At 42.9% G+C, this 72089-nt stretch overlaps 2 protein-coding genes across 3 annotated transcripts; both read right to left on the bottom strand.

Annotated features, from left to right (window-relative positions):
* Positions 1-29629: 29629 nt before the first annotated feature.
* LOC123398734 (prostaglandin reductase-3-like) lies at positions 29630-44555 on the bottom strand. Of its 2 annotated transcripts, XM_045093186.1 has the most exons (18): positions 44292-44555; positions 43935-44108; positions 43237-43418; positions 42995-43100; positions 41922-41998; positions 41254-41341; positions 40656-40845; positions 33759-33885; positions 33592-33672; positions 33054-33155; positions 32819-32914; positions 32604-32678; positions 32126-32245; positions 31551-31679; positions 30985-31062; positions 30496-30582; positions 30040-30126; positions 29630-29938 (listed from the first exon to the last, which is right to left on the bottom strand). In XM_045093186.1, the coding sequence occupies exons 1-18, from the start codon at positions 44344-44346 to the stop codon at positions 29888-29890; spliced, it is 1905 nt and encodes a 634-aa protein (XP_044949121.1). In that variant the 5' UTR covers positions 44347-44555; the 3' UTR covers positions 29630-29887. The 2 variants fall into 2 exon arrangements, with proteins under 2 accessions (XP_044949121.1, XP_044949122.1); XM_045093187.1 differs by lacking the exons at positions 29630-29938; positions 30040-30126 and having other exon boundaries at positions 30547-30582; positions 31565-31679.
* A 3052-nt stretch (positions 44556-47607) lies between these two features.
* Positions 47608-67766, bottom strand: LOC123398733 (prostaglandin reductase-3). Its single transcript, XM_045093185.1, has 18 exons — positions 67458-67766; positions 66618-66791; positions 65853-66034; positions 64044-64149; positions 63649-63725; positions 62765-62852; positions 61482-61671; positions 58895-59021; positions 58730-58810; positions 51486-51587; positions 51227-51322; positions 51024-51098; positions 50552-50671; positions 50011-50139; positions 49520-49597; positions 48792-48878; positions 48234-48320; positions 47608-48140 (listed from the first exon to the last, which is right to left on the bottom strand). Exons 1-18 carry the CDS (start codon positions 67510-67512, stop codon positions 48090-48092), a joined length of 1905 nt encoding a protein of 634 aa, XP_044949120.1. The 5' UTR covers positions 67513-67766; the 3' UTR covers positions 47608-48089.
* Positions 67767-72089: the final 4323 nt, after the last annotated feature.

Below are 72089 nucleotides of genomic sequence, written 5' to 3'. Positions count from 1 at the left end.
CAATCTCTTCTCTATCTTTATTGTCTCATTATTACCCAGTTTATTAGTAGCTTGTGAGTCTTATTATCTTGTGCCCTTATCTTCATGCTCACATGCTATGCCTTGCTTCCATGCCTAATGTTTATTCTATTTGTTGCAAGGATTGCCTCGTCTATAAAATCTAGGGGAGTGCTTTTCTTTGGTTGTATGTTGGGCAGTCCATATCCTTTTTATAAAAAGTATGCACACATCCACGGGGAGCCTATCTCTAGTTTGTAGATTTTGGGTTTGGATATGCTTTCACTATATCCTTTTTGTGCAAATCCTATATTGTCATCAGTCCACCAAAAAGGGGGAGATTGTTAGGGCATATTTCTCCCTAAGTGGTTTTAGTGATTGATGACAATGTTTGTGCAGACTAATCATGTGCATTAAGCATTTCAGATAATTCATGACTAGGCACAATACGATTCGATGCCCCTCAGAGTCTTTCGCAGACGGTTGCTTTCTACGTTTCTCTTTGGTGGATTTGAGTCGTAGGAAAGCCGTACTATTAAGAGGGGGTCCGTGTCGGAAAGGTTTGGGTGGCATCATCACGCACACATTTCTATTTGCACCACCTTTCCCTTGCTGCAAATGGAGCTCCAACTTTGTATTCCTTGTATGCGCAAAAGGGCCAGCGGTAGTACCGCTGACACAGCGGTAGTACCGCCCTCAGGGTGGTAGTAGTTTTTTACTACCGCTCTCTGGGCGGTAGTAGCACTCCCGGAGCGGTAGTAGTTTTTTACTACCGCTCCGTCAGACTTTTTGCGCATCCTTTTGCCTCCACAGTGGTAGGCACAGTAGTATTTTCTTACTACCATGGTTGGTGAGCTGTCGGGTGGTAGTACCGCTCAGCGGTAGTACCACTCCTAGCAACGGTAGTCCCGCTTAGCTAGTGCAGTTGGTGGGTGGGTAACGGTTGGATTGTACACCCCAGTATCTTACCTCTCACCTCCCAAGCTTATTGTTTCTCCAAAGCTCATTATTGCCCAATCTCTCTCCCTAGTCAATCAAACTTGTTGATTTCCTAGGGATTCCTTGAGAAGGCTTTGATCTACACTTCCACCAAGAGATATTTGATTCCCCCCACTAATCCCTTGCGGATCTTGTTACTCTTGTGTGTTTGAGCACCCTAGACGGTTTAGGTCACCTTGGAGCCGCAATCCATTGTGTGAAGCTTCGTGGTCTTGTTGGTTGCCTCCAAGCTTTGTGTGGAGATAGCCCCAACCTTGTTTGTAAAGGTCCGGTTGCCGCCTTCAAGGGCACCAATAGTGGAATCACGGCATCTCGCATTGTGTGAGGGCGTGAGGAGAATACGGTAGCCCTAGTGGCTTCTTGGGGAGCATTGTACCTCCACACCGCTCCAACGGAGACGTACTTCCTGTCAAAGGGAAGGAACTTCGGAAACACATCCTCGTCTCCACCGGTTCCACTTGCGGTTATCTCTTACCTTTACTTTGTACTTATTATTGTTGTGGTGTATTCCTTGCTTGCACTTGTTATCCTTGTTATTAGCATCATACAGGTTTCTCACCTAGTTGTTCATATAGAGAACCTTTTGTTGCTAACGCTAATTTGTGAAGACAAGCTAAAAATTGGTAGTTGCCTATTCACCCCCCTCTAGTCAACCATATTGATCCTTTCAGATGGTCTCGCACAAGCAACCCTGCAATAAAATACAAGAAATATGTTGTGTCCCCAACACACCCAATACAATGGCAAATTGTATAGGTGCACTAGTTTGGCGAAGATATGGTGATACAAGTGTAGTATGGATAGTAGATATAGGTTTTTGTAATCTTAAAATATAAAAATAGCAAGGTAGCAAGTGTAAAACAATGACCAAAATGATGTATAAATTCTTGCTAATAAGGCCTAGGGTTCATACTTTCACTAGTGGAATTTCTCAATAGTGCTAACATAATAGAATCATATGATCATCCCTCAACGTGCAACAAAGAATCACTACAAAGTTCCTATCTAGCGAAGAACAACGACATGAAATTGGTGTAGGTAGTAGAACCACCTCAAAGTTATTCTTTCTGGTCAATCTTTTGAGCTATTCTTATAAGTGTCACAAATAGCCCTAGAGTTTGTACTATAATAACAACCATGATACATATCAATCAACCCTAATGTCACATATCAATAAACCCTAATGTCACTTAAATAATCCAATGTCACCTCAAGTATGTGTGGGTAAATTGTGCCACATGCATCAAGAAATTCCAGATCTATCATATTCAATCCAACACAAAGAACTTCAAGGAGCACTCCAAGATTTCTATCGGAGAACATAGTACGAAAACGTGCAGTCAACCCATGTGCATAGATCCCTAAGGTCACCAGAATCCGCAAGTTGATGCCATAACATATATCAAGTGAATCACATGAATACCCCAATGTCATTACGGGTATCCACATGCAAGACATACATCAAATGTTCTCAAACCCAAATATTCAATCCAACATAACGAGATCTTAAAGGGAAAGATTCAATTCATCACAACAAGGTACCAAGGGAATAACATCATATGATCCAACTAGATTAACAAGGCTCGTGATACATCAAGATTGTGCCATCTCAAGAACACGAGAGATAGATAGATAGATAGATAGATAGATAGATAGAGAGAGAGAGAGATTGAACACATTGCTACTAATACATACCCTCAGCCCTGAGGGTCAACTACTCCCTCCTCGTCATGGCCTCCGTCGGGATGATGAAGATGGCTAGCAGAGATGATTCCCCTATCTGGCAGGGTACTGGAAAGTACCCATATGGGGTTTTCATCGATACAGAGAGTTCCGGCGGCAGAGCGGAAGTTTCCTCTTTATTTCTGGGGTTTCTTGTATATAGGATTTTTCAGCGTTGGAATCATGCTAAATGAAGCCACGTGGGACCCACAAGCCATTAGGGCGTGACCTAGGGGGGTCGCACCCTGTTGGCTTGTGTACCACCAGTGGCTCCCCTCCGGTGGTTCTTCGCTCCAATATTGCTTATTTCCTCCAGAAAAATAAATATGAAAAAGTTTCAAGAGATTCCAAGAACTTACATTTTCTGCACAAAAACAACACCATGGTAATTCTACTGAAAACAACGTCAGTTCGGGTTAGTTCTAAATAAATCATATAAAGTGCATCAAAACCATATGAAATATTGTAGACATAGGTGAATATGGCATGAATACTTCATAAACTATAGATACAACATCCCCAAGCTTAATTCCTACTCGTCCTCGAGTAGGTAAATGATAAAATAAATAATTTATGAAGTGTGAATGCTAGCATAGTATATAATTTTGATCAAATATAATTCCAATCACTTTTTCTAGCATCATAACCAGCAACTTTTTCATAAAAATCATCATGGTTGAGTAGCAATCAATTCACATGTCATGGTTCAAACAATGCATTCTCTTGAAACTCAACATCATATGTTCTTAGTCATCAAACAATTTCAATGCATCATCAAGTATAAGTAAGAGCTCCATGTAGTCAATTATCATATAGTCCTCTATGATTGCTAATACGCAAAGCATATTTTTATAACAAATAACATCCATCGAACACACATAAATATAGGAGCTTAATTTTTCGCCTCCAAAACATATTTATCATAAATATAATTATCAACAATAATGAATCATGATCAAATATATGTGACTCAATATATATGTTTGAATCTTTTCCCACCACATGGTGCTTGCCAGCTAATAGGTTGAGGTTGTGATAATAAGTTTACTCAACATGAAAATTAAGTAACATGAAAGTAAATAAATTGTCCCTTCGTAGAGGGAAGCAGGAATTTGCAGAGGTGCGAGAGCTCATTGTTTGAAAATAGATATGAATATGTAATTTTGGGTGGTGTGCCTTTCATGTCAATGTTACGACAAGATATTTCAATATCTTCCATGCCAATCGCATTATTGGCGGTTCCCAACCAGAATTTAAATTTTACTCCCCTCCACCATTTAAACACATTCAATGGCTAGCCGTATCCACGGGTGCCCTCCAAACAATCAACTTTCAGGGGGAGTTCTTGTTTATTTATTTTTGTATTATGCGGGATTGGGCATTCCTTTTACCAGCCTCTCTCGTGCAATGACAAGTGAATAAACACTCGTCTTGAGAATAACTCACTTAGCATGGAAGATAATGACCGCCCCGTCGTTCCATGAGTGGTACGGGCACATAAAACAGATGTTTATTTGAATGTTTAGAGGTGACATATGAAATTTTACTTGGAATGGTAGTGAATACCATATATAGGTAGGTATGTTAGACTCTCATGGAAGAAACTTGGTTCAATGATTCGTATACACATGTACTATCTCTACTTAGTACGAAGTTTTGGCTAGCAAAAGGTTCTAAACAAGCACCACACCTTGGAGGATCCATACAATATAACTTCTATGCAAATATAACCATTAAGTTGTCTTCCTTGTCCAACTTTAGCAATTTGCTCATGGTTGAAAATAATTAATGGGTATTCACAATCATAAAAGATGTCCAAGATAATATATTTGTATGTGAAAGTTCTCTTTCTTATAATAATCATTCATGAATTGATTGTATGACCAATATTGTAGTTGTCAAACTTCAATAGTTTTTACTTTCTAAAAAAATGTGAAACTACTACTAATCATCAAGCACATTGATGATTTCAGATTTATGACATTTCACTCAATTAAAATTTACTCTTAGGATATAAGTGAAGTACAAGAGTAAACATCAAACTACTGTAAAAATATACAAGTGAAGATCAATGAGTAGTTAAACAATCAAGTAGCTATGTGAGGAATCTCCCTTAATAAAGATTTTCATATCTGATATTTTATTTCAAATAGCAAGTAAAACAAAAATTCAGTCCAACAATAGCACATGTCATATGAACGAATAAAATTTAGGCTTAACATAGGCTAACCGATATTTGTTTGATGGAGAGAGGTGGGATGCGTAGCATCCCCAAGCTTAGATGCTTAACACTTCTTGTAATATTGACTTTGTGTGCCTTGTTCAGCTCCAAGCTTGAGATTATGTATCTCTTTCAATCTTCTCATATCCCGGTTTCACCTAAGTCTCAAAACTTCATCCACGCAAAACTTGAAAAGAACTCGTGAGATAGGTTAGTACATATAAGAATAAATCAAGACTTCATGTACTGCCAAGACAAGTTGAATAATAATTTTCAAACATTAGGTACTATATACTATCATTTCCACAATTTACATCTACCAATATAAGCCATGGAAACTATAGGATAAGTAGATAGCAAAACTATGACAACAATCTGTCTAAACAGGATAGTCTATAGCAATTTGTTTAAAAAGTGTACTTCTATATCTCCAAAAATTATGAACATTTATCACATTACAAATAATTTGTATGAAAGCAGTGTGTAAAAATTTCAGAAAATTTCCACATTCCAGTAAAATCTGATAATTTAAATACTACATAAAAAGTTTGTGTTTTTGTACAACACACATCACACATGCAATTCGAGCATTCTAAAGGAAATTCTGGAACTTTTTATTGAAAAAACAAGACTATAAATAACATATAACGTAGAACAAAAAATGTCGCTCCAAGAAAAACACATATCATGTGATCAATAAAAATATAGCTCCAAGTAAGATATACCGATAATGTTGGAGACGAAAGAGGGAATGCCTTCCGGGGCATCCCCAAGCTTAGATGCTTGAGTATTCCTTGGATATTACATTGAAGGTGCCTTGGGCATCCCCAATCTTAGGTTCTTGCCGCTCCTTATTCACCTCATACTAGTATCTCACCCAAAACTTGAAAACTTCAATCACACAAAACTTAACGGAACTTCGTGCGATGGGTTAGTGTAATAAAGATAGATCATTCACTTAGGTACTGACAAGACAAGATTAATAATTGTTCTCACATTATACCTACTGTATTATATAATTCCCACTATTTTTATCACCAAATATAAGCTATGAAAACATTAAAACAAACAAACTATGCATGCAAAACAAAATCTATGAAAAACAGAATAGTCTGGGAAGACCTGAATGAGCACCATACTTCCCCGGCTCTAAAAATTCTAAACAATTAGGAAAACACAGATAATTTTCATGGAAATGTTTTGTAAAAACATTAAGATTTTTTTACTCTCCAGTAAAATCACATAATTCATTTGCTGGATGGAAAACTTTCTGTTTTTGCACAGAATCAAACAAACAAGTATCCACACTATCCCAAAGGTTTTACTTGGCACTTTATTGAAATAGGAGCTATAAAACATGACTAATACAGTAGACTAATAATGTGAACACACAAGAACATAAAGGTAAAGTGTTGGGTTTTCTCCCAACAAGTGCTTTTCTTTAATGCCTTTTAGCTAGGCATGATGATTTCAATGATGCTCGTATAGGAATAATAGTTGAAACATGCAAGAGAGCCTCACGAATCACATGACAAGCACATTTAATTCTAACCCACTTCCTATGAATAGGGATATTGTGAGAAAAAAAATTATGGGAGCAATAATCAACTAGCATAGGAAGGAAAAACAAGTGCAACTTCAAATTTTTTGAACACATAGAGAGGGAACATGATATTATTGGAATACTTACAAGCATATGTTTCTCTCTCATAATATTTTTCAGTAGCATCATGAAGGAATTAAAAAATATAACTATTACATAAATCATTCTTTTCATGATGCACAAGCATATAATTTTCATTACTCTCCACATAAGCAAACTTCTTATTCATAGTAGTGGGAGCAAACTCAACAAAATAGCTATCATGAGACACTTGATTGGCATAATCCGAATGAAAATTAAAATCATGATGACATGTTTCATGGTTATCATTACTCTTTATAGCATCTGTGTCATCATAATAATCATCATACATAGGAGGAATGCTACAATCATAGTAAATATTATCATCACAAGTAGGGGGACTAAAAATATCATCATCTTAGAGGTATCATTTCAAACAAGATCTCAAGTTGCTTATATATAAGGTTAAGGAGAAATCTGTTCAAGAACTTTCACAGTGGATAGATAATAATGTGTAGTCTCATAGATTGCACACCTAGAGGAAGCTAAACTTGTCGGGTGGCCTTTTTCCATGTTTTCTTTTTTTTCTGTCCGTTGTATAAAACTACTTTTAATGAAAATATATCATAGAGCTATTGTTCTATGGTTTGAGGGTCAAAAAAAGTGAGAGGTTTTGCAGGAGTCTGGAATGTAGCCATGTAGAACTCCGACACCCCTAACCGACTCCAACCCACCTCTGAGTCATATTATCTTCCACTATGTCCTTGCCCCTGCTTTTGCGTTCATGTTGTCCTACTTCAACACCGCTGTTTTACACCTCTCGTTGTCATCCACACATTACTAGACGTCTGCAACCACCACCCACATGCCCGCTCGCCTAGTACTATGGCACCGCCCACCCAGGATCCTCCACATCAAGGTACCTCTGCTATCGTGTCGACGACGTCCATGACGCACACCAAGTCATGTAGGTGTTCGGGCAAAGGCTATTGCCCTTATTTTTGAACTTCATGTTATTTTTTATAGTATGACAGATTGTGGGGTATTCGAGCATGGATGATGAGTTGTTGTGTGATGCGCGATTGGCCATATCCACGGATTCATAGGCGGGAGCAGTAGGAGGCTCTTTAGTCAGCGCGTGCATGATTCATTTCACGCGTGATAGCACATTGCTTAATACGACATGCATATCATCTATGAATGCAGTGTGAAGTCGTTAGCGTATGGATGGTGCACCGTCGCCAAGTTTTGTGACGCGGCTAGTATACTAGAGGCAAGGTGGCCAATGCGTATGATGGACCAGGAGATCGTAAGCTTTGCTTATTTTCTTGCTCAACTTGTTGATTGACTCATTCATTCACTATCAATGTTGCTTTACACATTGTGTAATATGTACATGATGTCATGATGTAGCACATGATAGAGAACATATCATTTACACACATATACTGTTGAATAAAACTCAAGGGGAAATATGTATGGGATGACATCATCCATTCATGAAAAACTTACCGAACATCCAGTTAATCTAGTTGAATTTAAACTATTTCTCGTTGAATTTAAATCATGTGTTCGGGCGGCCCCATCACCCACATCATCCTCGACAATCATATTGTGTAAAATGACACAACATGTCGTCAGCTGTCATAAAGTCTTTGATTACCACGTCATTACACCTCCACGAACAATACCCTAGTGAGGTTGAAGCACTCTGAATGCCCTCTCCACATTATTCCGAGGTGCTTATTGCATTGTTACAAAGTGGTGTTGTTTGTTGCCATGGGTATCATTTATGGTCTTCACAAACGCATTTCGCTAAGGTAGTATCCCATGTTGTAGTTATGCATGTTGATGGTGTAGATGCACTACGTGGCATCCTCGTCACAATGTCTCCTGAACAGCAGAGATCGCTGGAGCACATTGATGTTTTTGTGAGAGTGAAGCATGCCAAAGAAATCATGTCAAATAGACAAGTCCCTTGATTTCACTTCTTTTGTATGATGGTGACATCTTTGAAGTGACCTTGTTACATCCCGTGCAAACGTTTGGGGTAGTTCTTCAATTGCCAATACAAGCAATCAACTGAACTAAGTGATGTCTACTATGCAACTTTATTCTTGTAGACGTTGTTGGGCCTCCTAGTGCAGAGTTTTGTAGGACAACATCAAATTTCCCTCAAGTGGATGACCTAAGGTTTATCAATGTGTGGTAGGTGTAGGATGAAGATGGTCTCTCTCAATCAACCCTGCAATCAAATACAAGAAATCTATTGTGTCCCCAACATACCAAATACATTGGTAAATTGTATAGGTGCACGATTTTGGCAAAGAGATGGTGATACAAGTGTAGTATGGATGGTAGAAATAGGTTTTTGTAATCCCAATAATTACAAACATCAAGGTAGCAGGTTGTAAACAGCAAGCAAAATGTTATATCAATACTTGGAATCAAGGCCTAGGGTTCATACTTTCACTAGTGCAATCTCTCAAAAGATCTAGCACAATTGAATCATATAACCATCCCTAAACGTGCGACAAAGAATCACTCTAAAGTTCCTATCTAGTGGAGAACATAAGATAAAATTGTTGTAGGTAGTAAAATCAGCTCAAAGTTATCATTTCCGATCAATCTATTGAGTCATCCCTATAAGTGTCACAAACAACCCTAGAGTTTGTACTAGAATTACACCTATGATACACATCAATCAACTCTAATTTCACCTAGATACTACAATGTCACCACGAGTATTCGAGAGTTGACTATTTGGCATGCATCAAACAATTTCAGATTCATTATATTCAATCCACACAAAGAACCTCAAAGAGTACCCCCAAAGTTTCTATCAAAGAAAGTAGGACGAAAATATGTACCGATCCATATGCATAGATGACCCCCAATGTGACCACGGTAATCCACAAGTCGATGACCAAAATATATCAAGTGACTCAATATAATACCCCATTGTCACCATGGGTACCCGTATGCAAGACATATATATATCAATTGTTCTCAAATCCAAAGTATTCAATCCAACATAGCGAAACCTCAAAGGGAAAGACTCAATTCATCACAACAAGATAGAGAGGGAAGAATACGTACCATATGATCCGGCTATATTAACAGATCCATCAAGATTGTGCCAACTCAAGAATGGGAGAGAGAGAGATCAAACACATAGTTACTGGTCTATACGCTTGGCCCGAGGGTGAACTACTCCCTCCTTGACATGGAGATCGTCGGGATGGTGAATATGGCCACTGGTGATGATTTTCCCCAACGAAAGGGTGTCGAAAAAGGGCTTTGGAAGAGACTGCCTTGGAAAAGAGGCTTGCGGAGGTAGAGCAGTAGTTCTAGGTTTAGTTTCGAGGTTTCTCGTTGAGTTCACGTCAAGGGGACCCACCAAGCTTGTGGCCTCCTCGGGCACCCCCTCGCCTCCTTGGGCCTCTTTTGTTCCATAAAAACACCAAAAAATTCGATTAATTTTGAAAAGTTTTATTTTCTGCATAAAAACAACACCACGATAATTCTGTTGATAACAATGTCAGTCCGGGTTAGTTACATTTAAATAATATAAAATTGCATCAAAACCCTATAAAATTATTATAAACTTGGCATGAATACTTCATAAATTATAGACACATTGGAGACATATCAGCACCCCCAAGCTTAATCTTACTCACCCTCGAGTATGTAAATGATACAAGAAGTAATTTATGAAGTGTGAATGCTAGCATAGTGTATAAGTTTGACAAATGAAAATTTCAATCACTTTTCCAAGCATCATAAAACATTAACTCTTTCTCATAAAACTCATCATGATAAAGTAGCAAACAATTCACATGCTATGGTTCAAGCAATGCATTCTTTGAAACTTAACAACCTATGTTCTTAGTCATCAAACAATTGTAGTTCATCTTTTTTTGAAAAAGTCTAAGTGAGACTTGCACATACTCAATTATGATATAGTCTTCTATGATTGCTGGTGCTCAAAGCATATTTTTAGAACAAACAACATCCATCAAACACACAGAAAGGTAGGGGCTTAATGTTTCGCCTCCCAACATACTTATCATAAAGATAATTGTCAACAATAATTACTCATGATTAAATATATTTGACTAGATATATATGCGTGGATCTTTCCCCACCACATGATGCTTTCCAACTAAAGATTAAGGTTGAAATAACAAGTTGACTCAACATTAAAAGTAAATAATATGAAAACCCTAAAAGTAAATAGAATGCTCGTTGCAGAGGGGAGCGGAGATTTGTAGAGGTGCTAGACCTCATTGCTTAAAACAAAGATGAATATATTTTGGCTGACGTGTCTTTCCTGTCAACGTCATGATGAAGAACTTCAATATCTTCCATGCTAATCACATTATTGGCGGTTCCCAAATAGAATTGACTTTTTACTCCCCCTCAACCATTCAAACATATTCCACGGCTAGCCGAATTCACAGGTGCCTTCCAAACAATCAACTTTCTAGGAGGATTTATTGTTTACTTATACTTGTATTATGCACGATTGAGCATCCTTTTTACGAGGTTCTCTCGTGCAATGACAAGTAAATAAACAATCATCATGAGAATAACCCACTAAGCATGGAATATACTGACCGCTCGATCGCTCCATGAGCAGTACGGGCACACAAAACATATGTTTATTCGAAGTTTAAGAGATCTACTCATCAACTTGACCAAAGTAAACTTATAGATCCGAAAGCATACATAGCTATATGAAATCACACATAATAAATATCATAATAGACTAATTACTTTTAATGAATAATATGATCATAAACTCACAATTCATCGGATCTGAACAAACACATTGCAAAGATGACATCGAGTAGGTCTCTGAAGAGATCATTGTATTAAAGATCAAACGAGAGAGAGAGATTTAGCTACTGCCATGGACTCATAGGTTGTGGAGGAATTACTCACACATCATTACAGAGGCAACAAGTTTGATGAAGACGACCTCCATGATGGATTACCCCTTCTCGTAGAGCATTGGAAAAGGCCTCAAGATGGGATCGCGAAAAAACAGAGGGCTGCGGGGTTGGAAAAATGTTTTCCGGAGCTTTCTCAAGGATTTCAGAATATATGTGAATTTATAGGCCAGAGAATATGGCGAAAGGATCCACAGGGGCCTCACAAGGGGGCAGGGCACACCTACCCCCCATGGCACGCCCTGCTGCCTTGCCATCGCCTGGGCGGCGCGTGGCCTCTCTCCAAAGCTTCGACGCTCCATTTGGGTCCCAAAAAAATCACTAAAAAGTTCCATCGCATTTAGACTCTGCTTGGTATAGTTTTTGTGAAAAACAAAAACATGCATAAAACAACAACTAGCACTTGGCAGTGTGTTAATAGGTTAGTTCCTAAAAATGATATAAATTTGTGTATAAAGCATACAAGATTAATAATATAATGGTATGATACAATAAAAAATTATAGATATGTTGGAGACATATCAAATACCGTCATCGTCTCCGGCAATAAGGGGGACCAGCCACCACAACATCAGCCATGCCTCCTCGTGAAGGCTGCTCTCACGGGCGAGGAATTCATCCGTCAGATGGAGCTGATGATGGAGCGCTCACTCTAGGAGCATGGCCCGACATCACCCTCGCCATCGCGCCCCATCAAGGAGGAGTTATCATACCAGCCACACTACCGCATCAAAGAGGAGCCCCCGTCTCCTCTTTGTCAAGTGAAGGAGGAGCCATGTCTCCCATGCAACCACGACGAGGTCTAGATCAAGCACCACGTTAAAGCAGGTAATGGCATGGTAAACAAATTATTATCGGGAAATTGACAGAAAAGTAGCATTCATAACTAGGATAATCCATGAGATAATATTGTATAGGCATCATGTTCGTGACAAGTATGCCATAATACAACTGCATTTACTACTACTACTCCACCTAGAAACCGCTATCCAACATGCTTCTTAAGGTATTAAGTTGAATGAAAAACAGAGTAATGCGATAAGCAAGATAACATGATGTAGACAGAAATAAAACTAGTAATAAGATCAATCCTCATTGTTTATCCTTAGTAGAAACTGTTGGGGAACGTTGCATGGGAAACAAAAAAAATTCCTACGCACTCGAAGACCTATCATGGTGATGTTCATCTACGATAGGAGATTAGATCTACATACCCTTGTAGATCGCTAAGAGGGAAGCGTTAAGAAACGCGGTTGATGTAGTGGTACAGCTTCGTGATTCAAATCACCGTTGTCCCATGATCTGTTCCGATCTAGTGCCGAACGGACGGTACCTCCGCGTTCAGCACACGTACAGCTCGATGATGATCTCGGCCTTCTTGATCCAGCAAGATAGATGGAGAAGTAGATGAGTTCTCCGGCAGCGTGACGGGGCGCCGGTGTTGGTGATGATCCATTCCTGCAGGGCTCCGCCCGAGCTCCGCAGAAATCTAATCGAGAGGAAGAACTACGAGGTGTAGATTTGAGTTGCACGTGGCAAAGTTGTGTCTCAAACAGACCTAAACCTCAAGTATATACATGAGGAGCCAAGGGGTGGGGCAAGCCCTTAGGGCACTGGCCAAGAAGGCCTCCTTGGGTCGGCAGACTTGGGGAAGGAGGAGTCCTTCTCCAATCCCACTTGGATTAGGACTCCTTCCATATTTTCCCATCTCTTTTGGATTTTCCACTTTTTCCTCATGAGCTTTCCTTGGATGACTTTGTCAGCCCATTATACCTTATTGTGCATCCAATAAACCCACGTGGACCCCTTGGGGCGTGGTGGGACCACCCAGTGGGCCCCCGGAACCCATTCGTCACTCCCGGTACACTGCCGGCAATGCTCGAAAACTTTCCGAAATCCAAACATCAACTTCCTATATATCAATCTTCGTTTCCGGACCATTCCGGAAACCCTTGTGACGTCCGTGATCTCATCCGGACTCCAAACAACCTTCAGTCACCAACACATATAACTCAACTATACTAAAACATCATCGAACCTTAAGTGTGCAAACCCCGCGGGTTTGAGAACTATGTAGACATGACCCGAGACACTCCTCAGTGAATATCCAATAGCGGGACCTGGATGCCTATATTGGATCTTACATATTCTACGAAGATCTTATCTGTTGAACCTCTGTGCCAAGGATTCATATAATCCCATATATCATTCCCTTTGTCCTTCGGTATGTTACTTGCCCGAGATTTGATCGTCGGTATCCGTATACCTATTTCAACCTCGTTACCATCAAGTCTCTTTACTCGTTCTGTAATACAAGATCCCGTGACTTACACTTGAGTAACATTGCTTGCAAGGCTTGTGTGTGATGTTGTATTACCGAGTGGGCCCCGAGATACCTCTCCGTCACACGGAGTGACAAATCCCAGACTTGATCCATGCTAACTCAACGGACACCTTCGGAGATACCTATAGAGCACCTTTATAGTCACCCAGTAACGTTGTGACATTTTATACACATAAGGTATTCCTCCGGTGTCAGTGAGTTACATGATCTCATGGTCATAGGAATGAATACTTGACACACAGAAAAAAAATAGCAACAAAATGACACGATCACATGCTACGTTTATAATTTGGGTCTTGTCCATCACATGATTCTCCTAATGATGTGATCCCGTTATCAAGTGACAACACTTGTCTATGGCCAGGAAACCTTGACCATCTTTGATCAACGAGCTAGACAACTAGAGGCTTACTAGGCACAGTGTTTTGTCTATGTATCCATACATGTATTTGTGTTTCCAATCAATACAATTATAGCATGGATAATAAACGATTATCATGAACAAAGAAATATAATAATAACTAATTTATGATTGCCTCTAGGGGATATTTCCAACAGAAACAACACATCATGTGCCTTCTCCCCATTCTATCACTGGGATATAGACTATAGTGAGGTTGAACACACTACTATGCAGCACTCCCTCTGAAAAATTACTCATCTATTTTAGCCAGAGAAGACAAATAACTCGGAAAAGCATACATATCTACTCAATTATACAACAAACAACCTCAAAAAATTCAATTATATTCAATGAACAATCTCGTCATAAATCCACAATTCATTGGATCCCAATAAACACACCATAAGAATTACATCAGATTGGTCTTAAAGGAGATCATTTTATTGAAGACCCAAAAGAGAAAGAGAAGAGGCTATCTAGCTACTACTATGGACATGTAGGTCCTGAAGGAGCTGCTCACATATCATCATGAAGACATCAAGGTTGATGAAGCGGCCTCTCGTGATGCCTTTCCCCTCCGACAGAGCTCTGGAACACGGCTCCAGATGGGATCGCTTTGGAACAGAGGCTTGTAGCGGTGATAAAACTCTCCCCTTTGTCTCCTTGAGGGTTTCGAGAATTATGGAATTTACACGCAAAATAATTGGGTCAAACGGAGTAGCCACGGGCCCATAATCCTAGGTGGTGTGGCCACCCCCTAGGCGCGCCACGTGACCTTGTGGATGGCTGGTTGGTCCTCTCGTGGTCTTCGGAAGCTTCTAGGGTCCTTCATAGTTCATATATATATTCTGACCTTCCTAGATGGTTTTTCTGTGAAACCAAAACAAGCAAAAAAACTGAGAATGAGCAATTGTTGGAAATATGCCCTAGAGGCAATAATAAAATAGTTATTACTATATTTCATGTTTTAAGATAATCATTTATTATCCATGCTATAATTGTATTGAATGGGAACATAAATACATGTGTGGATATATAGACAAAACAATGTCCCTAGTGAGCCTCTAGTTGAATAGCATGTTGGTCAATGATGGTTAAGGTTTCCTATCCATAGACAAGTGTTTTCACTTGATGACGGGATCACATCATTGGGAGAATGATGTGATGGACAAGACCCAAACTATAAATGTAGCATGTGATCGTGTCATTTTGTTGCTATTATTTTCTGCATGTCAAGTATACATTCCTATGACCATGAGATCATGTAACTCACTAACACCAGAGGAATGCCATGTGTGTATCAAACATCGCAACGTTACTGGGTGACTATAAAGGTACTCTACAGGCATCTCCGAAGGTGTCCGTTGAGTTAGCATGGATCAAGACTGGGATTTGTCACTCCGTGTGACGGAGAGGTATCTCGGGGCCCACTCGGTAATACAACATCACAAACAAGCCTTGCAAGCAATGTGACTAAAGAGTTAGCCACGTGATCTTGTATTACGGAACGAGTAAAGAGACTTGCGGTAACGAGATTGAAATAGGTATGGCGATATGTACCGACGATCAAATCTTAGGAAAGTAACATACCGAAGGACAAGGGGAATGATATACGGGATTGTGTGAATCCTTGACATAGAGGTTCAACCGATAAGATCTTCGTAGAATATGTAGGATCCAATATGGACGTCCAGGTCCCGTTATTGGATATTGGCAGAGAGTGTCTCGGTCATGTCTACATAGTTCTCGAACCCGCAGGGTCTGCACACTTAAGGTTCGGTGACGTTTTCGGTATAGTTGAATTATTGATGTTGGTAACCGAATGATTGTTCGGAGTCCCGGATGACATACCGGACGTCACGAGTGTCTCCGGAATGGTCCAGAAACGAAGATCGAGATATAGTATTGTTGCATTTGGCTTCCGGAAAGATTTCGGGCATTACCGGTAAAGTACCGGGAGTGACGAATGGGTTCTGGGGTTTTACCGGAGGGGCCACCCACCTGGGAGAGGACCTAATAGGCCCATGGGTGGTGCACCAGCCCTTTATGGGCTGGTGAGGCCAGCCCAATGAGGCTATTTCGGCTGAGGCAAAAATAAAGAAATAAGAAGAAAAAAAAAGGAAGGAGGTGGACAAGAAGGAAAGGACTCCTCCACCAAACTAAATTGGAGGAGGAGACCTTCCTCCTTGGTTCGGCCGACCCCTCCTACTTGGAGTAGGAGGCAAGGCACCATCCCTCTTGTTCCTCCTATACATAGTGGAGATTTGAGAGGGGTTTTGCACTTCATGCCTTTGTGCAAACCTCTCTCCCTCCACTACTTCATGACACCTCGTAGCTAGATCGGTACGGCACGGCGAAGCCCTGCCGGAGTAGATCCACCATCATCACCGTGACGCCGTCGTGCTGTCGGAGAATTCAGCTACCTCTTCATCTCTCTTGCTGGATCAAGAAGGCGGAGATCGTCTTCGAGCTGTACGTGTGCTGAACGCGAAGGTGATGTTCGTTCGGTGCTAGATCGGAACGGATCGTGGGACGGCGGCGATTTGGATCGCGAAGACGTTCCACTACATCAACCGCGTTTCTTAACGCTTCCCACTTAGTGATCTACAAGGTCATGTTGATCCGATCTCCCTCTCGTAGATGATCATCACCATGATAGGTCTTCGTGTGCGTAGGAAATTTTTTGTTTTCCATGCAACGTTCCCCAACAACACTAAATTAATAAGTTGGTACAAAAAATAATATAGAAAGCATATAAAAGTGAGAATATAATAGCATTAAATAATAAAAATATATAGATACGTTCTAGACGTATCACAGCCCGTCGCTCCGTGTTCGCCGAATCGGGTGAGGCGCGTGACTGGGTCCGCAATGATCTCCACTTCGCCGCAACCTAAGCCCTCTACCGCTCCGTCATGACCGTGAAGACGACCGGAAGGAGCCGCAGCCGTCTTGACGATGAGCACGACATGATCGGCGAAGTGGTCACTTAGCGACTCCTCCACAAATGACGGGAGGGACAAAACCATCCCTAGGGCTCTGCAAGCGCCGTCAGGATTGGCCGTGGTAGCCCTCCACACCGCGTACACTACTGAAATTCAGAAATTTGCCGTCTGTCATGGCGGACGGCAAAGGGGGCACCAACGGACGCAAAGGCTTTGCCGTCGGTCAGCAGACGACAAACTAGACGGTAAAAAATCCGGTGAAGAGGTTCTTTGCCGTCTGCTTTTGTAAAGCGGACGGCAAAGAATCTTTGCCATGAGGGGGCTGACGGCAAATTAGCTGGGACGGCATATACTGCAACTGCCCCGTTAAGTGTTAACGGCAGGCGTCTTCTCTTTGCCGTCTGCCGTCCCCCCCCCTTTGCCATGTGGGGGCAGACGGCAAAGAGGGGAGAGAGGGGGGGCTGATTCACCCATTTGCCGTCTGCCCACCACCCTTTGCCATGTGGGGGCAGACGGCAAAGAGGGGAAACAGAGGGGGCAGATTCCCCCCTTTGTCGTCTGCCCACCCCCCTTTGCCATGTGGGGGCAGACGGCAAAGAGGGGAAACAGAGGGGGCAGATTCCCCCCTTTGCCGTCTTCCCACCCCCCTTTGCCATGTGAAGGCAGACGGCAAAGAGGGGAACCTGCCCCATTTTAATTTATTTTTTATTATATCCAGCATTTTTAACAATAATCAGGAGAAATATATATATATATATATATATATTTGACATAAATAAATTTCTTTCCGTACTCATAACCATATTAAAATAACTCTCATCCATAGTGCATACATATTATGCAAGTTGCATCCGTACCAAACCATATATTACACAAGTTTCATCCACATGCATACAAAGTTTCATATATATCCATATACTACAATAGTTTCAATACAAGCCATGGTACAAGAAATCATCTTCAAGCATTCCATCAATATAATCCAAGCTTCCCCTGAAGTGAAGGTAATCTGCAAAATGACAAATAAGAAAGTTAGAAGAATAATACTAGATTAAGAAGTGTATATATAGGTTATTTCGGAGAGAAATTAGCTAAGTATAGACCATTTAGGAGCTAACTAAGCTAATTATGTCATTTATGTGGAACCCTAGCTAACTATAGGTCGTTTCGGAGCTAACTTGGGTAAAATAGGTCATTTCGGAGCAAACTATGCTTATTAAGCCATTTTGGATCTAGCTAGGCTAATTATAGGCCATTTAATACCTAAGTTAGGGGAAATAGGTCATCTTGCAGCTACGTAAGCCTTATTATGTCATTTAGGAGAGAACTTAACTAATTGTAGGTCATTTTTTATTAAATAGGTCATTTTGGAGCTAACTAAGCTAATTATGTCATTTCGTAGGATAATTAGCCAATTTAGCCTTTCTTGGATGAGTCTAAGCTATACGTAGAGAAGAGAAAGAGAAGAAGAAGTAAAAGAAGGAGGAGGAGGAGAAGGAGAAGGAAGAGGAGAAGAAGAAGAAAAGAAGAAGGAGAAGGAGAAGGAGGAAGAAGGAGGAAGAAGAAGGAGAAGGAGGAGCTCCTTCTCCTTCTTCTCCTCCTTCTTCTCCTTCTCCTTATCGTCCCCCTTCTCCTTCTTCTTCTTCTATTCTTCTTCCTCTTCCTTCCTTTCATTTTTCCACTTTCTTCTCCTCTTGTCCCCTTCTTCGGGCTAAATTGGCTAAGAATGCCTTTTTGGAGCTAATTATGTCATTTCGAGGATAATTAGCTAAGTATAGATCATGTTTTATTAAATAGACCATTTAGGAGCTAACTAAGCTAATTATGTCATCTAGGTGGAACCCTAGCTAACTATAGGTCGTTTCGGAGCTAAGTTGGGTAAAATAGGTCATTCCGGAGCAAACTATGCTTGTTAAGCCATTTCGGATCCAGCTAGGCTAATTATAGGCCATTTAATACCTAAGTTAGGGGGAATAGGTCATCTTGCAGCTACGTAAGCCTTATTATGTCATTTAGGAGAGAACTTAGCTAACTGTTGGTCAATTTTTATTAAATAGGTCATTTTGGAGCTAACTAAGCTAATTATGTCATTTCATAGGATAATTAGCCAATTTAGCCTTTCTTGGATGAGACTAAGCTACGTAGAAGAAGAGAAAGAGAAGAAGAAGTAAAAGAAGGAGGAGGAGGTGGAGGAGGAGAAGGAGAAGGAAGAGGAGAAGAAGAAGAAAAGAAGAAGGAGAAGGAGAAGGAGGAAGAAGGAGGAAGAAGAAGGAGAAGGAGGAGCTCCTTCTCCTTCTTCTCCTCCTTCTTCTTATCCTCCTCCCTCTCCTTCTTCTTCTTCTCCTCTTCTTCTTCTTCCTTCCTATCATTTTTCCTCTTTCTTCTCCTCTTGTCCCCTTCTTCGGGCTAAATTGGCTAAAAATGCCTTTTTGGAGCTAATTATGTCATTTCGAGGATAATTAGCTAAGTATAGGTCATGTTTTATTAAATAGACCATTTAGGAGCTAACTAAGCTAATTATGTCATCTTGGTGGAACCCTAGCTAACTATAGGTCGTTTCGGAGCTAAGTTGGGTAAAATAGGTCATTCCGGAGCAAACTATGCTTGTTAAGCCATTTCGGATCCAGCTAGGCTAATTATAGGCCATTTAATACCTAAGTTAGGGGGAATAGGTCATCTTGCAGCTACGTAAGCCTTATTATGTCATTTAGGAGAGAACTTAGCTAACTGTAGGTCATTTTTTATTAAATAGGTCATTTTGGAGCTAACTAAGCTAATTATGTCATTTCATAGGGTAATTAGCCAATTTAGCCTTTCTTGGATGAGACTAAGCTACATAGAAGAAGAGAAAGATAAGAAGAAGTAAAAGAAGGAGGAGCAGGTGGAGGAGGAGAAGGAGAAGGAAGAGGAGAAGAAGAAGAAAAGAAGAAGGAGAAGGAGAAGGAGGAAGAAGGAGGAAGAAGAAGGAGAAGGAGGAGCTCCTTCTCCTTCTTCTCCTCCTTCTTCTTATCCTCCTCCCTCTCCTTCTTCTTCTTCTCCTCTTCTTCTTCTTCCTTCCTATCATTTTTCCTCTTTCTTCTCCTCTTGTCCCCTTCTTCGGGCTAAATTGGCTAAGAATGCCTTTTTGGAGCTAATTATGTCATTTCGAGGATAATTAGCTAAGTATAGGTCATGTTTTATTAAATAGACCATTTAGGAGCTAACTAAGCTAATTATGCCATCTAGGTGGAAACCTAGCTAACTATAGGTCATTTCGGAGCTAACTTGGGTAAAATAGGTCATTCTGGAGCAAACTATGCTTATTAAGCCATTTTGGATCTAGCTAGGCTAATTATAGGCCATTTAATACCTATGTTAGGAGGAATAGGTCATATTGCAGCTACGTAAGCCTTATTATGTCCTTTAGGAGAGAACTTAGCTAATTGTAGGTCATTTTTTATTAAATATGTCATTTTGGAGCTAACTAAGCTAATTATGTCATTTCGTAGGATAATTAGCCAATTTAGCCTTTCTTGGATGAGACTAAGCTACGTAGAAGAAGAGAAAGAGAAGAAGAAGTAAAAGAAGGAGGAGGAGGTGGAGGAGGAGAAGGAGAAGGAAGAGGAGAAGAAGAAGAAAAGAAGAAGGAGAAGGAGAAGGAGGAAGAAGGAGGAAGAAGAAGGAGAAGGAGGAGCTCCTTCTCCTTCTTCTCCTCCTTCTTCTTATCCTCCTCCCTCTCCTTCTTCTTCTTCTCCTCTTCTTCTTCTTCCTTCCTATCATTTTTCCTCTTTCTTCTCCTCTTGTCCCCTTCTTCGGGCTAAATTGGCTAAGAATGCCTTTTTGGAGCTAATTATGTCATTTGGAGGATAATTAGCTAAGTATAGGTCATGTTTTATTAAATAGACCATTTAGGAGCTAACTAAGCTAATTATGTCATCTGGGTGGAACCCTAGCTAACTATAGGTCGTTTCGGAGCTAAGTTGGGTAAAATAGGTCATTCCGGAGCAAACTATGCTTGTTAAGCCATTTCGGATCCAGCTAGGCTAATTATAGGCCATTTAATACCTAAGTTAGGGGGAATAGGTCATCTTGCAGCTACGTAAGCCTTATTATGTCATTTAGGAGAGAACTTAGCTAACTGTAGGTCATTTTTTATTAAATAGGTCATTTTGGAGCTAACTAAGCTAATTATGTCATTTCATAGGGTAATTAGCCAATTTAGCCTTTCTTGGATGAGACTAAGCTACATAGAAGAAGAGAAAGATAAGAAGAAGTAAAAGAAGGAGGAGCAGGTGGAGGAGGAGAAGGAGAAGGAAGAGGAGAAGAAGAAGAAAAGAAGAAGGAGAAGGAGAAGGAGGAAGAAGGAGGAAGAAGAAGGAGAAGGAGGAGCTCCTTCTCCTTCTTCTCCTCCTTCTTCTTATCCTCCTCCCTCTCCTTCTTCTTCTTCTCCTCTTCTTCTTCTTCCTTCCTATCATTTTTCCTCTTTCTTCTCCTCTTGTCCCCTTCTTCGGGCTAAATTGGCTAAGAATGCCTTTTTGGAGCTAATTATGTCATTTCGAGGATAATTAGCTAAGTATAGGTCATGTTTTATTAAATAGACCATTTAGGAGCTAACTAAGCTAATTATGCCATCTAGGTGGAAACCTAGCTAACTATAGGTCATTTCGGAGCTAACTTGGGTAAAATAGGTCATTCTGGAGCAAACTATGCTTATTAAGCCATTTTGGATCTAGCTAGGCTAATTATAGGCCATTTAATACCTATGTTAGGAGGAATAGGTCATATTGCAGCTACGTAAGCCTTATTATGTCCTTTAGGAGAGAACTTAGCTAATTGTAGGTCATTTTTTATTAAATATGTCATTTTGGAGCTAACTAAGCTAATTATGTCATTTCGTAGGATAATTAGCCAATTTAGCCTTTCTTGGATGAGACTAAGCTACGTAGAAGAAGAGAAAGAGAAGAAGAAGTAAAAGAAGGAGGAGGAGGTGGAGGAGGAGAAGGAGAAGGAAGAGGAGAAGAAGAAGAAAAGAAGAAGGAGAAGGAGAAGGAGGAAGAAGGAGGAAGAAGAAGGAGAAGGAGGAGCTCCTTCTCCTTCTTCTCCTCCTTCTTCTTATCCTCCTCCCTCTCCTTCTTCTTCTTCTCCTCTTCTTCTTCTTCCTTCCTATCATTTTTCCTCTTTCTTCTCCTCTTGTCCCCTTCTTCGGGCTAAATTGGCTAAGAATGCCTTTTTGGAGCTAATTATGTCATTTGGAGGATAATTAGCTAAGTATAGGTCATGTTTTATTAAATAGACCATTTAGGAGCTAACTAAGCTAATTATGTCATCTGGGTGGAACCCTAGCTAACTATAGGTCGTTTTGGAGCTAAGTTGGGTAAAATAGGTCATTCCGGAGCAAACTATGCTTGTTAAGCCATTTCGGATCCAGCTAGGCTAATTATAGGCCATTTAATACCTAAGTTAGGGGGAATAGGTCATCTTGCAGCTACGTAAGCCTTATTATGTCATTTAGGAGAGAACTTAGCTAACTGTAGGTCATTTTTTATTAAATAGGTCATTTTGGAGCTAACTAAGCTAATTATGTCATTTCATAGGATAATTAGCCAATTTAGCCTTTCTTGGATGAGTCTAAGCTACATAGAAGAAGAGAAAGAGAAGAAGAAGTAAAAGAAGGAGGAGGAGGTGGAGGAGGAGAAGGAGAAGGAAGAGGAGAAGAAGAAGAAAAGAAGAAGGAGAAGGAGAAGGAGGAAGAAGGAGGAAGAAGAAGGAGAAGGAGGAGCTCCTTCTCCTTCTTCTCCTCCTTCTTCTTATCCTCCTCCCTCTCCTTCTTCTTCTTCTCCTCTTCTTCTTCTTCCTTCCTATCATTTTTCCTCTTTCTTCTCCTCTTGTCCCCTTCTTCGGGCTAAATTGGCTAAGAATGCCTTTTTGGAGCTAATTATGTCATTTCGAGGATAATTAGCTAAGTATAGGTCATGTTTTATTAAATAGACCATTTAGGAGCTAACTAAGCTAATTATGCCATCTAGGTGAAACCCTAGCTAACTATAGGTCGTTTCGGAGCTAACTTGGGTAAAATAGGTCATTCTGGAGCAAACTATGCTTATTAAGCCATTTTGGATCTAACTAGGCTAATTATAGGCCATTTAATACCTATGTTAGGAGGAATAGGTCATATTGCAGCTACGTAAGCCTTATTATGTCCTTTAGGAGAGAACTTAGCTAACTGTAGGTAATTTTTTATTAAATATGTCATTTTGGAGCTAACTAAGCTAATTATGTCATTTCGTAGGATAATTAGCCAATTTAGCCTTTCTTGGATGAGACTAAGCTACGTAGAAGAAGAGAAAGAGAAGAAGAAGTAAAAGAAGGAGGAGGAGGAGGAGGAGGTGGAGGAGGAGAAGGAAGAGGAGAAGAAGAAGAAAAGAAGAAGGAGAAGGAGAAGGCGGAAGAAGGAGGAAGAAGAAGGAGAAGGAGGAGCTCCTTCTCCTTCTTCTCCTCCTTCTTCTTATCCTCCTCCCTCTCCTCCTTCTTCTTCTCCTCTTCTTCTTCTTCCTTCCTTTTATTTTTCCTCTTTCTTCTCCTCTTGTCCCCTTCTTCGGGCTAAATTGCCTAAGAATGCCTTTTTGGAGCTAATTATGTCATTTCGAGGATAATTAGCTAAGTATAGGTCATGTTTTATTAAGTAGACCATTTAGGAGCTAACTAAGCTAATTATGCCATCTAGGTGGAACCCTAGCTAACTATAGGTCGTTTCGGAGCTAACTTGGGTAAAATAGGTCATTCCGGAGCAAACTATGATTATTAAGCCATTTTGGATCTAGCTAGGCTAATTATAGGCCATTTAATACCTACGTTAGGGGGAATAGGTCATCTTGCAGCTACGTAAGCCTTATTATGTCATTTAGGAGAGAACTTAGCTAACTGTAGGTCATTTTTTATTAAATAGGTCATTTTGAAGCTAACTAAGCTAATTATGTCATTTCATTGGATAATTAGCCAATTTAGCCTTTCTTGGAGCTAACTAAGCTAATTATGTCATTTAGATGGAAGTCTAGCTATTTTTTATGAAAACACTAGAAATAACATACCATTATCGTCATCACAGCGATGTGGGCAAAGGAGGTCTTTGAAGTAAGGCAGATCCCATAAGCATGACTTGTGAGTCGAGGCGTGTTCCGTATTATACCCTTTGAAGTATCCTGGATGCAAAGGATGAGGCTCGAGAGCGTTTAACTGATCAAGGGTCTGTTGGCCTGTCAACGCAGCCGGTGCAGTGTTTTTGACAACTCTACCTTTGATGAAATTCTTCTTGTCTTTTCTGAGCTTATGGTCAGGATCCAGGAATTGTCTATGCATGTCGAAGCAAGAATACCTGCGACCAGCCTGCAGCCAACGGAACTGAAGAGCTGCCTTGCATGTGGTGTATGGGAACCTTCCATGCACACACCAGCTAGCGAATAGCGCAAACGCCGGATAATCATGCGTCGAGTACATGTACCACACATGCATTTTGAAATTTGTTTTGGTAGCCGCGTCGTAGGTCTTGATCCCATTATCCCAGGCTTCTTGCAACTCATCCTTAAGCGGCTGCATGTACACATTCATATTCTTCCCCGGATAGTTCGGCCGTGGAATTATCAACGTCAGGAAAATGTTCTTTCTTTTCATAATCTCTCCGGGTGGCAAATTTAGTGGAATGACAAATACAGGCCAACAACTATATTGTGCTGCCGTCATACCATACACATTAAACCCATCCGTGCTGATGGCAACTCTAGGTTGCTTTGGATCTTCCGATTTATCTTTATGTAATGCATCGAAGTGCCTCCACGCAAAACCATCTGAAGTGTGTACCAGCATCTTGTTCCCATCCGCATCTAGTTCGGTTCTTTTGCCCAATTTGTGCCATGTCATCTGTCTGGCCGTCTCTTCGACCATGAAAAGACGTTGAAGTCTTGGTACGATTGGAAAATACCGAAGAACACTAATGGGGATTTTGGTCTGATTCTTCTCACCCATGCCGTTGTCTACCATAATATACCTGGAAGAATTGCAAATGGGGCAATAGTTGAAGGACGCATACTCAAGCCTAAATAAGGCACATCCATTCTCACAGGCATGTATCTTCTCATAGGGCATCTTAAGTACACGCAGGATTTTCTCTGACTGGTACAGGTTTGCAGGCAATACATGGCCTTTGGGTAGAAAGCGTCCAAATATCGTCATCATCGTGTCGTAGCATTCTCTGCCTAGGTTGAATTGAGCCTTCAGAGCCATTACTTGCGCGATGGCATCCAGCTGACAAAGCTCAGTCTGCTCGTGGAGAGGACGTTTTCAAGACTCCAACATTCATAGAAGGCCTTTGCAGATTCCTCCATCTCATCGTCCGAATCCCGAGCATCATCAAAGTCTTGCACCATGTCTTCAATCCCGGTACCATGCTCGTCGGTGCGACGAAGAATCACCTCAGCTCTGGCACGTTGGTCAGACTCACCATGAAAAGTCCACACCGTATAATTAGGGATAAAACCCCACTTCTGCAGGTGTTTACCCATTTCAAACTATGTCTGCTTTTTCCAGTTGTCGCAGTTGGGACAGGGGCACCATGTTTTTTGCTGGCCATTTGCAAATGCGGCTCTCACAAACCCCCTGGTTTTTGTTAACCATTCATGGGTCATGTCTTTCTGACTAGGGTGACCAGTGTACATCCAAGCACGATCACTCATGTTGCCTAGCTACCTATGGGGGCACAAGAAATAAATATATAATTCATCATCTATATTCATACGCTAATCAAGTTTTTCAGTTTTATTACGTCCATGCAACCTACACGCTAATACGTAAAGATAGGTCCTAATCCCACCCGAGTATGTGTAGATTGGGTTCGTTTTCCCATGCTCTGCTCCAGATGCGACGCAGAATTTCGGCAGCACCTCCCCGCTGTTCTCCTGATACACGTCTCCGCAATAAGCAGAGAGGATGTGTACCCGGAGAACAACAGGGGAGGCACTGACGAAATTCCGCATCGGATCCGGAGCACAGCATACGGGAAAACAAACCCAATCTACACATACTCGGGCTGTCCATGGATAATGTTGGACAATTCGAAAGGATGGTAGTTATAAATATGCAAAGAAATGCATATTTATAGATGCCGCCCTTTCGAACGGGAGACGCATACTGGTCACGCATACTCATGATTGAAGAAACCTATAGCTAGCAAGTTTCATCGGCACGAAGACCGGGACAGAGCAAACTAAGGGGTAGGAGGAGAAGTCATTTGTGCTCACCAACAAACGCAAGGGCGGAGCTCGTCCAACGCATGTGGAGGTCGTCGAACAACTGCACATTGAAATTCACACGATCAACACAAATACGGTGTTTTTATAATTAACATAATCGGAAAATATGTGGCCTAACTCATAATTTACAAAACTATGACCTCGTGGGCCTCTAGAAGGCCGAAAAGCACCTTCTCGATCAAAAGAAGGCAGAAGAGGTGTCGGGGGTCGGGGCTTAGTGGCGTCGGGAGTCAGTGCCGTCGAGGGTCGATGGTGTCGGGTGTCGGTGGCATCGGGGGTCGGGGGGTTAGTGGCGTCGGTTGTGGGGGGTCAGTGGCGTCGGGGGTCCAGGGTCAGTGACGTCGGGTGTCAGTGGCGTCGGGTGTCAGTGGCGTCGGGGGTCGGGGGTTGGTGGCGTCGAGCGTCGGGGGTCAGGAGTCGTGGGCCGAGGGTCTGGGTCGGGGGTCGAGGGTTAGTGGCGTCTGGGGTCAGTGGCGTCGGGGGTCAGGGGTCAGGGGTCAGTGGCGTCGGGGGTCGATGGTCGGGGGTCAGTGGCGTCGGGCGTCAGGGGTCGGGGGTCGAGGGTCAGTTTCGGGGTGCAGGGGTTCCCTTTTCCTCTTCTTTCTTCTTCTCCTCTCTCCTCTTTTTCTTCTTCTTCTTCTTCTTTTTTTTTCTCCTCCTACTCCCCCTCCTCTTTTGCTCCTCCTATTCTTTTTCTTCTTCTTCTTCTTCTTCTTCTTCTTCTTCTTTCTCCTCCTCTTCCTCCTCCTCCTCCTCCTCCTCCTCTTCTTCTTCTTCTTCTTCTTCTTCTTCTTCTTCTTCTTCTTCTTCTTCTTCTTCTTCTTCTTCTTCTCTCCTCCTCCTCCTCCTCCTCTTCTTCTTCTTCTTCTTCTTCTTCTTCTTCTCCTTCTTCTTTTCGTTCTTCTTCTAATTATTTTCTTATTTTCCTTTTTTATTTTTCATTTTTTTCCTTCTGCTAATTAGCCTAATAATCTAACCAAATAAACTAACTAACTAAATGACCCTATATATAATAAAAAACTAACCTAATAAACTAACTAAAGTAATTAACTTTTTTAAAAAGAAAAAGAAGAGGCAGAACTCACCGCGGTGGACGACGGCAGGAGGCGGCGGCGGCGGCGGTGGACGACGGCAGGGGGAGTAGGGGGCGCGCGGCAGGGGGCTCGCCGCGGGAAGGGGCTCGCCGCGGTGGACGACGGCAGGGGCGGCGGCGGCGGCGGTGGACGACGGCAGGGGGAGCAGGGGGCGCGCGGCAGGGGGCTCCCCGTGGGGAGGGGCTCGCCGCGGGGTGGGTCGCCGCGGGGGTGGGTTGCCGCGAGGAGGGGCTCTCGCAGGGAGGGGTTCGCCGCGGGGGGGGGGGGGCTCGCCGTGGAGAGAGACGTACAGTGAGCGAGTGGCCGGGGGGAGAGAGACAGTGAGAACGAGGGGGGTAACGGCCGTTATAGGGCAGCCCCTTTGTCGTCCGCCCCCCGACGGCAAAGGGCCCCACGGCAGACGGCAAAGGCCCGCGGACGGTAAAGGACCCCGGATTTCGGACATGGTAGGCATGGGACCCATCCGTCCTCTTTGCCGTCTGCCCTGGATCTCTTTGCCGTCCGCTGGCAGACAACAAAGGGCCGACACATGGCAAATAGTATTTTTGCCATGTGCCAGTCCTTTGTCGTCTGCCTTGTGTCAACTGATGGCAAAGAGGTTCTTTGCCGTCAGCCAGCCGACAGCAAAGAACTGGCTGACGGCAAAGAACTAGATTCCAGTAGTGGTAAGGGGAAGCAGAGCAACGCCTGCGATAAACCGATGCCTTACCGTTGCTAGAGGGACGACGACAACGACATAGACGATGATGGCGGTGCGGACATGAGATACTCGTCCTATACAAGCTTTAGTTTTTTCATTCGTATATGTAAACTTTGTCCGAACATGAATGAAATTCGGCGTTATTGCTGAACTTTGTTGTTTAAATCTGGTTTGTATTATGTGCAAATAGCTTTGGATGGCCTGATGTGATGTCCCATTCGTTGGACCACAAAGTTTTTCGAAACCCACGCTGCAACATGCTCTTCTTTTCTCTTTTTCAACTCAACGTAAATATTATATTTAAATCATTATAGCTTACATCACTATAGTAAAGTTCTTTTAAAGCCAATGCTGCAGCCTCCTCTTCTTCTCCCTCTTACAATTCAGCACAGATATTATATTAAAATTATTGCAGCTTACATCACCATACTGAAGGTTTTTAAGCCCATGGTCCAACCTGCTCCTCTTCTCCCTCTTCTAATTCAGCATAAATATTATATTTAAATCATTATAGGTTACATCACCATATTGTACTTGTTCTCGGTTTGTACCAAAAACATACCCCCTTTGTAAATATAAGTTTCTAAATATACTTCACCCATTCTTAAATATAAGTTCTTTTAGAGATATATATCGGTATGTAGTTTATGTTGAAATTTTTAGAAAGGCTTATATTTAGAAATGGAGGGAGTAGTGATCTAGAAAGTCTTATATTACCGTACCGAGATTTCAATTTTGTAAAAGAACATTTCGTTTTAAAACATCATATATCAGGGTTAAGATGACACGTGTATCTTTGCGTCCACATAGTTAGGAAATATTCCTAGTTTACCATAGAAAATTATATTATGAGAGGCAATTTTCTATACATGGTGACAGCTACACACCCTTTGGCATACGTGCCTTTTTGATATATGAGCTATCGGGTTTCTTATGGCATTGGCACAAATGCATTTTTATTGTATAGAAATAACTTTTTTCTCACTTCTCCTTGTCTTTTCATTATTTTTTGATATAGGTGCCTTTGCATTGTGTGGAAAGGGCCTTTTCTCACTTCTCTCGGTCTTTTCGCTTCCTATTTTGGCACACTTGCCTTTTTTCTCACCTGGTTGGTCCAAAGTCATGATATTTTGCATTATGAAATTATTTTTCATGGTACCAAATAGTTTATCACAATAATTAGAGATAAAAATTGGGGCCATGGGTATTAAATTATTTCTGATTATCTTATTAAGCTCTACACGTGCTAACTATCATGGAGAAACATGCATGCCAAGTTGCCAACATTACACCATCGAACAGAACACTTTATCCAAATAGAATATGATCGCCCGGACTAGAGTATGCAGCCGACCAACTTGATTGCTCTTTCATTTACTCACATAGTGCTATATATACTGCTAAGAACAAACATGCTCATATATAACAGCACCGTGGCACTGAGGAAATATAGTGGTGATCCGTATGATTCGCTCAGGCAGACAAGAAAATAGTTGGAAGAATCTCAAGACTTGTAAACTAAATATTTTTCGTAGATTACTCTGCAGTTTCTGTATGTAGCGTACTCTGAGATCTTGATGTTGCAGCTCATATATGTGTAGACTACAGCTTAGCAAGGGTCTGGCTGTATGCTGGATCCATGCAGACAACCACCTGAACAAGTCCCAAATTAAGGGGGGAGGGGGAATGTAAGGTGAAATACAACTGGCAAGAAAGGCATTCCTCATGTTATGGGTTTATGGCAACGGTGGTACCTTGCCAATGCTCCTGCCAGAGTGGAGATGTTCTACTGCGTCCGCCACAGAAGCAACACCTACGAATTTCTTGGGGTCAAGGGAAACCTGTTGCATGCCGTGCGTGAGCAGCAAACTAGGTTAGAAGAAGAAGAAAACGAGTATGGTGAAAATGCAGGGGCGATATCCAATGTTAATTTATACTCCAGTTAAGAACTGTTGGAAAGTAAGCATCCACATTCTGGTTAAAAGTAGGTGACATGGGGATTGGAACGATGTGTATGCACCTTTTTCATTGCTTAACATAATATTACTGGGAAACATATTTATTTATTTAACAGCATTGCGTTGCGTGGCTTGCTGCGGTTTCTACTCTGTTACCAAATGCAGGTCATACTTGAATTATGTACGGACCGAGAGATATCTGTGTGGTTACTGACATTTGGCGGACTGTAGTCACAAACAGAGAACACATACCTTTAACTTCCCAGACGCATGCAGGTCAAAAAGCTTGTCAAGGTGTTTTTGCCACAGGTCGGCATACTGAATCAGGAAAAATCCAGCCTGAAATCGTAATGGAAATTAAGAACTCATAGTTTTGAGTACGCTACCCAATAACTACATGTTGGATGCAGATTTCTATATGTATGGCTCGATGTCTGCCCCATATAGTTTGTGACTACAAATGTAATCTTGAGCAGGTGGGAGTGGCATACAGTCACAGAAAGTCGAGTAAGGTTGCTGCATCTGTTGCTGTGCTAACCAGAAAAGCACTAACGAACTCATATTATCTTGGGATCAAGCGTGTCCAGTGGAAAACAATATTTTTACCAGTATTGTGGTTCATTCAGTTTAACTTCAGTAAGATTGCACTTGCCTGATTCCCTCATGACCAATTATTAAGCAGAAAATATATTGCAGTGCATGCAAACTAAGAAGTTCCAGTGTTCTACTGCATACACATACCACAGTTTGGCTCTTTCCAAGAATCTTCTCACACAACCCATAGTAATTCCGTGGCATCCATCCATCCTTTCCTTGATACTGAAAACATCAGTTATTCTTTAGCACACTAGTATCAATATGGTACGCGGAAAAACTGCAAGTTCCTATCAAAACGAAGTATAAGGAGAACAAGGATAATTAACAACGTTATACCAGGTATGTATCAACATAATCATAATAGATCAACAAGTTCCCAACTATTAATGCACATGCATAACATATTGATTTCAGCATTCAGTTTGCTGTGGCGCTTCAGCTACTTCACTAATGAGTTTACGCAAACTAGCTCCTCGACTGCTCATTCTTTACGAAATCTATGAAATATTCTCTTTGGTGAACAAAAACAACAACAACAACAACAACAACAACAACAAAGCCTTTTAGTCCCAAACAAGTTTGGGTAGGCAAATATTATCTTTGGTGAAGCATGGAACAAACTAAACATAACCTATCTCCCCCTCTTAATTTGGCATTCAGAGTGTTAAATAGGTAACTACAGGTTCAGAGAATGCCAAAAATATAGATACCTGAGAGATCATACCAATTACAATGAGGCGTCCACGAACAGCAAGTGCATTCAAACACAAGTCAAACATTTCAGCGCCTACAGATTCATACACTATATCTGCACCTCTTGGAAACTCCTTTTTCAGAACCTGGAACGAAACACTCATTAGTTCCTATTTTTTTTAGTCAGGAAACAATTGCTAAAATTACCGAGAAGAATAAATAAGGGATAGAGTAGTAAATTATACTTATGACCTAAAACATCGTATATTTTTTACAGAGGGAGTAAGTTTAAACTAATCATTTCGGAGACACTACTACTATAGTAAACATTCTCCAGCGAGTAGATCATACATGTAATTCAAGCATTCCCAACACACATTCTGCATTATAAGTAGAGGTAGGACACAGCCTCGCAATAGGAGGATATAATGAACTAGACAATATATTTTGAACATACTGTCAAAGTACAACGATACAAAAAGAAGATGCTACCAATCATGAGCACAACACACAACCACACATGACAGCAAAATTGCATCATTTGCATGCAAAGCGGTAGAAGTATGAAAACTAGAGCTGGAAGATGGCATACATCTTTTATCTTTTCATGTTGGTAGTCGATGACTCGATCAACCCCTAGTGAAGCCAGAAGTGCAGCTTTATTCCCGCCACCACATGTGGCAATAACCTTGTTGCCAGCTAGTTTAGCGAGCTAGTGAAGTGACAGAGAAAATATCAGAACATACAGACATGGATAAGGGTAACAAAGCATATAGCACATAGAGCAAAAAATTGCCCATGTCCTCGAAACACCGTATTCAATGCAAGAAAAGTACATGCAAGGGGCCAAAACATGCTCCAGTGGCAGTGCTAGCTAATCATGAAAGACAAATTATATGTTTTCCGAGTGTATGAAATAGTTATCTTGTGCAAGTTCTGAAAGGGAAATGTGGATAAAACATTACTATCTTGTTTTAACGCCTAGATAACTATGAAGTAGACGAGCAACTGAGTATTGCATAAAAAAAGAGTACAACGATGGCATAAAATAAAAAAAGCCATCAACTGACCTGAACAGCAAACTGTCCTGTTCCACCAGCAGCAGCTGTAACTAAAACAACTTGTCCGGATGTCATTTGACCTGACTAAAGGGTAACAGAAAACAACCCAGACCAGACCAGGAGGGAAGTTATATTCCAGAAGTGAACTTAGGTTCTGGTGATCAAATAAGAGCTAAAAACACAGATGGTGTATGATAAAAGTGGTAACTGCATAGCAAGATAACCTTTTCAAGAGAAATTGAAGCAGTCAGTCCTGATGTTAGCATAGCAACTACTTCAGGGTCTGGTCTTGGCACCAGAAGAAGATGTTTGGCAGGAACCTTTTAGCAGGAAAATTTGAAGACAGAGGTAAGTATATGCAAAAGTACATATTCAAAAGGTCAGAAATGATTTCATTCAAAAGAGCGCACAGATTAGGTGGTAATTTCATCTGGAACAAAAATACATAGACTGCAGTACCACTGTAAATTCGGCATAGCTCCCAAAGGTCATAAGGGCCACAGCAGTGCCAACTTTGATATGTCTCACCGAATCTCCAACAGAAGCAACAATTCCCACAGCCTGCGTATATTGGTTTTTATGATAAGATACATTAAATTCTCCTGTAAGAATGTAAGGACTAATGCAGCAACACCATATCAAATCATTAGAGGTGCAAGCTGGTTTGATGGAGGCATGTCGCATAGGCATGCCAATGTTCTCGGTCTACTCTACACCAGGAGTGACTGTTTCCCACCTAGCCGATCAAGAGTGAGCACATTATCCTTGCCCTTCGGGGTCAGCCATAGTTATAGCCATCATGCAGTTGGATGTCATAGCAACAGGCTGATAACTCGGCTTTCTTAGAAAGTTCTTTTCATGCCGGCACAGTTAAACTATCAGAGTCATTACAGCACTCAGGGGAAATGATAAGAATGGTGTACTTTTTTTCCCGGAACATCTTCCTACATTGAAAATGCTTTAAAGTTTAAAATGGACATATGGGGCCATCAGTTACCTCAAAACCAGCATCAAATGGAAGGTGTGCAGAAGCTTCTTTAGCATTACCACTGAAATAACGGCCAGAAGTGAAGTTCACCTGAAACAAATCATTACAATTTCTGACAGTTCGGAAATAGTAAATCAAAAACAGAAGCAATTGAAAACATAAATGAAAGGACTTACATCACTAGCATTTACACCAGCGTATATTATTTTAACAAGAGCACTATGTGGTTCCATGGGCAATCTCAGCCGCACACGATCAATTCTTGTAGCATTGCGGAAATTATGACTGAGCGTGTGAACCGTTCTGCAGAACCATCATGAAAAAACAGACACTATTAGTAGTAGACACCATTTTCAATATCCATACAAACATTCTACCATGGCAAGAACTGGCAGGGCTGTGCTTTGACGAAGTTAACCTATCATCTATAAGATAACTTTCAGACCAATGGGGTGTTACACATGTAAAAGGAGACATGCTACTCTAATCCCCCCCCCCCCCAACAGGCGCACACACACACACAAAACTGGTGGTGGATTAAGAACATTGTGTTTGGAGAGGTAGAAGTGTTGTGCTCTAGTCTGAGGAACTGAAGTTCGGAAGGCAAATGTTGAAGTGCATCAATTAATCCTGCACACAAGACCACATGAAGCGCATTGCCCACCTTTCTCCATTAACTTCCGCTTTTGGGTGAACTGACCATTACATGCAACTTTACATGACATCAGATCTGGATTTTTTTCCGCACGCACAACCCGTGCTCTCCTCTCATCCAGACTGGTTTCAGTTTCTTCTCTCTTCCTCTGATCAATTTCTTCCAAGTCGGGTTTTGAACTGAACTACTGAAGACGTCTTGGCTCTACCATGTGAGAAAATATGCAACTTGTATTTCTATGAGGACATAAGCCGAGTTTATGCACGTCCATGTGTGGTAAATATACAGAACCCCCCTTCTAAAATGGGCATATTACACAGCTAAATGTAAAGTATTATACAGCTAACAATTTGGAGTTGTAGGAAGCGATGCATAATAAAGATTTCCGAAATCGCATGCATATCATGTCCAAGAAATGGACTCACATATTCTACTATAGATGTTAAGTATGTTAAGTGCCCAAGCTTTTTTAAGAATGCAAAATGGCAGATAGATTATTCAGTAAAGAGACAGCGCGTCTGATAAAATGTAACATCCTGAATTTTTTTGGGAGTTATTTAAAAAAAAAAAAAAAAACTAAGGATGTTGCAACATAATCTTATTGTATTTTGTTTTGGAGTTGCTCAAATTAATACCAAGTCGTTTGAAATTAATTTAACATATGACAGGAGAAAACTAATTTCCATAATATCCCAAGTCGATTTAGTCATTCGTAGTATTTTATTTGAGTTCATCTTGTCTATCTTTCTTTCATGGATTTTTCCAAAGTCAACTGATTGTTTTCCTGTTATTTCCAGTGTAATAGAAATTTATTCTGAAAATCAATGCAACTGTTTGTCTTGACCTCCTCTATAAAAGCCACATACTCTCATTCTCCAATTCCTTCCACACCACCCACAATCTTCCCCACAATGGAGCCACATCTACACCTTATTTTCCCTACCGTCGCCGCTGGTGAGCACTCTGGCCCAATTCCTTCCACCAGCCGAACCACCTCACCATATCCCACCTCCTAGACATCTTCCTCCGGCCGTTTGTCGTCGTTGGGCGTGCGCACGACGTGGCCATGTTACCACCACTTGGGACCGATGTTGCCATCATCCGAAGACTCATCCGTCGACTCCATCCGCGTCATGGAGTTTTCCTCATCGCAAGGAGCAACGCTCACCATCCTTATATCGTCGGAGTTTGACAACAATGACACACCGGAGCTCGCCTGCATTAACACAACGTTTCCATCTCCGACGAGTGCCGTTGATATAAACCCAAGCCTAAACCCATAGGGCAATTTTTGATGATCCTAGGAACGTCTAGGAGTAGATGGTTATTATTTTTCATCGAGTAAGATTTGTTTTGCGGACGATGTGGTGCTAGTCGATGATAGTCGGACAGGGTCAACAAGAAGTTGGAGTTATGGAGGCAAACCTTGGAATCAAAAGGTTTTAGACTTAGTAGGACTAAGACCGAGTACATGAGGTGCGCTTTCAGTACTACTAAGCACGAGGAGGGGGTGTTAGCCTTGATGGGCAGGTGGTACCTCAGAAGGACACCTTCCGTTATTTGGGGTCAATGTTGCAGAAGGATGGGGATATCGATGAAAATGTGAACCATCGAATAAAAGCCGGATGGGTGAAGTGGCGCCAAGCTTCTGGCATTCTCTGTGTCAAGAGGGTGCCACAAAAGCTAAAAGGCAAGTTCTATAGGACGGCGGTTCGACCCGCAATGTTGTATGGCACTGAGTGTTGGCCGACCAAAAGGCGACATGTGCAACAGCTAGGTGTGGCGGAGATGCGCATGTTGAGATGGATGTGTGGCCCTACAAGGAAGGACCGAATCCGGAATGATGATATACGAGATAGAGTTGGGGTAGCGCCAATTGAAGAGAAGCTTGTCCAACATCGTCTGAGATGGTTTGGGCATATTCAGCGCAGGCCTCCAGAAGCCCGAGTGCATAGCGGACGCCTAAAGCATGTTGATAATGTCAAGAGAGGTCGGGGTAGACCGAACTTGACATGGAAAGAGTCCGTAAAGAGAGATCTAAAGGATTGGAGCATCACCAAAGAACTAGCCATGGACAGAGGTGCATGGAAGCTTGCTATCCATGTGCCAGAACCATGAGTTGGTCGCGAGATCTTATGGGTTTCACCTCTAGCCTACCCCAACTTGTTTGGGACTAAAGGCTTTGTTGTTGTTGTTGTTGTTGTAAGATTTGTTTTGCGTTAAAGTATATTGGGTATGAGTGCATATGTGAATATTTTGTCGAAGTTGAAGTCATGCAAATTTGCTTACTCATACCCAATATTTTTGTCATTGAGACAAAATATTCACATATGCACTCATACTCAATATACTTAACGCAAAACAAATCTTACACGACGAAAACTTATAACCATCAACTCCTAGATGTTCCTAGCATCAACAAAAAATTGTCCTAGATGTTCCGCAATGTTGTATGGTGCAGAGTGTTGGCCGACTAAAAAGCGACATGTGCAACAGTTAGGTGTGGCGGAGATGCGCATGTTAAGATGGATGTGTGGCCACACAAGGAAGGACCGAGTCCGGAATGATGACATACGAGAGACAGAGTTGGGGTAGCGCCGATTGATGGGAAGCTTGTCCAACATCGTCTGAGATGGTTGGGGCATATCCAACACAGGCCTCCAGAAGCTCCAGTGCATAGCGGACGGCTAAAGCATGCTAATAATGTCAGAAGAGGTCGTGGTAGACTGAACTTGACATGGGAGGGTTCTGTAAAGAGAGGCTTGAAGGACCGGAGTATCACCAGAAAACCAGCCACCAGAACCATGAGTTGGGCGCAAGAGCTTATGGGTTTCACTTCTAGCCTACCCCAACTTGTTTGGGACTAAAGGCTTTGTTGTTGTTGTTGTTGTAGAAATAATAGTAGAGAAAAAAATAACTTTGGAATCCGAAAAAATCCATGAAAGAGAGCTAGACAAGATGAACTCAAATAAAATACCACGAATGACTAAATCGACTTATGATATTATGGAAATTATTTTCCTCTTGTCATATGCTAATTAATTTCAAGTGACTTGGTACTAATTTGAGCAACTCCAAAAACAAATACTGGTAGAAACTAGGGTTCTACCGGGTCTTGGCCGGAGGTTGTAGGGGAAGGAGGGGATCGGCTGTGGTTGCCGGCGCAGGGGCGCCGTCTCGCACGGATGGGGACGGCAGCGCGATGGAAGAGGCGGCTAGGGTTAGGGCACCGGCTCCTAGTTGGAGCCGATCAAAATAGATTGATCTTTGCTTAATCTCAAAAGTGCTGATTACATGACTATATATAAGTTCCCTAGGCTATAATAAACTGGGCTAAGCCCCTAATATTATTAAGATAACTGGGCCAGTTTTGCTAACTGGGCCTCTGGTCCTAACATTTCTCCCCGCCTGCGCAAACAGCTCGTCCTCGAGCTGGACATCTAGAAAATGTTGGCGGAACTCCTTGAGCTGCTCCCAAGGTGCCTTCAGAAGGTTGAGCTGGTCCGAAGTACGTCGTGCATCAAGGCCTGGAATGTCGCCGACGCATTGGAGAGACCAAAAGGCATCACCAAGAACTCTAAGTGATCGTGATGGTAGCAAGAACGCAAGTCGAGCGTAGGGAATAATCGTGGCCCTGGCGGCTCTTCCCGGAGCTCCTCCATGACCGGTATAGGAAAATTGACCCGCGTCGTCGTGGCAGTGAGAGCACGGTAATCGAGGCAGAAATGCCACGAGCCCTCGGGCTTGTGAACAAGGAGCACCGATAAAAGGTCGTCGTGCCGCTGCAGGAGATGAGCCAACAGGGGCGGCTCGGAGGCTGCATGGCGGTCGACAGCTGAGAGGGCCCTACTGGAGAAGTGACACCCTCGCCCTTCCACTGCACCATGCGCCCTTGACGCCAAAAAGTCATGGTCAGTGCGTCGAAGTCCCAAAGGATGGGTCCGAGCGTCCGCAAGAAGTCGACGCTGAGGATGAAGTCGTAGTCGCCCAAGTCGATGTCGACGCACGTGATGGCGAAGGACTCGTCGCCGATGAGGATGAGAACCTACTGCGCAATTCCGTGGCAGCGGAGATGGTCACCGTTAGCCACGGTAACTCGGAGCTGCTCGCCGCCCGTCGGCTGGAGGGCCAGGCGACGCATAGTAGACGCGGGCAGGAAGTTGTGCGTAGAGCCCGTGTCCAAGAGAGCTAAGAGGCGCTCCCCATTAACCATCACTGGCAACAACATCGTTGTTTCCACTCGTATGCCGGCAAGGGCATGAAGGGAGACCACGAGAGCGGTGGCTGACGCCGGGGCCGCCGCCTCGGCAAGCTCGGAGGGAGTTGTATCCACCGTGACATGGTCGTCTGCCTCCAGGTAGAAGAGGTGCAGGCAGACGTGGCCTGGCACGTAGGGCTCATCGCAGTTGAAACATAACCCATGTCGACGACGCTCGTGTTGTTCGGCCGGGGTTAGCCGACGGAACGGTCGAGTTGCTGCCGTGGCGGGAGTCCCTGTCGCCGGCTGGTCAGGCCGGCTAGGTGCAGACATAGCCGGCTGAGGGGGTGGGCGATGTGCCTGGGCCGGGAACGCCTGCTGCATAGCCACCGCCCACTGCTCGAATGCGCGGGCATAGTACATGGCGGTCTGGATGTCCTGTGGTCCCCGAAGCTCCATGTCCACGCGGATATGATCCGGCAGACCGCCGACGAAGAGCTCGGCCCGCTGACGGGCCATCACGCCGGGCGCGTGGCACGCCAGGGCTTGGAAGCGGTCGGCGAAGTCCTGCATCGTGGAGGTGAAGGGGAGTCGGCCTAGCTCCGCCAGCCGGCTCCCGCGTATCGGCGGCCAGAAGCAAAGGAGACAGAGCTCGCGAAAGCGCTCCCATGGGGGCATGCCGCCCTCGTCCTGCTCGAGGGCGTAGTACCACGTCTGCGCGGCGCCTCGGAGGTGATATGAGACAAGCCAGGTGCGGTCCGATGCGAGCATGCGTAGCCCCACTGCTCACACTGATTAAGCCAGTTGAGGGGGTCCTCGGTGACGTCGAAGGTGGCGAAGTCGAGTTTGGCGAAGCGTGGCGGTGGCTGAGTATGACCGCCGTGGCCGTACGGGTCGGCGGTTTGGAGCAGCATGGAGGGCGGCGCCGGGTCGGTGGACGCACGGGGTCCCCCGTGAAACGGCTGCCCGTCGAGGTCGGCGTAGGGACCCACGGAGCTGGAGGGCCCGCCATACTGCAGGGCGGGCGCCGGCTGCGGTGACAACCCGGCCAACCAGGCCGGAAGCGGTGCGGCGAAGGCGGAACCGGACCTAGTGGATCGGGACTCCCACCGGCGCAGTCGTAGCCGGCCCGGAGTGGATCGGCGGGAGGGCCTGCAGCTGCAGCGGCTGCTGCAGGGGGGAAACGGGCGCGACGGAGGCCGCGAGGGTCGGCGACGACCACTGCGACCAGGGCGGGTTGGAGGCGGGAGGCGGCTGCAGCTGGGGCTGCAGCGGCCCAGCGAGCGCCACGGAGGCCGCCGGGTGCGGCGGTTGCCACGGCAGGAGCAGTGGCCCGGTGGCAGCGACGGGTGGCGCAGCCGGCGGCGGCCCGTAGGGCCCGGCCAAGTAGAGGCGGATGCCCTGGACCGCGGTGGCGAGATCACGAAGCGCTGCAGTGACTTCCTCCGGTGTGAAGACGGTGGGAACCGGCGCGGCGGAGGTGACCGACACCGGCAGAGAAGGGGTGCCGGCCGTGGTGGCCAGCGGGGCGGTGGTGGCGGTCGGCAGCGGGAGGGTTGAGGTGGGCGGCGGCAAAGACATGATCGCACCGAAGCTACCTGATACCAAACTGGTAGAAACTAGGGTTCTACCAGGTCTTGTCCAGAGGTTGTAGGGGAAGGAAGGGATCGGCTGAGGTCGCCGGCGCAGGGGCGCCGTCTCGCACGGATGGGGACGGCAGCGCGATGGAAGAGGCGGCTAGGGTTAGGGCACCGGCTCCTAGTTGGAGCCGATCAAAATAGATTGATCTTTGCTTAATCTCAAAAGTGCTGATTACATGACTATATATAAGTTCCCTAGGCTATAATATACTGGGCTAAGCCCCTAATATTATTAAGATAACTGGGCCAGTTTTGCTAACTGGGCCTCTGGTCATAACAAATACAATATAATATAAGATTATGTTGCAACGCCCATAGCTTCAAAAAAAAATGAACTCACAAAAAAATCAGGATGTTACATAAATCAGACCTATCAATGCATAGCTGCAATTTTGCACAAAAAGTGCAAAGAGAAGCTTGCTCACTGTCTGCTTAAGGGATCAGAGCAGGATGTTACTTTAAGCATTTTAGGTATGGATAAAAGAAGAAATAGAGTAATACAGCCACGTTGCTGTTTCTTTGTGAGGATATTTGACAAGTCCTTAGAGAAATATGAATAGAACATAGCAGGATTACTTACATCTTCTCAAAGAATTCAGGTGTCTGGATGATGGGGAATCTATTCTTTGTTAGTGTCATTTTTGACTTTGTGGCATACACCAAATACTTCTTTTCTTCCTCTGATGTTGGCCAGTACACCATCCCTCTTCTTTTAGATATCCAAAGGCAGGCACCAGCCTTGCTCTCATCTTCTATAAGCTCAAATGCACCTAATCCAAACAGAAGATATCATTTCCCTTTCAGATAACATGGAGCAAAAAGACGGAGCATCATAGGCAACAGACATAGACATATATATAAGTAGGTCCATAGATATCAAAATAGTTTAGAAGGTCTCTAAGCTTGCACAGACATGCCACTTCAGGCAGGAACTTGAGGGCTGCACTTGTAGAAAAGCAGTGAAGGCAGGAGAACAATACCTAGTACCAACCTGGCACATAATGGATGCACATGTTTCACATGGAAAAAACAAACACAACCATCCATGTCCATTTTCATCATTAATTAAAACACAGTCTCAACTTATATAAGGCTCAACTGTAACCTGTAATCCTGAGACACCAGATAAAGTAGGCAAAAAAATTGATTACAAATGAACTATGTAAGAAACACAGTACCATTAATAACATCCTCCATCTTCAGAAACCCACCAAGCGCATCTACTAATACGCGATTTACTTGTTCTCCCATATTTGTTTGGACAAACTGCATACACCAGTCCAATATATTTGTTAGGATAAAATGATAAGCTAGTATGTTTACGACAAATATAAAGTTATCATGACTTGCAGCATCTAAAATATGCTCCATCTGTCATCAACTAAGAAATGTGGATATCAACTCACTAACATCAGCTAATTCTTGCAGATGGAACAATGGATAAAGTTGGTCCACACAGTCACGCTGTTTGCTTTTAAAAAACGGAACTATGCACCAATCATATTTAACATGACTAAAGAACAAAAAATCATACAAGGTTCTAATTGTTGATGGGTCACTCTAACCCTGGTCAGGGCCCTAAAATGGCTCCGGCCCACGCCCTTAAGAATTGAAATAGTGAGCAGTCACACTGGCTATTGAACCTAAGTTTTTCGGTCCATACAACTTTATGTAATGGAAGATACAATGCACTGTACAGTACCACTCTCGGTCAAAATATGCTCACGACTGTAGGACAGAAAAATAGGCACTGTTTGAATGTAAGTACAATGGTGCGGGTCAATAAGTGAGTATGTCACAGATAGAATGCTAAGTATTTCTCTTGCCTCATGCCAATTATTAATACCTCAGGGCAGATCACATTGACACGAACGCCATGTCGTTTTAATGGAGCAAGTGATCTTGTAAACATAATCACACCACCTGCAGATGAAATTTGAGGTTATATTGTGCACTAAATAGCTCATACATTATATAGGAGGAACACATGGTTAGTTTGTACTTTGTAATAAAAGTGCAGCTGATGGCGGCACAGAGCATTTTAAATAGCCAACATGAGCGTATGTGCAAGTTTTGACTGTTAATACATGACATGTCTAACTTATTGCGAAAGCAATTCGAGTCTGCCTACAACGCATACACCTTTTTTTAACCAATTAGCAATCTCTGAAAGAAAACATATATTAAAGCAGCTAATTTTCACTTGAAAAAGGGAATGCTACATTTTAACACAGAAGCAAACAAGCAACTATCTGCAGTCCACTTTATAGTGTAGACATCCATGTTAGTACATGCATATGAAGATGAAAGATTATGGACTTCTGCATAGTTCACCACAAAAAATAGCAGATTAACAGGGCTCTGCAAAGTGGATTTAGTAGAGCATTGTGGAAGGTAAAGTAAAATAACCCATCCCCAATGAAGTTTATTTCTTTCCGGATGCCATTTCCAATGAAAATTCTAAGGATAACTTTGATCATTACTAACTTGTTACCTTGGTTCAAGAAAGGAACGCACAAAACTAAGATACATACACAGCAAGAAAATAAGTTTAGACAACTGCACTAAAGACCAAGATCAATTTTATAAGGATGGCCTGATATCGGAGAATATAGCATGTTTATTTTAGTACAACATGATGACTTCTAAGCACCTTGATTACTACTCCCTCCGTCCCAAAATAAGTGTCGCTGCTTTAGTACAAATTTTGTACTAACTTAGTACTAAATTTGTGTCACTTATTTTGGGACAGAGGAGGTATTTTTTAGGAGTGTATACCTTCTGTCACTACAGTACCAGCCTACGTATTTATCTTCACTAAATTCGAAAAAGAGAGTCACCACAAAACATCACAGCTTACACATTACAAACAAAACCACCATTTTAAGTACATTTCTTAATACACGAAGAGAGACCGACCTTTTGTCCCACTATAGATGGGTTCATAGTGCATAGGGTATAAGCCAGCAACTGAACCGATATTTATTATGGCACCAGGCTTCTTCTGTGCACGCATTATTAGAGTCTGCAGTGAACAAATCCAACCATAAATAGTGTACATGTGTCAATGGATGGTACCAGCACTCTGTTACTACAAATAGTTTAAGTTGCTAAATAAATTAACTTGACAAAATTACTCCAATAGTCAATATGAGACTTACTGCGATGCGAGTACCATCAATAACAGCAACAAGGTTCACATTTACAGCACGCCTCCATGTCTTAGTTCCATTGGATGTATCATCATAAACTAAGGATTTATTGACAAATCCAGCACAGTTGATGCAGACATCTAATCCACCATACAAGTGTACATGTTTCCCAAAAGCGGCAGCAAGAGCATCTGCACATAAAATCAGTGTGACCATGGAGTGCAAGGGAAATTATATTGCTGTTTAATGGCTAAACCCATGATGCATGTAATACCGTGCCCATGAGTGAGTAGATCACGCCACAACAAGATGACATGTCGAAAAGGAATTTGATGCTTCTCGAGAGCTATGAAACCAATATCTATCAATCCATTATATTTAAGATCCTAGGTGATTCATTCAGGAGATGCTTGAAACAAAACAAATGTTAACGAAGTAATGAACTATACTGCATCCTACGCCTGACAAATTTATCGAATGCAATTAATTATGCTTCACCAGACTAATGCGATTAATTACTTCAGTTTTCATGTTATGTTTACGGTTGCCTCCAAATTCTAGCAAACTACGTTGGGCAAAAGCCGGCCTGAACCCATTTTCCCATTAAATCAAGCATAGCCAAGCTATAAGTTTGATTCAGGAAGTTCGTCTGTTGTAACTAGCCAATTGATTGCTACTACCCGCTTCCACTTAAAAATACCTCTTACCAGCATCAGTAACATCACACTTGATGAATGTAGCAGACGGAACTTTAGAATCTCCACGGAACTGTTTGCTTTCCTTTTGAATTAATGCCGCAACTTGTCCTCCATGTTCTTCAGAGAAATCGACGACAGTCACAGCTAGACCCTTCTGTGCAAGAGCAACGCAAAGTGCTTTCCCTTTGAAGAACAAACAAGGAGTGTTAGACCGTGCAATATATCTAGTGAAAGCTCTTGTCCTACTACTACTACACAAAATCAATTTAACTGTGACTTTTGAGGCATAGGCAAAAGGCTGTGAAGCCCAAACAGACTACAGAGAACGGAACGCGGCTGGCATTGGCAATGGGGGACTTTCATTACCAATGCCGGAGCCGCCGCCGGTGACGAGGGCCGACATGCCTGGCTTCAGCTTCATCGCGGGGCGGCGCAGCGGAGAGGCCGACGAGGTTCTGTCAGGGAATCGCGGCGGAGAAGGCGGGGAAGGCGCGGGGTGAGGCGAGGGTGGGGGTCCGAGGAGGTACTAGAGTAGGGACCCGCCCGGCCGGCGGAGCTGCCGAGACGGGGACAGGCGGCGAGAACGAGGCGCCGCGGCGGCGCGGTCCGCCCCTTCCTCTCGTTAACCTCGCCATGCCTCGCTCCACTTAGAGCATGGTTAATAACAAAGCTTGCTGCTGGCTATAAAAAGTGTCATGTCACTTAAAGTTTGTATAAAAGTCTGCTTGTATAGTAAGCTGACTGTAGATGAGCTATTAATTATTCAAAGCAATTAATGCATGCATGTAAATGAAGAGAGATGAATGAAAGAAAGGAGGCAACCGAGGCTGCATGCAAACTTTTTTCTCGTGTGCAGTGTTGGAGCCGGGCTACACACGAAGCGTCCGCTTCAATCTCTCTCCTCCCTTCTCTCTCTACCACGTAAGATTTTGATGACATGGCAAACACTCTGCTTATTAGGACTTATTAGACTTGCTCTTCGTCTGTTTCGTTTGTTCCGCGGGACGTTGTGGTCTGGGTTACCTGGGCTGATCTTCGTAGGACCTGGGCGGTAATATGTCTATAGGAGGAGGCTCGGGCGAAAAGTTCCTGCAGAGGCCAGCTCGACTTTATACTAACTTTATACTAAGCCTAGTACAAAGTTGAATCACGTATTTTGAGATAGAGGAAGTATATGGATAAACATATATTTGTAGTGTACATGTACAAAATTTCATGCACATATATATTCATTTGTGATGTACACAAAAAAGACAAATACTCCTTCCGTCCGAAAATACTTGTCCTAGAAATGAATATAATGGATGTATCTATAACTAAAATAAGTTTAGATACATTCATCTTTAGGACAAGTATTTCCAGACGAAGGAAGTACACATGTTAAAATGGATTTTTCCTTTGTTGTATTTGGGCTAGATATTTGTCTTTTTTGTGTGGCATGCAAATAATCAAACTAGATATACCTACTTCAAGGATATGGATATGTGTCTGTAGAAAAATGTTTGACATTTTTGAAACATCTAAATATATTTTGATTTTTTTTTTTTTTTGCGCAACGAGCTCCATGGAGCTTGGTCGTTGCAACGCCATTCTCGAGGCTCGGGGCGCCTCTGTACATATACACTGTCTAGCCATTGTGTAGATGCATCTTCACTCCCTCAAATCCCCTCCGGCCGTGCATTGACTATTTATCGCATTAAACGATTCTGTGGAATGTCTCGCGTCGAGGAAAGAGTGTCGAGACAACCCATTTTAACGTGTGAAGGTTGAAGCACATCAAAGGATCAAACCCTCATCCACAAGGTGATGCGTGACTAACCACTCCGCTAGTTTCTAGTTACGGGTTAGTAGTAGGATCGTGACCTATTAGAGGCGGCCGAAGCCGGTCTTCCCCGGTTTTTCTTTGTTTTCTCTTTTTTTTCTTTGACTTTTCATTCTTTTCTTTTTTTGTTCTCCAAATTGTTTCATGTTTTGTTTTTTCTTTCTTTATTTTTATATCCATTCTATATTTTTTACATGCATGTTTAACATTTTCGAAATATTTGTTCAACATTTTTATATACATCGTCAACATTTGTTAAAATATTTGTTCCACATTTTCCTTTCTTTCTGTTATTTTTATTTTCCTTTCATTTTTACATACATGATCATTATTTTTTTCAAATATTTTTTTAACTTTGTTCAAATACTGCTCATTTTTATTTACTTATTCAACATTTTTATATACATGCTCAACTTTTTTTCAAATACTTTTTCAACATTTTTTAAACACATGATCAACATTTTTTTTAAATACACGTTTAACATTTTTCAAATACATGTTCAATATTTTCTTCAAATACTTGTTTAACATTTTTTGAAATACTTGTTTAGTATTTTCAAATAATTGTTCAACATTTCTTTCAAATACTTGTTCAACTTTTTTTGAAATACTTATTCAACATTTCAAATACTTGTTCAACGTTTTATATACATGATCAACATTATTTTCGAATGTTTTTTATAATATAATCCCTTCGTCCCGAAATAAGTGACTCAAAATGACTCAACTTTGCATTAATTATAATACAAAATTGAGTCACTTATTTTGCGACAGAGGAAGTATGTATTTAGAATATTTTAAAGTAAAAAAACAGAAAACGGGGAAAATGCAGGAAAAAAGGCTATGGTCTGCCGCACTCGTGGGCCGGCCCAACTCGCTCGCCCTTAAACGAGTCCGAAGCCACGTGGAATCACTAGTTAGCGAATACACCTTACAACGATTAGTCTCATCTTCACAGCTTGCGACAAGTGACGCACTGCATGCGTGTCACTTGTCGCAACCTTGAAGTTTTCCCTTTTTTCGTCGATCCGTATTTCAAAACGTTTTATCTCATAAACCGTGCATCCAGATCTCGAATTGTTTTCACCGTTGGCTTTCTCGCGTCGAGATCTTCAAAACTAGATCCATGTTGATAGGTTTTGACGATTTTTTTTTCACAAAAAAAAGGAAGAAAAAAACGTGCCTCACGCGATATAAAAAAACAGAAAACACGTTTATTCCCCTTCCAAAAGGCACGGGCCGTGTCTCTCGCGAAAGAAAAACCGTGCCTCTCGCGGAAGCAAAACCGTGCCTCTCGCGAAGAAAACAGAAAACATGTGTTTTCCCTTTCGGGAGAGGCACGGACGTGCCTCTCGCGAAGGCAAAACCGTGCCTTTTACGGAAGCAAGATTGTGCCTCTCGCGAAAAAAACGTAGTTTTTTCCTTTCCGAAAGGCACGGGTGTGCCTCTCGCGAAGGCAAAACCGTGCCTTTTACGAAAGCAAGATTGTGCCTCTCGCGAAAAAAAAACATGGTTTTTTTCCTTTTCGAAAGGCACGGATGTGCCTCTCGCGAAGGCAAAACCGTGGCTGTCACCAAAAAAACATGTTTTTTTGCGTAAAAAACGGAAAACACGTTTTTCCATGATTTTTTTTACAAAAGACCAACGAAAAACCGTAACTCCAAAAAAAAATCGAAACAACCATTCAAAAAAGACAAAAAGGCACGCAGAAAAAAAACATTTGTCACGTCACCACCGTGCGGAGTGTAGGCCCGGTGCCAGTGAGCAGGGAAGGAGGGAGGCGGCGGCTACCATAGGAGGACGAGCGTCGAGTGGTATATGCATGGACCGCATGGTGCTTTCCAAGTATCATTCTTATTCTTTCTATAGTTGGTATTAAATTCATGCTTCATCTAGTTTATCTAAAAGTCCAAACTTCCAAGTATGTACTCTCTCCATCCGAAATATTTTTTCTTGCAAAAATTGATTAAAATGGATATACGTAGAATTAAAATACATCTAGATACATCCAATCCTTCAATAAGTATTTCCGGACAGAGGGAGAAGTTTATTCATTTATTTAGGCATGGACAGAGGGAGAAGTTTATTCATTTATTTAGGCATGGTATATGTAGGAGTAGGATCGTAAAGTTATTTGGTTTCTATATAACGCTTGGCCAGTTGCAGTCTCTGCTCATTGTAAACCGATCAGACAATCGAGCTGACACGGTGGCTCTACTATGCAACCACGAAGTCCCTCGCCTCAGCACCGAATGTGCACCTATATGACGTATGCACTTGTCATAAATTACATTTCCTGCGTCATCCTTTGTGATGATCTCTGCGCCTCTGCGTAGTACAGGCTACAGCCTAGCGAGGGTCTGACTGTATGCTGGATCGATGCAGACGACGACCTGAGAAGGTAGGTTCCACAAGGAAATTTGTAAGCCACATCAACGTAGACGAGAATGGGCTCGTTTGTGGTTATAGAGATGGTGGGGTCGTACCTTGCCGACGCTCTTGCCAGAATGAAGATACTCTACCGCATCCACCGCGGAAGCAACGCCCAGGAATTTCTTAGGGTCGAGCGAGACCTGTCATATGCGGTGTGACATGTGAAGCTGAATTATTAGAACGGATAAAAGACAAGCATGTGCAGATGTGTTATGACTTTTTGTTGTTGTCATGTTATGAGCTATTGCTGGGTGCAGGGAGTGATGACATGAAGAGGAGCAATTCCCATACTGAGATAATATAATACGGAGTACTAGGAAAATAAATGGGGAACTGGGGCACGGTATCATTTTTTAGTGCGAGAAAAGAATAAGATATGTAGATAGCAAGGAAATGAGAAGAAAGCAGGACAGTAGTTTAACCATTGGCAACCCACGTATTTGCTTGGTTTTGTAATTTGGCCATTGTTTGACATGTGCACCTACTTTAAAGATGACCACCAATTGGCAGGGTGAATTAGGGTAGGCACCCAATGTCCCAAACACCCACAGTTTTTCTCAATTAATTTCACACAAAGTAGCAAACAGCAAACACATAATGTGAAGCGTTACCTTTAGCTTTCCAGAGGCATACAACTCAAATAGTTTATCAAGATGTTCTTGCCACATGTGAGCATGTTGAACCAGGAAAAATCCAGCCTGAAATTGGAGAGGAAGGAGTTAATCGTTTTCTGCAACAGGGATGGAGTTCATAGCTCTAAAGAGTACACCAGGACAGAGTTCTATCGGATTCAAATCTATCCATAAGGCTTAACATCTGTCTCGTATAGTTTATGAAGTATCCATAGAAGTAGTTTGCAGCTTCTGAAAGGTCTGATATGCTATTAAAAAATGGTATTTCTAGACCTATATCCAGATAAAAAGATTCCAATCATAGCTAAAGATTGCTGTCTGTCTATTGCTTTGGTACACAGAATTTCGAACGTATTAACCAAAATACCATGTTTCTTTTAATACTGCAATAAGGACTAGTTGGATGCTCCAATGCACTACTGAGGAGACATTTTTTTCTTAGTCTTGCTGAGAGAACTTTTTGTGGTACATACAAACAATATAACACATTTTCAACACAGATGGCATTCTTTCTTTGTAATCCTATCAAACTGCTAAATTTGCTTCATGGTTTGGATCTACGAGAATCCAAGGATCCAAGTTTTGAGATCAACTTTCTCAGTATGGTAGTTGTATCACTTTCTGATCAATTTATTGAACGGATATTGAGTACAAACGAAGTACTTATATGCCAACTAAGAAAATCAGATACGGTGCTGCACACATACCACAGTTTGACTTTTAGCAAGAATCTTCTCACATAGTCCAGTGTAGTTCTTCGGCTTCCATCCCTCCTCTCCTTGATACTGAAAAAAAAACATCAAAGATTGTTCACTACCGGTTGGTATCAGTTCATCCCTAAGCTATGACATCATAGTAAAAACAGCTACAACTAAAACAGGAATAACTGACACTAATTCAGATAGGTGGTGTGTACAAATCACGATAATTCAATGATTTCCCTAGGTGCACTCCATGTCTCCAGTTTTAAATACGAATGCATGATGGTCATATATTATGTAATAATGTCAGCAAGGACTCTTCAGAATATTCTCAGGAGGGTGCTTCTTCACTCCACCAAATGATATCACACAAATCATAAAGCAACTGCTGTTACTAGTAACTAATGGCCTGTCAGATAAGCTTTTCGCCACAATTTTCATATTCCCAATATATAATAATTCAAACGGAAATAACTTTCGGAAGCTGTCGACATTACCTGAGAGATCATACCAATTACAATGAGACGTCCATGGACTGCGAGCGCATTCAAGCACAAATCAAACATTTCCCCACCTACAGATTCATATATAATATCTACACCTTTTGGAAACTCCTTCTTCAGAACCTGGAATCAAGCATTCAAACAATCAGTGATTACTGAACACACTGAGAAGAACAAATAGCAGGTCAGTGAAAATAACAGTCACTTGAAACCTATGATTTTGGCAACATACTACTGGTTATAGTCATTCTCTGCGGAGACATTAGAGCATAAATGTAATTCAAGTATTCCCAACCAAGATCGTGCATCATCTGTGGCACGTGAAAGGCTGTACAAGTGTAAGAATTATTATTTTTGGAAGATTCTATCCTAGTAAGTAGAGGTACGATACAAGCGCACAAAATTAAATGGTAGATGGGCTAGAGAATATACCCATCACATTTTTGTAAGTATAATAAGAAAGGCAATGTTATAAATTTGAATTTGAAGTGGCAGAAATATGAAAAGCAGAGCCAGAAGAAAGAAGAAAGCTTACGTCTTTGATCTTCTCATGCTGGTAGTTGATAACTCGATCAACACCTAAGGAAGCTAGAAATGCAGCTTTACTTTCACCGCCACATGTGGCAACAACCTTGTTGCCTGCTAGTTTTGCAAGCTAGTGAAGTAACAGAAGAAACATTCAGATATAAGGATATGGTTAGGTACTAAATCCAATAGCAGTTGCTTAACAAAAATGAATAGCATATAAACAAAAAATAGAACCTTGTCCATGTCCTAGAAATACCATATGGAATGTATGACCAAAACATGGCCCAAATGCTAGTTAACTATGAAAGACGAACTATACATGTCCCAACTGCATGAAATTGTATCTTGTGCAAGTTTCAAACAGCAATGTCGAATTTTATATTTATACTGCTTAGGTAAACTGTAGAAATAGATAAGCAATTGAGCATAACATCAAACCAAAATAATCGTATAATAGTATCAAAATAGTATCAGCCGACCTGAACAGCAAACTGTCCTGTTCCACCAGCAGCTGCTGTAACTAAAACAACTTGCCCAGATGTCATTTGACCTGCCTAAATGCAGCAGAAATCAACTTAGATCAGAACGGGAAGGAATATATATTCAAAATTAAAAAGGTTAGTTGACTAAATATAAGGTCAAAGTCGCAAGATATGCAACCAAAAATTTGTATCAAAATAACCTTTTCAAGAGAAATTGAAGCGGTCAATCCTGATGTTAGCATAGCAACGACCTCCGGATCTGGTCTTGGCACCGGAAGAAGATGTTTGGCTGGAACCTTTCATTAGAAAGATGTAAAGACTAATATTATAACTGGCAGACGAGGTGACAATATCCAAAAGTACAAGCTCAAAAGACTGGGGATGTTTTCATTCCAGTGACGACAAGGTTAATCGGCAATTTTTTGGGTAGCAAAAAGATGTGGGCATAGACCGCAATACCATCGTAAATTCAGCATAGCTTCCAAAAGTCATAAGGGCCACAGGACTGCCGACTTTGATATGGCTCACTGCATCTCCAACAGAAGCAACAATTCCCACAGCCTGTAGATATTAAAGTTCTCTTGAGAAATTCTAATTGCCCAACAAAGATGTCAAGAAGAAATTTTCCATATTTTCAGGAACAAACATAATTAAGTATCACAACACTTGTCACCTGTGTAGCAACAGTATACTAAAATAAGAGCAACATTTTTTTGATGCAAGTACGTGACATGCCAGTTTTTTTGTTGTTGAAGTACCAACAATAATTAAAATCGTGATTCAGTTTCGCAACACAAGAAGTTTTTTTTTTCGAGAAAGCGCAAAGGACCTTTGCGTTTCATTATATTGAAAAGATAGAGTTTGTTACAATCCTCCTAGGAGGCAGGGTACAAGCATTCTAATGCTACTTAGTGTACATCCCATGTCTGCGGTAGGATAACCTGAAGCCCTTTGGCTCCAGCCCGTGCCCATAAGGTAGCCTCCTCCTTGATATTTGACATTAGTGCAGCAATGGAGGGTTGTGCCCTGTCAAACACGCAACACGAGAAGTTATGGGCATGATTTCCCTTTTTGCATCATATGCAGTCATAGCCCCCCAATGATTAAGATTTGCACGACTGATTTATGAGCCAGTATTTGGGTCTCGACAGGACATCGATTGGTTGGACTAAACAAGTGTTGGTGAATTCACTCCTCTCCTTCTCCTCTATGTGCTGAGAGGTTCGGCATGATTTCGTTCTATGAATGGAGCCGGGGGATACCCCTGTTTTTGTTTTTCAAAGAAGAAAAAACTCCTCTCCTTCCCCCTCGTCTTCTCTCAGCTCTTCTCCTCCTGCTCTGCTATCCGCTTCCCTCCTTCCTCTCATGCCCTACTTTCGTGAGTACCCCCTCCGTAAAGAAATATAAGAGTGTTTAGATCACTAAAGTAGTGATCCAAACGCTCTTATATTTCTTTACAGAGGGATTAGTAGCTAGTTGTTAGAGTTATAAAATAAGTCATGTACCCTTTTGTATTTATCCCAATATATAAGGGGTTTCCTGCATATAGTCCACCACCTGTACATGTATGCATATAGTCCACCACCTGTACATGTATATATACCGGCCTATGGCCTCATGGGAATTGTTGCTTATTCCTAACATGGTATTAGAGCTAGGTTAACTTTCGCACGCCGCAACTCGTGTTGTTGATCCGCTCCACGCCGCCGCGCTCCTCTCTGACTCGTCCCCGTCAGTCAGCGCCTGCCTCGTCGCCAGCTCCCGCTGCTCCCGTTCCAACGCCTGCCTCGTCGCTTCTCCACCTCGAATCGGATCCGGTTCCAGCGCCTGCTCGTCGTTTCTCCAGGACGGCTCCCGCTCCAGCTCGGATCTCGTTTCTCCAGGACGGCTTCCGCTCCAGCTCGGATCTCGTTTCTCCAGGACGGCTCCCGCTCCAGCTCGGATCGATCCAGACGGGATCGAATCCGGCTCTTCCTTCCGCTCGGGCTCGGATCGATCCAGGAGGCTCCCGCTCGCCCTACTACAGATCGATCCGGCTCTTCTCTCGCCCGCCCCCAGTCCAACGCCTGCTGCTGCTTCCCGAGCGCCTCTGCTCGAGGACGCGAGCTCGGCTCCCGCCGGTCCCGCTCGAGGCAGGAGGCGGCTCTGCTCCCGATCGTCAGATCCTGCCGGCCCTCTCTGATCTGCAGCTGCCGTGAGACCTAAAAAAAATGTCTACTGCATCGGGCTATGTTGCTGTCCCTCAATGTTCGGTGATCTTCGATGGTACTAACTACACCGAGTTCATTGGCTTCATGCGCATTCATATGCGTGGCATCCGTCTCTGGGGAATTCTTTCTGGCGAGGTCTGTTGTCCGCCACGTCCGGTTCCTCCTGTGGCTCCCACTCCTCCGACTCCACCGATTCTTCCCGTGGATGCTCCTCAGGCTGCGAAGGATGCGGCTAAGGTTGCTGATGAGGCTGCTATTCGTGCTTATGATGAGAAGGTTTTGACTTATGAGGAGGCTCTTCAGGTGTATATGGTGCTATGTCTGTTTACACCCAGTGGCTTGATGATGATGTTCGTGCTGCAGTTGTTCTCACTGCTAGTGTTCTGCCTCAGTTTGCCTCTGAGTTTCTGGGCCTTCCTACTGTCTTTGAGATGTGGACTCGCCTCCGTCAGCGCTATGAGCCCTCTGGTGATGCCTTATACCTCTCTGTGGTTCGTCAGGAGCATGCTCTTCAGCAGGGTGACTCTACTGTTGTTGACTTCTATGCACAGAGTTCTGCTATCTGGCGCCAACTTGATTCTCTCCGCAGTGCTGGTTGTCATACTTGCCCCTGTTGCCAGGCTGTCCAGGCCGATTTGGAGTTTCATCGCGTCTACGAGTTCCTGTCTAGGCTCCGTAAGGAGTTTGAGCCTCGTCGTGCTCAGTTGTTTGCTCGTGGCCGTATTTCTCTCATGGAGGCGCTTTCTGAGATTCGTGCTCAGGAGACTCGCTTACGTGGTGCTGGTTTGCTGGAGGTTCCCTCCGTGCTCGCTGCTCGGGCTCTTTCTAAGCCACCTGCTGCACCGATCCCTTCTCGCTTGAGTGCTCCGTCGCTCTTGCCCACTCCTTCTGGAGGCTCAGGTCGCCCCCGTCCACATTGTGGCTACTGCAACAATGATGGTCATATTGAGTCCCACTGCTACACGAAGAAGAAACACTTGCACAAGGCGCGATCATCATCTACAGAGACCTCGTCATCTACCTCGACAGCTTCAGCCATCGCTTTGACTGCGCAGGATATTTTGAGACTTAAGCGTCTGCTCGCTGCTTCAGGTTCTTCCTCGACGGGTACTGCTGGTTCTGTGACTGAGGCTTCCCGCACTGAGCAACCACCTTCTACACAGTCAGGTACATCCCCATGGGTTCTGGACTCTGGAGCTTCCTTTCATATGTCTTCTAATTCTTCCACTCTGTCCTCTCTTCGATCGCTTGATTCTCCTGTTCATGTCCTCACCGCTGATGGTACTCCCCTTTCTGTCGTTAGTAGAGGCAATCTTACCACTCCTTATTTTGTTCCTGATGTTGCTCATGTTCCTCGACTTACCATGAATTTGTTTTCCGCTGGTCAACTTGCTGATTCTGGTTGTCGCGTCATCCTTGACCTTGACTCTTGTTCTGTCCAGGACTGTCGCACGCACACTCTGGTTGGGGCTGGTCCTCGCCGCCGTGATTCAGAGGGTCTTTGGGAGTTGTACTGGCTTCATGTTCCTTCCGTTGCCCACTTTATCGCCAGTTCTTCCGCTTTGGTCGCCTCGGCTGCTGGTTCCTTCCAGCAGTGGCATCATCGACTTGGTCATCTGTGTGGTTCTCGTTTGTCGTCGTTAGTTCGTCGAGGTCTTCTGGGGTCTGTCTCAGGAGATGCCTCTTTAGAGTGTCAGGGTTGTCGTCTTGGCAAACAGATTCAGTTATCATATCCACATAGTGAGTCAGTGTCTAAGCGTCCTTTTGATTTAGTTCATTCCGATGTATGGGGTCTGGCTCCCTTCACTTCGAAAGGGGGTCATAAATACTATATTATTTTCATAGATGACTTCTCTCGTTACACATGGCTTTATTTCATGACTTCTCTAGTGAGGTGTTGTCCATTTATAAGCGTTTTGCTGCCATGGTTCATACTCAGTTCTCTTCTCCCATTCGTGTGTTTCGTGCTGACTCCGCTGGCGAGTATATCTCTAAGATGTTGCGTGGTGTTCTTGCTGAGCAAGGGACTCTCTCTCAATTCTCTTGTCCTGGTGCTCACGCTCAGAATGGCGTGGTTGAGCGCAAGCATCGTCATCTTCTTGAGACGGCTCATGCATTGATGATTGCTGCCTCTCTCCCTCCTCATTTTTGGGCTGAGGCCGTCTCCACCTCCACCTATCTCATCAATCTCCAACCTTCCGCTGCTCTACAGGGTGGTGTTCCTTTCGAGTGTCTTTTTGATCGTTCTCCTGATTATTCGATGCTTCGCTTGTTTGGTTGTGTTTGATATGTTCTTCTTGCCCCCCGCGAACGCACCAAACTGACCGCTTAGTCTGTTGAGTGTGTCTTCTTAGGCTATAGTGATGAGCATAAGGGCTATCGTTGTTGGGATCCTATCGGTAGTCGGATGCGTATCTCTCGGGATGTGACTTTCGATGAGTCTCGTCCCTTCTACCCACGCCTATCTTCCTCGACCTTTTCAGTGGAGGATATCTCTTTCCTCACTTTTCCTGACACACCTATCACACCCGTCGAGCCTTTGCCTATTCGTTCCGCTCCCTCTGCTTCTCCACCTCCAGTCAATTTGTCGCCACCATCTTCCACGATCTCCTCGCCTAGCATGTCATCGGATTCTACACCTTCATCTCCGGTGACTTCTTCGTCGCCACTCCCCGATTCTACCTTGGCGATTCCTCCTTCCATTGTTCCATCGTTTCCTTAGTGTTACACTCGTCGTTCACGTTCTGTGGATACCTCTGTGGATGTGTCGCCATCCTCGTCTCAGCCTACTTATGGCTTGCGTTCTCGTCCTCGTCCGCCTGTTGATCATTTTGGATTTTCCACTGCTGGTGCTGCTGTTCTTGAGCCGACTACTTATCATCAGACTGTTGTTCATCCTGAATGGCAGTTTGCGATGGCAGAGGAGATTGCTACTCTTGAACGCACTGGTACGTGGGATCTTGTTCCCCTTCCTCCCGGAGTCCGTCCCATCACTTGTAAGTGGGTCTACAAGGTTAAGACTCGCTCCGATGGTTCTCTTGAGCGTCACAAAGCTCGTCTTGTGGCTCGTGGTTTTCAGCAGGAGCATGGTCGTGATTATGACGAGACTTTTGCTCCTGTGGCTCATATGACCACTGTTCGTACACTTCTTGTCGTGGCCTCTACACGCCACTGGTCTATCTCTCTGCTTGATGTTAAGAATGCTTTTCTTAATGGTGAGCTGCATGAGGAGGTGTACATGCAGCCACCACCTGGGTATTCTGTTCCTGATGGCATGGTATGTCGTCTTCGTCGCTCTCTCTATGGCCTTAAGCAAGCCCCCCGCGCCTGGTTTGAGCGTTTTGCCTCGGTGGTGACTGCCGCTGGTTTTTCAGCCAGTGTTCATGATCCAGCATTGTTTATTCACCTTTCTCCTCGTGGTCGGACTCTTCTTCTCTATGTTGATGACATGGTCATCACTGGGGATGACCCCGAGTATATTGCCTTTGTCAAGGCCCGTCTTAGTGAGCAGTTCCTTATGTCTGATCTTGGACCTCTTCGCTACTTTCTTGGGATTGAAGTCTCTTCTACCTCTGATGGCCTTTTTATATCCCAGGAAAAGTATATCCAGGATCTTCTTGCTCGTGTTGCTCTTACTGATGAGCGCATTGTTGAGACTCCTATGGAGCTCAATGTTCACCTCTGTGCTACTAATGGTGATCCCCTGCCTGACCCGACGCGTTATCGTCTCTTGTTGGCAGACTTGTTTATCTAGCTGTCACTCGTCCGGATATCTCTTATCCGGTTCATATTCTGAGCCAGTTTGTCTCTGCTCCCACATCGGTTCACTATAGTCATCTCCTCCGTGTTCTCCGATATCTTCGCGGCACGATCTCTCATCGTCTATTCTTTCCTCGCTCCAGTTCTTTACAGCTTCAGGCCTATTCGGATGCTACGTGGGCTAGTAATCCTTCCGGTCGCCGTTCACTTTCTGCTTACTGTGTTTTTCTTGGTGGTTCTCTCATTGCCTGGAAGACGAAGAAACAGATTGCAGTTTCCCGTTCGAGTGCAGAGGCTTAGTTGCGAGCGATGGCTCTTTTGACGGCAGAGGTGACTTGGTTATGGTGGTTACTTCAGGATTTTGGTGTTTCTGTCACTACACCGACTCTGCTCCTATCTGACAGTACGGGTGCTATTAGCATTGCGCGCGATCCTGTGAAGCATGAACTCACCAAGCATATTGGTGTTGATGCTTTCTATGTGCGCGCTGGTGTGCAGGATCAGGTCATTGCTCTTCAGTATGTGCCTTCCGAGTTACAGTTGGCGGATTTCCTGACGAAGGCCCAGACTAGAGCACAGCATGGCTTTTATCTCTCCAAACTCAGTGTTGTTCATCCACCATGAGTTTGAGGGGGGTGTTAGAGTTATAATATAAGTCATGTACCCTTTTGTATTTATCCCAATATATAAGGGGTTTCCTGCATATAGTCCACCACCTGTACATGTATATATACCGGCCTATGGCCTCATGGGAATACAAGTTGCTTATTCCTAACACTACTGACCTAGTGTAGCAAGCTAGCAGGATGCAATTAGATGAGTACTAGTATCTTGCATGCACCATGTACTTGTACTCCGTTTAGCATCACGGTGGAATATCATAATTGGCTAACCCGCGTTTGACTATTTTACCATTTGTTATACTTTGTTTAACCAACTTATTATTAATTCCATGGCTATTTTTTGCAGCAGATTATAAAGTAAGTTCAGCACAGCACAGTTCAACAACCGGAAACTGAGCCTTAAGTGTATAGCTTATCTGCTTATGAATGAAGCTATGATTTGCTTCTGAGTTATGATTCGAGCAAGTACTTGTTTACATTTACCTCCGAGAACCTGATAGCAAGATGTCATGCTTCTGATTCAGCACGACCCATGTATTATTTTTTTTCTCCCTCCCTCCAAATTTTGTAGCATGGTAAACTAGAAGTGTTGTATGTATAGCAAGCGGACGAGAAGTAGTCAACTAGACGCAACTAGTCTATGAGCCGCTACCCAGCATCTAGACTCGACTTGAGTCTTGTCTCGTAAACCCCATTGAATGATTTGTGTGAGTTCATGCTACAGTTACCTGTACAAATTGAACTATCAATGGAATCATTATGTTGTAGAATTCTTAATGCATATGCAAAAAAACAATTACTGCCAGATGTTGTTTAGAAGATTTAGCTCGTACGGATCGCAGCTGGTTTGACAACAATATTGGCAAATCGTTTCAGTATGCCAAGGATTACGGGTGTATCCACAATTTATTTAGGGTTACTTAGCCTATTTCTTGTACCATGTCTCTATCCCGTGAAATTCTGAGTCAAAATGTCAAAATATGGAAGCATATACTGTGTTGTCAGAAATTTAGAATGATGGTGTAAGTTGTCACACAGAATAACATCTTAAGAACGTTATCCAACATAAAGGAGGAAGGCATTAACATAGACATGTAATAATATCAATCACCTCAAAACCAGCATCGAACGGAAGGCGTGCAGCAGTTTCTTTAGCACTGCCACTGAAATACCGCCCGGAGCTGAAGTTTACCTGCATGACACCATTAAAAGCTTCCAGCAGTTAATCAACAGGAAATCGAAGAAAAGCAAGGAACGCACAAATCCAAGGACTTACATCACTAGCATTTACGCCAGCATATATTATTTTAACTAGCGCACTTTGTGGTTCAATGGGCAATCTCAATCGCACACGATCAAGTCTTGTAGCATTGCGGAAATTATGGCTGAGTGTGTGAACAACTCTACAAAATAATAGAGACAATCATTAGTGTTCAGATCTCATATAGTGTAGAAACTTAATTGACAAGCAATACAGTGTCGAGATCACATAGTGTCAACAGTTTTTGGATACTTCTGCTGTTATACCTCTGAGGTCTCATCTATGTTGCTGATAAACAACATATATTTCAGAAACAGACATTGATATGGAAATTCAGATAGCGTAACTGAGATAATATCGCATAGCTATCCATTGTTACACACAACAGAGTATGTAATTATTCAATAAAACAATCTTTGCAATATGTGATTACTGCACAATTCTGATGATTTGATTTGGTCACATCATCAAATGGGAAGCTTTCAGTTAAAACTTTCTACGAGTTCCTGAAACTGAATGAGTGGAATCATCCACACAAGTTTTTGTGGGATGTGAAAAATCCACTTAATCTAAAAATCTTCCGTCGGCTGACAGTGCATAGGAGACAAAAGATAACCTGAAAGGTAGGGAGTGGAAACGAGATCAACTTGTCATTTTGTGAGCGGGAGGAAAGTATCAACCCCTTGTTTCTGTTGTGCCCTTTGGCTAGGTTTCTATTGTGCATTTGATTTTCCTTGTGTGTCTAGAACTGTGCCTAAACTGATTAGGCGATGGATGAAGTTGGGAGCTGTAAAGCAGAAAATTTTACTATGTGTCATGTCCGGGGGTAACTGTTGTTTGCTGGGTCATTTAGACTTGTTTTCAGAATTCCAAAATCCAGGAAACCTACTAATGCAGTGTATCAAGATTGCTACCGGATGATGCTTGGCCAATTCTGCAATGGGGAGAGAGATGCAATGATAGGGATGTTTTTGACATGTTCCACAAGAGCACGCGTGGAAGATGAACTTCAGAAAGCTTTTGTTAGAGAGCGTCTGCTCTTTTTTCGAGAAAACGCAAAAGCCTTTGCGTTTCATTGCATTGAAAAGAGGGGGGAAAACATCCTCCTAAGAGGCCAGTACAACGGTGTTACAAATGGATCAATGGACGTCCCAGGAGGAGGGCAGGGTGACCCTAAGCCCTTTAGCCCCTGCCTTAGCCCAACTACTGGACTCGTCCTTGATCGCAGCAGCGAGCTCGACTAGTGATGGGGTTACATGGTCAAATACACACGCATTTCTATGCTTCCAGATCATCCAGGGTACCAGGAGCGCTACGGAGGCCAGCGCTTTGCGGAGCAGGGGTGGCGTAGCGTCGCGAGCCCGCAGCCACCAGACCTGGAGCGTGGCGTCCTGGTCAGGCACCGGAGCCGGGAGATGCAGCCAGGACATGATTCCGTGCCAGGTCTGCTTCGCGAATGGACATTTGAGCAACAGGTGCTGCATCGTTTCCGGCTCTTGATCGCATAGGAGGCACCGAGGGTGGTGTGTGAGGCCATGGCGGGCAAGGCGCTCAGCAGTCCAGCAACGGTCCTGATTGGCGAGCCAATGAAAGAACCTGACCTTCGACGGGGCCCAACCCTTCCAAATCAGCTTCCATGAGCGGCAAGCGATAGATCCGTGGAAGGTGGCTTGGTAGCAGGACCTAGCTGTGTAGTTGCCGTTGGCCGTCCATTTCCAGGTTAGCTTGTCCGGCTCTGGGGAAAGGGTGGTGCGAGACACCAGCAACCAAAGTTGGAGATACTGCCCAATCTCCTGGAGGCCAAGGATGCCGCGGATATCCCGCGCCCATGCGTTGCCGTGAATGCCCTCCGCCACCGTCCGAGATTTCTCAGTCTTATGGGAGAACTTATGTAATGAGCACCTGTGTTATCTCGAGGAGTGCCTCAGTGGGTTTGAATTGTCAGTTTGCTGTAAAGTCGTTGGCTCTCTTTTACATTTTCTTTTTAGAACTGTAACGAACTACTACCTTTTGGGAGGAAACCCTTTGTTTATCGGACAAATTGGAGATATCGTTTCAATTAAGGGTATTTTCAAGTGTCGCCTTTCAAAGAAAGCTTGAACCCTCCAATATGACAAATGGAAGTTACAAAATTAGCTATTTGGTCAAGTATTCTACAGGGCTACTAGCAAGAAAAGAACACTAGAACAGAAATCAGAATATCAGATATTTTCTTTCAACCCGCAGACCTGGCAATATAGCAAAATAGTACTAGTTCTTATAACGCAAGGCTCTAAAGGACTTCTCTAGAGAGTACAGAGGCATGGTCAGAAAATACTGCAAGCTATGAAAACCATGTTCTAAAAGTTACTCACTTTCCGTTTAAGGGATTGATTCAGTGACTTTAAGCATTTTAGGAGAGAAGCGTACAAGAAAATAATACTGTACTAATGGGGATTAGGGGATTGTTGTTTACTTGAGAATATTAAATATTCTACTCCCTTCGTCTCATAATACAAGACGTTCTTTGACACTAGTGTAGTGTCAAAAAATGTCTTACATTATGGGACGGAGGGGGTAAGTGCTAAGAAATATACAAATATAACATAGCAGGACTACTTACATCTTCTCATAAAACTCAGGGGTTTGGATGCTAGGAAATACATTCTTTGTTACTGTTCTTTTTGATTTGGTATAATTCAACAGATATTTTCTTTGTTCTTCTGCTGATGGCCAGTATTCCATCCCTCTCCGCTTAGTTATCCAAAGGCAAGCACCAGCCTTGCTCTCATCTTTTATAAGTTCAAATGCACCTAACCAAAATAGAAGAGGTTCGATTCAGATGACAATTAAGAGAAACAAAGAAAACATCATATGAAAGACATGATGCGTACGTAGATATGATAGTAAATATTCCCTCTGAAAACTAATATAAGCTGTTTTAGATCACTAAAGTAGTGATCTAAATACCTAAACTTCTAGGTTGCTAAACGTGTACAAGTCATGGCAGGTCGAACCATACTCACCTGGCAGGCAGTGGCGGAGTGTGACACGGAATTAGGGGGGGGGGGGGCAAAATTTGAACCAAAAGCAAAATGTGCTTGAATACAGGTCAGACTCACAGAAAGAAAAATCAATCAAGCTGTTTTAGGTAGCTAGTATGCACGTATATATATATCCTCCCGGTAATCGATTTGATGCTCTAGAATCAGCATACTTTACTGATAAAATTTATAAAAAGCTTAATATATATAGTTAAAAAATATATTCACTTTTGGAAGGAGGTCATGACCCCCTTTGGCCTCCAAGAGGCTCCGCCAGTGCTGGCAGGGATGTTTGACATTGAAAAATCGATCCGGTCCAGCAAAGCAACAGCAATATATGCAAATTTACAATTAAGCCTTTTAGCCTTTTATTGTCTGTAAATTAACAAACCCCCTACCCCATATTTTTGAGTTTATCATCACTGACACATTCCAGTCTGACATTCAGTTGGTCATGTTGTCATCAAGTGATAAGTGAACATAAGAGACATGAAACATATGTTTAGGACTCACTGGGTCTACAAACTAGTAGACCATTCGGCAGGTGACATTGCCAAGAAAACCAGGTTCTGGTGATTTTCTACTGTCATGTCAACCATCTCTGCAAACCACATAAAGTTTTGGCCAGCCATCGCTCATACAAATTGAAGCATCAATTCTTAGTAATATACTCATAAATGTTTTGCATACAAATGCCCATTTTAATTTTAATCATTTAGAACATCCCACCTCAAATAAACATTCAAAATATTCATTAAAGACCAAATAGTGCATGCAATAATTGTGATACGTAAAATATAGAAAAATGTTGAAAGTACATGACATATTTAACTGCAAGTTTAAAAGTTTAGATGTAGTATACCATTAATGATGTCATCCATCTCCAAGAATCCACCAGTTGCCTGTACTATTTTCTGATTTATTTGCTCAGCCATATTAGTTTGAACAAACTGCATACCACAGAAAGCAAAATAACACTTATGAAAGATCATCATGGCCTTAGTCCCTTCCAACTGTTACTAATGAGACAAAATAATATGCTAATTGTCTGGAATAGTGAGTTGGATAATAATATGCTAACTGTCTGGAATAGTGAGTTGGAAAAGAATGTGCTAATTGTCTGGAATAGTGAGTTGGATTCTAAATTATACTCCAACCCCTGCAAGTAGTGAATATCCTCAAATTTTCTAAGATGGAATTATCGATAAAACTTGGCATTTGGCCCACTTAGTTGGTTTTGCCATTTTGCTAAACTACACGTCTATGCCATTCTATCTCAGATTAAATAAAAAAGGAGGATTGTGCAAAATTTTCTGTGTGAATGTTTGGTCCTGAAAGATATCTGCCCCTGGTACTTGAGATTGCAACAGCTGCACTCTCTGGTAAATCTGGTGACTTTCCAAGTTGATAGGATTTTACGTAGTGGAGAAAACAATGTGCTCTACTGTACCATTGTCAAGTTAATATCTTGACAGACTATAAAACCCATCGGCAGATTCCCACAAGATTAGAATTTTAAAAAATGCACAGCAATAGCTGAAATAATATGGCGAGCAAACTCAGTATGTGTATGTGGTGGAAAAATAAATAAACAGACAGATAATAAATACTCCCTCCGTCCCATAATGTAAGACGTTTTTCCACACTAGTGTAGTGTCAGAAAACGTCTTACATTATGTGACGGAGAAGTACATCATGATATAATAACATATAATAACTGACAGCAATCATGCAATTCGTTAATACCTCGGGGCAGAGCACATTGACACGAACACCATGGCGTTTCAATGGAGCAAGTGATCGAGTAAACATAACAACACCACCTGACGAAAATGAAGCTTGAGATCACAAAGTGCACACATGATTCAAACTTATCATATGGCATAAAGGACTAGAAGTTTTTTTTTGGCGAGGGATAAAGGACTAGAAGTTAATACTAAAACATGTAGCTAGCAGCAGCATTTAACATTCTATATAACCGAAACATGTATCTTGAACCATGTCAAAAAACAATTAGCAAGAATATAAATTTCAATAAACCAATATTCATAATTGGAATTCATATGGACGCTGGCCTTGCATCAGCACTGTGATCTGCTGCCAGAGAAAAAAAGTAGAAGTATACAGGATGGTGTATAAACCTTTTGTCCCGGTATATATGGGATCGGCGAACATAGGATAAAGGCCCGCAGCTGAACCAATATTGATTATGACACCAGGCTTCTTCCGGGATCGCATTATTTGACTCTGATGAATATATCCAACAGTAAGTTTCGTGCATATGGCATTTGCATGAAGTACAAACAAGTAACATGTATAACAATTGATATTATCTTTCGAATTACTCCAAGATAAATAATTAAAAAATCCTCTTCCGGCTTCAAAGGAAACCATAAGGACAGGCCATGTTATGACAAAATCATTTCCTCTTAACTTCCTCAGGTAATGGTTAATGGAAACAAATAAAGGGAAACCGGATACTTTCTTCTCTTAAATAACTGGATAGCAAACAATTAATGCTATGCCGATTTCTGAGTTATATTACTTAATATGTCTAAGCAATAAGAAAGCATAGACAGTACTCAGTGTTACCATTGGTCAAATCGGTCCTCAGCGCGATCCCAATCCACCAGATGCTAGCCCTGACACCCCCGAAGAAGACCCTGAAGCAACTAGAGAAGATCCAGCGCGGCTTCCTCTGGGCTGGCCGTGCGGCTGCTCAGGGAGGGCACTGTCACATTAACTGGCGCGCGGTCAGTCGGCCTCTCGCACTGGGAGGGCTGGGCATCCGAGATTTGGAGCGCACTGGGCTTGCACTTCGGCTGCGGTGGCTCTGGCTATCTAGGACGGACGCCGACAGGGCCTGGAAAGGCATGGACCTGCAGTTCTCCAGGGAGGAGCTCGGCCTCTTCTATGCCTCCACCTTCATGGTGCTAGGTGATGGCCGCACGGCGCTGTTCTGGGAAGACCGATGGCTGCATGGGCAGTCGATCCGCGAGCTAGCACCCCTGCTGTACCTATGCATTCCCAAGAACAGGAGGAGGGTGCGGACGGTGGCGGATGGCCTCGCCGGCAACGCGTGGGCCCGAGACATCCGCGGTGTCGTGGGGCTGCAAGAGATTGGCCAATACCTGACGACATGGCAGCGCGTCACGCACACCGCCCTGTCCGCCGAGCCAGACAGGCTTGTCTGGAAATGGACTGCTAATGGAGTATACTCGGCGCGATCATGCTATCAGGCCACCTTCCACGGATCCCTCGCTTGCCACTCCTGGAAGTTAATCTGGAAGGGACGGGCTCCGCCGAAGGTCAAGTTCTTCCACTGGCTTGTGAGACTAGACCGATGCTGGACCGCGGACAGACTCGCCCGTCGCGGCCTACCTCACCACGCCCGATGCCTACTTTGCGATCAGGAGCCAGAGACCATTCACCACCTGCTACTGGCATGTCCCTTCTCGCGGCAAGCCTGGCACGAGGCTCTTTCCTGGCTGCGCTTACCAGCCCCCACACCGGAGCAGGATATCTCCATTCAGGACTGGTGGATTAGGGCGAGAGATGCAACACCACCATCACTCCGCAAGGCGCTGAGGTCCACCACACTGCTAGTTCCATGGATGATCTGGAAACATAGGAATGCGTGTGTATTTGATCATGCCACTCCGTCGCTCCCCGAGCTCGCGGATGGGATCAAAGATGAGATGAGATGTTGGGCTAGAGCTGGGGACATGGGGCTTAGGGTAGTCTTGCCCCCATCCTGGGATGTCCATTGAGTTGCTTGTAATCTGTTGTAATCGTCTCCTCTGAGACTGACTTTCCCTCTTTTCAATACAAAGAAACGCACATCTCTGCGTTTTCTCGAAAAAAAAAGTACTCAGTGTTACTACAGAATTAGCAGATTGAGCTACTGAACAAATAAATATGGCAATGTTATTGCAATAATCAACACTTACTGCAATGCGAGTACCATCAATAACAGCGACAAAGTTCACATTTATGGCATGCCTCCATGTCTTAGTTCCGTCGGATATATCATCATAAACTAATGTTAGGTTAGCAATTCCAGCACAATTGATGCAGATATCTAATCCACCATATGTGTCTACATGTTTCGCAAAAGCAGCAGCTAGATCACCTGCATATCAAATCACTGTAACTTCAAAATCATGGAAAACCTGAAGAGCAGCAAAATCGTGCTGTTATTTAACATTTGAAACCATACTACAAGTAATCTGCTTGACAAAACAAATCAGAACACACCAGAAGAGTTTTTGTAATGCCTGATGTGCAAGAAAATAAATAAACAAAGCCCTGTTAAAGGAGATTTGACGCTTCTTCAAAGCGAACGGAAATAAATACCATACTGGTGCACTGGGTATTAAAACCATTTGATGCATTAGATACTAGTTTAATTTCTGAAATACAGCAGAGATGGTTGGTATTTGATAGCTTTGCTTCGCAGTATTTTCAGCTTGTACTTAGAAGGCAAAAGATTAGAAGTAACACCAGACATACATGATCTCTACAATTTTATGGTCTTCAAATCACATTTAGAGTAATGCTTGACAAGTATACTGTATGAATGAAGTGACGCATTTCTTATCATACTTTGATTTGATGCACTTATCTTTCCAAATATTTTGGCATCAACAAACGGTTAAAAAGGTACTGACGCAAATTGACTGCTCTTTGCTTCCTTCCCCTGAAAGAACTCTTACCTTCAACAGAAACATCACACTTGACGAATATGGCAGACGGTACTCCAAGATCTCCATGAAACTTTTTGTTTTCCTTTTGAACTAGCGAAGTAACTTCTCTTCCATTTTGTTCAGAGAAATCGACCACAGTCACAAATAGACCCTTTTGTGCAAAAGCGATGCAGAGCGCTTTCCCTTCAGAAAATAAAACAAGGAGTTAACGGTCGATATGTTAAATGCAATCTACTAAAATCATTGCCCTGCACAGAATTATTTGACATAGTAACTGACAGGTACCAAGTACCGATACTATACGGCTGCAAGTATGGATTGCCTGCTACCATGCTAGTAGTATCTCATAACTCTTGAGACATTTCTTGCCGTGTACGGGGCCACGGGCACAACAGCCATATTACAGAATTTAGTTCTGTCGGTGTGGCGTTCATAGTTCACTTTTCACTCTGGCAAACACAGCAGTAAATTGACTCGTTATTGCAGCCGAAGAAGTGCAGCTGCATGTCCACCCCGCTCGCTCATTTGTACAAGCACAATGACGCGGCAGCGATTATCCGATGCTTTCCAGGCAGGAACCCATCAGTTCGAGATCAGGTACTAGTACTAGCCGGCGTAATTAGCCCACCCCTACCCAGTCCCCACATCGAGCTATCACCAACAGGTTTACACTAAGCAAATCCGTTCCAGCTCACAGGTCAGCCCGCAATCAAGCATCCCCAGCCAGTAGCAACCGCGCTTGGCCACGCAGAAGAGCGGCAAGGGCGCATCAGATCAGAGCCAGAATTTCGGCGAAGACGCAGGCCCGCGCGCGGACGCGGGTACGGAAGAGGAAGGGCGCTCCCTTACCGATGCCGGAGGCGCCGCCGGTGACGAGGGCCGACATGCCGGGCTTCAGCTCCATCTCGCCGGCGCGGTGAGGGCAGACCGACCAGCTTCAGGCGAGCGAGAGAGGCACGGAGCGGGACGGGGTGGGTATGGAGAGCGCGGCCGGCCTGCGGAGCTGCCGAGGCGGGAGCTGTCTGCTGGGGGAGACAGGGTCGTCCCGTCTGCTTCCTTCCTCCGTTTGATCTGTTTGGGAGGAGAGAGTGATCCGATTGGGGAAATGACGGCAAGGCTCCGTGACCGGTGAGGACGCGAATGGGGTGATCCAACGGCGCCACACGCGAATTCGTTGGGCGTGGCCGGTAAATGTTTTTCCAAAAATGCTACACATACGGACCCTTCCATAACTTTTCCTCACCGTTCCCTTCCCTGATTTTCATTCAGGTGGGGTCCAGCTCTCACCCTTAATCCAATTAAAACATGCCAACTCAAGAATCAACCTGTAAACTTAAGTAAACATCCCTAGGTGTAGCATTTCTCATGTTTTTCCTTTTCTTTTCGGGAACACTGTTTTATGGGTTGTTTTATTTTATTTTTATTTTTATTTTTTGCGAATAAATCTTGTGCATTACTCAACCTTCAGGGGTTGTTTGGATAGCCAGTTTATAGAGAACCGGTTTTAGTTAAACACAATTTCTGTTATAACAACCTAAAAACTTGTTTAAATGATCCAGCTAAAACGGGGATAAATTAAACTGAGTTTTATAGAACCTAAAAAGTGAGTTTTTAGAAGAAAAAAAACGACTAATAGTTATATAGCCGTTTGGTACCTATGAGTAGATGGCAACGAGTTGTCTTCCTCGTCGTGTTCCATGGGCCGTAACCTCACGGCAAGCTTCGCAAGCCGCGTGTTGGTCCTGGGGCCCGTGGCAACGACTGCGATACTATCGAGAGCGAGGGGAAGAGACAGCCCTCGGTCTGATCATCCCATTCGCTCTTACGATCTAAACATGGTTCAGTAGTCAAAGCAACCTCGTCACTTCCGTGTATCCATCGGACGGCGACACTTTCGGAGGTTTCTTAGGGACCGATTCAATGTGCATAGATTGACTGAATGCAGAAAGCCTTCCACTGACAGGCGATCGTGTTTTTCACACGATTTCTCCTTACTCATGTCAGCATTCTCACTTTTGATATCTCCAGGTCTTGTCATCAAAAAATTTACATGATTGACACAATGTCCCGCTACTAACACTTGAAAAAAGCTGCTTTCAAGGTCTCGTCGCTTCAATGAATCACTTGAGCCCTGAGACATTTTCGATGGCATGGAGCTAGACCAGTGAGCTATTACGCTTTCTTCAAAGGATGACGAATACATACGTAGATTAGTACTTTCGCCCTTCTAGGTAACCAACAGAGAGCACGTTGGGAAGCTCAAATCTGATTGTCAACATAATCTGTACATAATATAACTAACTGCTTCTCAAATTAAGGTCCACTAAATGATGTTATATTTTATTTTTGATCCAAACAAGGAACTACATATGCTTATCTTAACAGAAAAACTAACTAAAACTGGTTTTCCTAAACCTCGTTTTCCAAAATCTGGCATTCAATTCTTGTTATCCAAACAACCACTCAGGGTTACAATCAACAAGACACAAGTGCTAAATGTTTTCCGGGCCAGAACAAAGCCACGCTGCAGTACAATTGTCATGCCTAACATAACTAGCTAAGAAACACTACTAGGAAAAACCCTACCACTAGCGCGGGACATCTAGCTACCAGTAGCGTCGACAAACGCGCTACTGCTACGACGCTATAGCTATTTTTTAAAAGTAGCGCGCTTTATGGCCAGCGCTACTGGTAAAGTCACATATCAGTAGCGCTACGAACCCACACGCGCTACTAATATGTGACTTTACCAGTAGCGTTGTCTTTTAACCCGCACCACTACTAATCCCGCATATTTCTTTTTTGTATTTTCACACGGCTATACATATTAATATACAACAACAATAATAATTTTGCAAAAAACAACATTTAGATAAAAGTGGATGGGCGCAAGTGATCAAGTTAGGTTAGAGAGAAAATATGATGTTACAAATTGCAACATCATATTTTCCTCTAATTCACCTTGGTCACTTGCATCCATCCATTCTAATCTAATTTCTATCATATAACTTATCATCCTCTTAATCATCTAACAACTCATCATCCTCTTAATCATATAAGAACTCATCATCCTCTTAATTATCTAACAACTCATTATCATCTTAATCATATCAAGTTAAAATGTCATAAAACAGAAAAACATCATAATAATCATAAACTAAAAAAGATCATCTATCTTGGCTAGCACATATTATTCTCTTCTAAGTAGAACCTATTACTCTCTACTGGGTAAAACAGCATAAAAAGGTAAGCTTCACTCTATCCATTGTGAAGAATAGAGATCCACCTATCTTCGACATGTGGCATACGTAAATCCTTCGCGTGTCCGCCAAGCAGTTGTCGGTGGCTTTTCATTAAATTGTCAAATCCTTTAAGTTTGAGGCTTTCACCCATTCTAGAAAGTGAGTATGCATTGTGGAAACATATAGGCCACCATGGTCGTAAGCTGATAACATTCAAATGATGACCTTCTATAATCATCAGTTCAGACACAACCTTTGGTGGAAATTTCTATTAAGAACATAATAATAACATAGTTAGCAATCTAGTTTTCCTTAAAAAAATTATGTATGCAAAAGATGGACTAATTAATGACACAATGGTAAAAAATAATCTTATCATGATATCTACATGGAAATTATTAGGGTTCAACTCGTGCACTAGTGGCACGTATTCAGAATCAAATTTTCCAATATCTTCATAATTGTTCTTATAAACATCAACATCATCAATAAATGAGATCGGATGGTTTTTCTCCAACCAAGTTAGATCGGAGCCAAGACTGTAGTAGGTCATGCCTACTGTTTTTTGAGTTTTTTTTAAGAAGAGAAATAAGTTGTAAATTAAAAATAAACAAGTTAAGTAGGGATGAACACCAACTATTTTTAAATAAACAATGCAAATCACTTAACAAATATGTTTGTCAAACTCACATTAAGGTAAAACTGGAAGCATATCGATATCCACCCAAATGTCGATATTACCTTCAATATCATCTTCAGGACAAATATCGAAGGTTATTTCCATATCCTCTTGAGATCCATATGCCTTGCCTAGAGCTTCCCAAGTTGAGCAATGCTACGGCGCTAGAAATCCCCGGCAACGGTGCCAGAAATCCTTCTGCTACCTCTTGAGCTTGCGTTGGTTTTTTCCCTTGAAGAGGAAAGGGTGATGCAGCACAGGAGCAGTAAGTATTTCCCACAGTTTGAGAACTAAGGTAAAAACACGGAAAAACAAGAACTGACACTTGGCACTGAGTTAATAAGTTTGTCCCAAAAAAGATATAAAAGGCATACAAAACATCCAAAGTTTGACAAGATAATAGCATGGAACCATCAAAAAATATAGATACTTGGAGACATATCAGCATCGCGGCCTCAAACTTTCAGAAACGACAACTTAGGTTTCTTGCCAAACCATTATTCATACGGTGTCATCTCAACGGATTTAGACGGTGCCCTATTTAAAGTGAATGCGGCAGTTTCCAATGCATATTCCCAAAATGATAGCGGTAAATCAGTAAGAGACATCATAGATCGCACCATATCCAAGAGAGTGCGAATACGACATTCATACACATCGTTACGCTACGGTGCGCCAGGCGGCGTGAGTTGTGAAACAATTCCACATTTTCTTAAGTGCGTGCCAAACTCGTGACTCAAATATTCTCCTCCATGATCAGATCGTAAGAACTTTATTTTCTTGGCACATTGATTCTACACCTCACTCTGAAATTCCTTGAACCTTTCAAAGGTTTCAAAACTTGTGCTTCATTAAGTAGACATACCCATATCTTCTTAAATCATTAGTGAGGCCTGAGAACATAACGATAGCCACCGCGAGCCTCAACGCTCATTGGACCGCATACATCAGTATGTATTATTTCCAACAAGTTGGTTGCTCGCTCCATTATTCCGGAGAACGGAGTCTTGGTCATCTTGCCCATGAGGCACGGTTCACATGTGTCAAATGATTTAAAATCAAGAGACTCCAAAAGTCCATCAGTATGGAGTTTCTTAATGCGCTTGACACCGACATGACCAAGGCGGTAGTGCCACAAGTATGTGGGACTATCATTATCAACCTTACATATTTTGGTACTCACACTATGAATATGTGTAACATCATGTTCGAGAGTTGATACGTCCATTTTGCATCATGCCTTCATGTTGTTATTTATTGCTTTTTGGGCTCTTATATTACTTGTAGTACCATATTTATGCCTTTTCTGTCTTATTTTGCAAGGTTTATTTGAAGAGGGAGAATTCAGGCAGCTGAAATTCTGGACTGGAAAAGGAGCAAATCCTAGTCCACTATTCTGCACATCTCCAAATGCCCTAAAAATTTACGTGGATTTTTTCTGGATTATATTAAAAAATACTGGGCGAAAGAACTATCGGAGGGGGGCCACTAGGGCTCCACAAGCCCCCACTCCGCCACCACCCCCTGGTGGCGGTGGGCAAGCTTGTGGGCTGCCTGAAG

Source organism: Hordeum vulgare, chromosome 5H (assembly GCF_904849725.1).
Source record: "Hordeum vulgare subsp. vulgare chromosome 5H, MorexV3_pseudomolecules_assembly, whole genome shotgun sequence".
Lineage (NCBI taxonomy): Eukaryota > Viridiplantae > Streptophyta > Magnoliopsida > Poales > Poaceae > Hordeum > Hordeum vulgare.
The sequence above is the reverse complement of the archived record's forward strand: the minus strand, read 5'-3'. Positions and strand labels throughout refer to the sequence as shown.

Coding starts and splice junctions, on each gene's coding strand:
- LOC123398733 (XM_045093185.1), bottom strand. CDS start 67,512: ATGGAGCTGAAGCCCGGCATGTCGGCCCTCGTCACCGGCGGCGCCTCC. Junction 64,150..65,852: donor TTGATGGTACTCGCATTGCA/GTAAGTGTTGAT, acceptor TATATTCATCAG/AGTCAAATAATGCGATCCCG. Junction 48,321..48,791: donor ATGCCTCTGGAAAGCTAAAG/GTAACGCTTCAC, acceptor CGCATATGACAG/GTCTCGCTCGACCCTAAGAA.
- LOC123398734 (XM_045093186.1), bottom strand. CDS start 44,346: ATGAAGCTGAAGCCAGGCATGTCGGCCCTCGTCACCGGCGGCGGCTCC. Junction 43,101..43,236: donor TTGATGGTACTCGCATCGCA/GTAAGTCTCATA, acceptor TGTTCACTGCAG/ACTCTAATAATGCGTGCACA. Junction 31,680..32,125: donor AACATGAAAAGATAAAAGAT/GTATGCCATCTT, acceptor GTTTCGTTCCAG/GTTCTGAAAAAGGAGTTTCC.